The sequence below is a fragment of the Acomys minous genome (assembly GCF_964271855.1).
Source record: "Acomys minous genome assembly, chromosome: 9".
In the NCBI taxonomy this organism is placed as follows: Eukaryota; Metazoa; Chordata; class Mammalia; order Rodentia; family Muridae; genus Acomys; species Acomys minous.
This window is the reverse complement of record NC_140490.1, coordinates 94,134,548-94,205,476: the sequence shown is the minus strand read 5'-3', so window position 1 is coordinate 94,205,476 and position 70,929 is coordinate 94,134,548. Positions and strand designations below refer to the sequence as shown.

Genomic DNA, 70,929 nt, shown 5'->3' with positions numbered 1-70,929 from the left:
TCTTGAACCTATGACCCATAGTCCTCCCTGAGTGTTTGGCTTGCTGGTATTGTGTAGCATTACACCCAGTGATGCTTCTCTTTTCTTTCTTCTATGTTTTTTTGGGGGGAGGGGGGCAGTGGCTCTTGTAAGTTTTTTTTTGTTTTGTTTTGAGATAGGGTTTCACTATATAGCTCAGGCTGTCCTGGAACTAATTATGTAGACCCGGCTGTTCTTGAACTCAGAGATCCTCCTGCCTCTGCCTCCCGAGTGCTGAGATTTTAAAGGTATGTGCCACCAGACATGGCACTTGTGAAAAAAATGTAAAAGTTCTTCATGGTCTCGAAATGCTTTCTGCGACATCACATTCGCACACTACACCATATAGAAGAGGAAGAAAGAAGCACTTATGCTCAACTTTATGTATAGCTTTCTTTATGAGAGTTTCACTACCCTTTTATCTGATTGGTCAACAAAGCTGTCTTGGTATATCCTTCAAATAATAAGAGACGGTCTAATTTTGTTAAATCTGGACTGAGGCCTTTGAGAGGGCATTGGACGAATGCTACTGTAATATGAACTGGAAACATAGCACATACTCGGATTAATAGATACAGACTAGGAGTTGGAGAGATGGCTCAGTGGTTAAGAGCACTGCCAGCTCTTCCAAAGGTCCTGAGTTCAATTCCCAGCAACCACCTGGTGGCTCACAACTATCTATAATGTGATCTGATGCCCTCTTCTGGCCTACACGTGTAAATGCAAGCAGAACATTGTATACATAATTTTTAAAAAATTTTTTAAATGGATACAGACTAGAAAATATGAGCTCACTTTCAACACGGTCTCTGTTGCCTTTCCACTCTGAAGCGACTCCACCAGGGAACCCAGAAGGGAACCGGTACCTGGACCAGCTCTGCAGAAAATATACAATGCACAGGTAAACGTGAAGCTATGTTCCACCCCTTTAAAAATGAGGGAAGCTGCAGTCTGGCCAGGGAGGCAGGTCCTTTGACTACTTCTTATGGCTTCTAGTTTAGCGTTTTATGGGACTCCTGAGTGGGTCTCTGTGTCCATAGCCATTTCTTGCATCTTTTCTTGGGCTCTTTCCCTTCTTTTGGCTTCTTTCATCCTACTCTGATAGGTTAGTTTTTGTTTCATCTTCATATATCATTTATTTTATCATTATGCCTTAAAAGCCTGTTTGTTTTCTAATGAGAGACAGAAAGGGGATGGGTACGCATGGGGGGTCAGGTGGAGAGGAACTGGAAGGGGAAACCATAACCAGGGTATATTATATGAAAAAAAAATCTAAAGGAAAAAATAAAGCCAACTATTACAAGCTGAGGGAAGTTGGGATAAGGTAACTAATAAGATCCAAATCCTTGAAGAGGTTTGAAAAAGAGGAAGGATGTGGGTGGAATAAAGCTTGGGCAACTTTGAGATAGTAATACAGTGCTTAATTTTCTGGGCACATTGCCTCCCTGACATGAAATGATTATATTATTATTATTATTAGCTGGGGAAAAAAAACCCCAAAATATACTGTAGACTTTGGTTCGTAAAAACAACAGAGTTCTAGACCAGTGGTTCTCAACCTTCCGAATGCTGCAGCCCTTTGATACAGTTCATGTGTGGTGGCCGCAACCATAAAATCATTTTGTTGCTATTTCATAAATACAATTTTGCCACTGTTATGAATCATAGTGTAAATATCCAATATGCAGGATATCTGATATGTAACACCGCGCCCAAAGGGGTGTCTACTCACAGGTTGAGAACCAGTGTTCTGGCATATGAAAAATTACTAGAGTCACTTGGTGTCTTGCTGACTTTCGCTTAATTATCACCTACTGAACCCCTTTGGAACCCAGTAACAGGCTGACCAAACAAGGAGACACCTGCAAAAAACAAAAAGAAAATAAAGAAGAAAGCAAGCCGAGCAAGCCATAGTAAGCAAGTCAGTGAGCAACACCCCTCCATGGCCCCTGCATCACCTCCTACCTCCAGGTCATAAATTCTAAGCCAAATAAACCCTTTCCTTCCCACGTTGCTTTCGGTCAGGGTGTTTTAACACAGCCACAAAGGAGCAAACTAGCAAGAACCATAATCTTTTAAAGACCTTGGTGAACAGCCAAGCCAACTCTGACATCAGCTGAGAGCACTTTTTGAATGTCAGTATATCTGCATCACGTTGCTTACTCAAATACAGCTATGGTACCAAACAACGACTATAATCTTACTAACCAAACATTTAAACCAGAAATTTGTCCGCCAGTAGTGGTGGCGCACACCTTTAATCCCAGCACTCCTCAGGTAAAAAGCAGGTGGATCTCTGTGAGTTCGAGGCCAACCTGGTCTACAGAGTGAGTTCCAGGACAGCCAGGGCTACACAGAGAAACCCTTGCCCCGGCCTGCCAGGGTTCGACTAACGCTCGGGAGGAAAATTTTCCTGTATGGAGACAGAACACTAGACACGAAGAAGGGGGCAAGTCTGCATTCTGATCAAACCCCGTTTACTGAAAATTTTCACAGAGTTTATATAGGCACAGAGGCATGGGTATTTGTGTAAGCAAGGGTAGCTATGGATACCTAACTCTGGGATGCTCCAGCAGGTAGGTATCTACCTTTACAGCTGCTATAATTGCAGGAAAGAAATTCCAGGAAAGTCATGAAGGATCTGGTTAGTCAGGAAAAAGCTCCCGGAACTGTTCCTCGCAGGCAGCTGGCCTGTAATCTGATCTTATCAGAAGTCCCACCGGAAAAGGAGTAGCTCAGGGGTCTAGAATGACCAGCCCCCACAATAAACCACAACAGGTGTCTAACTGCCGACCTACGACAAAGTAAGCTAGTTTCTGGTGAATGGCAGACTTCTGGAGAAATAGGAACCTAGGTTCTGACAAGATGGCTGAACATTGGCCATGTAGCCCGTTCCCAACAAACCCTGCCTCAAGAAAAAAAATAATTAATTAATTTTTAAAAAGAAAAGAAAAAAAATTGTCTGTATTTTAAGGAGAACTATATCTTTTTTTTTTTTTTTGACTTCATGACTTAATTTTTTAGTTGGTTGGTTGGTTGATTGGTTGGTTGGTTGGTTGGTTGGTTTTTAGAGACAGGGTTTTTCTGTGTATCTCTGGCTATCCTGGACTCGATTTGTTGACTAGGCTGGCCTCGAACTCACAGAGATCCACCTGCTTCTGCCTGTGGAGTGCTGGGATTAAAGGCGTGCGCCACCACGGCTGACATAACTTGATTTTTTTTTTCAATTCAATAATGCAGGAAAATCTGCTGTCGTCCGTGGAGACTCCGTTGTACCACATCTCAGCATCACCTTCCCTGCAGCCTGTCTTCCCTTTTGCTAAGCTGTTTCCTCTCCTTGGAGGAACCTACTTGGAGGGTCACTGGTCCCCCTCAAGGCCAGACTGTTCTTGACTTTTTCCCCCCTGTCTTGCTGACAACCTGCTGACCTGTCAGTGTTAGTAGCTGCACCCACCTGCCCGTTCTGGTCCTAAGGCAGAGACAACCTAACACAGCCCTTACCCCCAACAGGGGGCCTGAGGACCCACGCTCTCTCCTGACAGTTTTGGGGGGTCAGTTTTCAAGCTTACCCAGAAAGACAAAATCATTCTGGGTATTTGGAGGCGGGGATAGAACAATTTCCACTTTTTTTTTCTTTGCTCTTTACCAGTTGTCTCTTTAAAAGCAAAGAAAGAGGGCCTGGAAAGATGGCCCAGTGGTTGGAGTACTGGCTGCTCTTCCAGAGGACCTGGGTTTGATTCCCAGAATCCACAGGGCAGCTAAAAAAACATAACTTCTTTCAGCCTCTTCAAAAAGGAAACACTCATACTTTTTTTTTTTTTTAAGAAAAAGAAAGAAAGATAACTTTAAAGCTGGGCGTGGTAGCCCACACCTTTGATCCCAGCTCTCAGGAGGCAGAGGCAGGTGAATGTCTGTGAGTTTAAAATCCTGGTCTATGTCACAGTCATAGGGGAAGGGAGTAAGGGGAAAATGGGAGGGAGGGAGGAATGGGAGGATACAAGGGATGGGATAACAATTTAGATGTAATATGAATAAATTAATATTCATATTTATAATATGATATATATTATATATATAATAAATATAAATATAATATATATTCTAAAATATATTTTAGAAAAATTTAAATCCTGGTCTACAAAGCAAGTTCCTGGACAACCAAACTTTACTTTAAAAGTTCTTTAGGTTTGTTTATTTTTACCTGACGTGTGTGTGTGTGTGTGTGTGTGTGTGTGTGTGTGTGTGTGTGTACCATGTGCATGAGTCAAATCTCATTAGAGCTAGAATACAGACCTTCCATGTGAGAGTCCGCTACCATGCGGTTGCTGGGAATTGAACCCGGGTCCTCTGGAAGAATAGTCAGTGCTCTTAACCACTAAGCCATTTCTCCAGGCAGCATGCCCCAAATAAGTTTAAACTAACAAACAAACAACAATAACAAGGCAAAGGGGGAAACCCTACTTCTTATTCCTATTCCAAACGCAGAGCTCAGAGATGGTATTTAAGTTGTTGCTGGCTTAAGAAAAAGCTTGCAGCGGGCATAGCGATTCACGACCTTAATCTCAGCACTCGGGAAGCAGAGGCAGGAGGATCTCTCTAAATTCAAGCCAACCTGGTGTACAGAGCAAGTTCCCGGACAACCAGGGCTACACAGAGAAACCCTGTTTTGAAGAAAGGGCGGGAAGGTGGTGTGGTAGGTTGATAAAACAGTACTTTAATGATTTATATTGGATTTACTTGACTTTCTTAGTTCTGGAACCCATAAATGTTACCAAACGCTTTGAGAACTATTTGTTTAGTCTTAGGCTTCTTGTTTTGTGTTTTACGTCAGTGGGAATCAAACCCAGAGCTTGACACAGACTAAAGGCACCAGAGCTACAATGCCAGTTCCTACAATTCTCCTAAACGCCTGCATCACAAGCGCTGGTGGCTCTTGTTTGTTTTAATCCGTATCCACACTTATAAATTCTGTTGGTGTGTGATTCGAGTCCTCCAAGATCGCAGATCTTTCCTCTCTCTGGGCATCACCGTTACGTGAAATGGCCGCGATTTCAGTGGATTGGATCTAGTTATACTTCGCTGGGACACCAGGGGGCGCAAGGAGACTCGGCTCTTGTTTTTCTTTAAATCTCAGATCCTGGTGGGTGTGGAGAACAAAAGACCGGGAACACTGGGCTTTGAGACAAAGGGACACCGGGGGAAAATGCCGCCCGCCCAGTGTTGGATTCGGTTCCTCACTCGTCTTAGCCATAACTTCTTCGCCAAGCCGAGGGCCAGAAAAACAGCTTAAGCTGCGCAATAACGAGGAAATAAAGCGAACCACGGTAGAATTAAAAAAAAAAATCAACATAAGGTTAAGGGCATTTGAGCTTTTTGTTTCGCCTAATATTAGTAACTTTAAACTACTCTTATATAATATAGTAGAAATTTCAGAAATACAGATCGGCACTATTTTTTTTTTTCTTTAAAGATCTCAAAGAAACCGGAGACAAACTGCTGAGGTGCTTATTAACATATCAAAGCGGATGCTGGCCGCCTGGTTCTCCCAGCACCTCAAACGTAGCTTCTACCAGTTGCAGAGTCCTGGCTCTTCTCAGCCCTTCCCACCCTAAACCCCTCCACGGAGCTTCGCTTCCCTTCCCCCAGCTCCTCTTCCCTACGTAACTCAGCCATTTTGGCTACGTTCCCTTTTGGTGCACTTGGCTCTCTTGCTTCCTGGTGCCCTCTCTTCTGCGCTCTCTGTCTCTCTGTCTGTCTCTCTGTCTGTGTCTCTATCTGTCTGTCTGTCTGTCTGTCTGTCTGTCTGTCTCTCTCTCTCTCTCTCTCTCTCTCTCTCTCTCGCTCTCTCTCCTCCCTCTCTCTCTCCCTCCCTCCCTCTTATCTTCCCCTCTCGCTCTCCTCCCTTCTCTCTCCTCTCACTTCAGTCTTGACCCTTCTAGATGCCTCCAGCTGTGCTCTCCCTCATATCTCCATACCTTGGAGCAGTCTTGCCCTTGTTTTGTTTGTTGGTTGGTTTGTTGGTTTGTTTTTCCCAAGCTAGGTTTGTTTGTGTAGCCTTGACTGTCCTGGACTCACTTCGTAGACCAGGCTGGCCTCGAACTCACGTTCTTGCTTTTTTTTTTTTCATTCAACATTAGTCTTTTTCTTTTCTTTCTCTCCACGCCTCCCTACCCTCTCTGCCCGCCCCCCCCCCGCCCCCACCCCTTTGAGACAGGGCTTCTCTGCACCACTCGGCTTCCAGATTGGTGCCTTCTAGCAGATTTTTTTCTTCTATTTCTTTCCAACTTCTCTCAGTATTTATAAATGCATAAAAGAGGAGGGCTCCAGGCCAGGCGGTGGTGGCGCACGCCTTTAATCCCAGCACTCAGGAGGCAGAGGCAGGTGGATCACTGTGAGTTCGAGGCCAGCCTGGTCTACAAAGTGACTCCAGGACAGACAAGGCTACACAGAGAAACCTGTCTTGGGGAGAAAAAAAAAAAAAGAGTAGGGCTCCATGGTATTTTCAGAGTGGGTAGTGAGCATCATTTTACAGTTTGTTTTGTTGTTGTTTTTTGTTTTGTTTTTGCTTGCTTGTTTGTCTTTATCTCTTTCTGTAGCCAGTGTATCGTGAAATCCAGGTGATCCTCCTACCTCTGCCTAAGAGATGCTGAGATTGATGCCTAGCTGATGGTGGGTAGGTTTTTCGAGACAGGGTTTCTCTGTGTAGCTTTGGCTGTCCTGCACTCACTTGGTAGACCAGGGCTGGCCTCGAACTCACAGAGATCTGCCTGCCTCTGCCTCCGGCTCCCTGAGTGCAGGGATCAAAAGCGTGTGCCACCATGTCCAGCTCTGGTAAATTGTTAGGACAACACTTTGCCAATAATAGAAGACAAATATCTCAAAAGTTCTACAGACAGCTCCCCCCCCCCCCAGACCCACAAGCAACTCAAAAAACGTATTTGAGGTTTGCACCTGAAGCAGGAATAAAGCAGGGTTGTTTTGTTTAGCTACCCAACCTGCAGGTGGCACCATCCCTACGCAGGTTTAAAAGACTAGCTAAGCGGGGAGGCAGAAAGCCACGCAGTAAGAAGTATTCATCCATCGTCGGCTTGTGCTTTAGATCCTGCCGCCGCTTTCCTGTCTTGAGTTCCTGCCCTGATTTCCCTCAATGAAGAATAATCCTTTGGACATGTAAAATAAGAATAAATACCCCTTGCCTAAATGGTCTTTGGTCAGAGTGCTTTATCACAGGACCATAAAAGCAAATCCGTTTGTTGGCAATAGGATTAATGATCTTCTTGCTTTTTTTCTTACCTCCCTACAGTTTTGCCTCTTTTCTCCCCCACCTCCTTTGTGTTGTTGTTGTTGTTGTTTTTGTTGTTGTCGTCACAATCTCACTGTGAGCCAGGCTAGCTCAGACTCTGTAGGCCAGGTTAACACAGACTGGTCTTGGATTTGTAATCCTGCTTGAGCCTCCCCACGTGCTAAAATTACAGGCTTGCACCACCCAACCTACCTAAATGACTCTAAACAGCTGGGCGTGGTGGCGCACGCCTTCAATCCCAGAACTCGAGGCAGAGGCAGGCAGATCTCTATGAGTTTGAGGCCAGCCCTGGTCTACAAACAGAGCTCCACGACAACCACGGGCTACACAGAGAAACCCTGTCTAGAAACACACACACAAAGACTCTAAAACATGAATCAGGTCATGTCATTCGCTACTCAGAACTCTGTGGTGGCACTTGCCTTTAATTTTATAACAGGAGGTGAGGGAAAGGGCAGACAGATCCCTCTGTAGGTTAAAGGCTGGCCTGTTCTATAAAGTGAGTTCCAAGACAGACAGACAGGGCTACATAGAGAGAGCCTGTCTTAAAAAAAAATTTTTTTTTTTGGTTTTTTCAAGACAAGGTTTCTCTGTGTAGTCTTGGCTGTCCTAGACTCGCTTTGTAGTCCAGGCTGGCCTTGAACTCACAGCGATCCGCCTGCCTCTGCCTCCCAAGTGCTGGGATTAAAGGCATGCGCCACCACGCCCGGCAAAAAAATTTTTTAATTAAAAATTTAAAAAGGATTAAAATTAAAAGCCTCTTCAGGATCTTCCCATTTCACTCAGGATGAGAGCCCAAGTCCTAGGCTGACTTCCAAGGTCCACATGCCTTTGAAACAGTTACAAGACTACAGCGCACACTTAACTTTCTTCACTTCTCTTCAAATAGTCATACTTTGAAAGTTCCTTCTTATGGGATGGTCATAGTGGCGCACACCTTTAATCCCAGCACTTGGGGGGCAGAGGCTGATAGATGTGTGAGTTTGAGGCCAGCCTGGTCTACAAAGCGAGTCCAGGACAGCCAAGGCTACACAAACAAACCCTGTCTCAAAAAAAAAAAAGTTTCATCTTATTCAATTACACACACACACACATTGCACTTTGATATTGTCTCACCCTCTTATCCCCTTCCCACCGAAGCCCATCCTTCTTATTTTTAAATTTAATTTTATTCTATGTGCATTGGTGTGAAGGTGTTAGAATCCTGGTACTCGAGTTACAGACAGTTGTGAGCAGGCGTGTGGGTGCTGGGAATCGAACCCAGGTCCTTTGGAAGAATAGACAGTGCTCTTAGCCACTGAGATATCTCATCCATCTTTCTTCCTTTTCTTTCTTTCTCCCTCTCCCCACCCCCCTTATTTTATTTTGGTTTTTCAAGACAGGGTCTCTCTGTGTAGCCTTGGCTGTCCTAGACTCACTTTGTAGACCAGGCTGTCCTTGAACTCACAGCAATCCACCTGCCTCTACCTCCCGAGTGCTCCTGAGTGCTGGGATTAAAGGCGTGCGCCAGCCACCGCCCTGCTCTTTCTCCCTTTTACATCATCCCCTCCTGCATACACATTTTAGTGATGGTTGCTTGCACAAGCACAGGTGAACGGTTGTTTACTTGGACAGGGACAACGTACCCGTGCCTATGCCATCTCCTCCCAAGACAGGTGCAGCCTTACAAGTCCCTCCCTGACCCATGGTGGGGTACTGGCGGTTTCATTCTTGTGTAGGCATCAAGCAGGTAAGTCACAACTGCTGTGAGTTCATTTCCTGTCTAACCACAGCTTTTCACAGCACTCCAGTCCTCTTTTCTTACCTCCGTGTTCTGGGATGCTCCCTGAGCCTTGGGAAATAGTCACATCTGTTGTTGTTGTTGTTGTTGTTAAGATACGTTTTCATGTTTAAGTTGTGTGTGGGTTATGGGTACGTTCATGTGAATGCAGTACCCACAGAGGCCAGAAGAGGGCGATGGATCCATTGAAGCTGGAGTTAAGATGGTTGTGAGCTACCTGATGTGGGTGCTGGGAACCAAACTCTGGTCCCCTGCTACAGTAGTGCATGCTCTAACCACTGAGTCATTTCGCCAGCCCCACCCAGTATTCACTTCTTATTCTTCTCCTTCTCCTCCTCCTCCTCCTCCTCCTCTTCTTCTCCCTCTTCTTCTTCTCCGAGTGCTGGGATTACAGGCTTGGGAAACCGCACCCGCCTGGCATTTACTTTTTTAACCTACAAGCATATGCACCTAAGCGGCAAAGTGCAAACGGCAGAGGATTTGCTGCCAAAGCTTGCATGGCTCCCAGCCTTTCCTCACTTTCTACCTGTGTCACTGTGCTGGCTGGTCTCATGTCAGCTTGACACACAAACTAGAGTTACCTGAAAGGAGAGAATCTTAGTTGAAAAAAAAAAAAGACTCCATAATATTCAGCTGTAAGGCATTTTCTTAATTAGTGATTAATGGGGGAGGGCCCAGCCCAGCCCATCGTGGGTAGTGCCATCCCCTGGGCTGGTGGGCCTGGGTTTTATAAGAAAGGAAGCTAATGCGGGCATGGTGGCGCAGGCCTTTAATCCCAGCGCTCGGAATGCAGATGCAAGCGTTATCGCTGTGAGTTCGAGGCCAGCCTGGTCTACAAAGCGAGTCCAGGACAGCGAGGACTACAAGAGAGACCTTCTCAACAAACAAACAAACAAAAAGAAAGCGGGCTAAGCAAGCCATGGGAAAGCAAGCCAGTAAGCAGCGTTCCTTCGTGGCCTCTGCCTTTAGGATCCTGCCCTGTTTGAGTTCCTGTCCTGCGGGGCTGCTATGTGGAAGAGTAAGGCAAAAACAAACAAACAAACAAACAAACAAACAAAAAAACCCTGTAACTCAGCGTAAGATTCTCTCAGCCCTATTCACCTGACAGGGAGCTAAGAGGAGCGTCAACCATTCTGTGAGATATGATTACTATCCAAACAATTACTTAAATCAACCAAGATTTGAAGTTTTCAATACTACAAACTGCCCGTTATGCTGTCTCCGTCCTCGGAGCACTGCGTGTCCTCCTTACTGCCTTCACATTTGTAAGCTGTGGTTTCGCTCCCCGTGCTGACACTGAGGAATGTCCCACACCACCCGGCTCAGGTTAATTACCAGCTTTTCCTTTCCATTTTAGGAAGATGGGCAGCAGGTGCTGAGCTGCACGCTCCCTGGTATGAAGCTGACTCAGGCTCCCGCTTAGCATGTGTCACCACACAGGCAGAGCTTTGCCAGGGACCCGGTGAAGCGGGCCGTGCGTGCCTCTTCGCCTCTATAAGGAGCAGAGCAAACAGGTGATTCTTCTGGCCTGGGTTCTGCTTCCTTGTAGCTCCGCCAGCTGAAAGACCTAGGGCAGGTCTTTTTAAGTCTCACCCAGAAAAGGAGCATCGCCATAGTTACCACAGGGGCCTTTGGACCTATTAAGAGTTATTGGAGAGTGAAACGTGCACAGGCTACAGGGTACGCAGGGGAATTGCTTTTTGAAAGTTAGGACAGTTAGAGGTGGAGGGAAAAAAAACACACAAAAGGGCTAAAACACATCCCAGAAATTGCCATTTCTGCCTACATTAAACAAATAAGCGCTGGACACAGAATTTTTTTTAAAAATTACCATGTAATTTATGACCTATAAAAATGCACTAATTCTAACCACGCTGCAAGAACAGGGCCCCTTAAGATACATTAGTGAAACTTTCTAATATTATACTGTTATTGTCTGTCTGGCTTCTATTATAACATAAATACCATAAAATCGAGATTTACCGTGAAGATCTCTCAATACATCTAATATAATGTCTGGTACATTGTAAGTCCTGAATCCTTTTCAGTCATGCCTGTTTACCTACGGCTGTTGACGAAGTGAAAGTTTGTACATTAGACCCTCCTTGGTCTCCTGGGGGAAATGGCTCGATGCTGTTTATGAAACAGCTCAGCATATCACCAATGCTCCTATTGGTCCTGTTGCTGTGGTTTCACAGCCCTGTGTTAGTCGATGGTTTATCTTTGTTTTTAATTCTTTAAATGTAGTATTGCTTAGTCATTTACACACTTGCTCCTGTCATTTTTAAGTCAGGGATATAGGAGAAGTCAGGCTGTCAGTAAAGTTTCTTTTGAAGGTAGCTCATCAAGAGCGCGGATCCTTTTGTGCCTCGAACGCTGACTAATCAGTTGAATACACACATTGATCGGAGCAGCTCCGACTGTACGAGAGATCTGGCACCATACAATATACTTAACCTCAACTTCCGAACGAAAATACGAATTTGTGAGGATCTCAATTCATATGCGCTTCCATCACGCTTAACTCAAACACAAAAGCAATTTGGAACACTTAGAGCTCTGGTAAGGTATTTTCCCGTAGTTCCTTGGCGTTAATTCGGAAGGGTATTTTGTTCTACAGAGACAACGAGAGCGGGCGACGTGTCCAGGTAAACAAGTGCAACAGCCATTCCAAGTGGTCCAGTTTTCAAGCCTTTATTTACAAAAACCGGAACCAGGAGAAACGTTACCTTTCCTTTAAGAGACTCCGGGAGGAAGCTGTGTTCACAGCTCCTCGTTAGTATAGTGGTTAGTATCCCCGCCTGTCACGCGGGAGACCGGGGTTCAATTCCCCGACGGGGAGATGGCATTGTGTTTTTCCTTTTAAGCCCAGCATCAACCTTTTGACGTTCTGTTCACATATGCTGAAGGATCATTTGTAAATCAAATACTTTGTCCTTCTCGGAGCAATCGCCTTTAAGTTCAACACTCCCTGTGAGGAGAGAATTCGCTATCTCTCAGAAAACACGGCTTAGCGCTTTTGGTCCCCGGGCGGCGCGGGGCAGGAAATGAAAGTCGGTGTGAGCAGGCGCCATTTGGCACAGGCCCGCGCGCGTGCGCAGCGGCGTCCCGCCAGATTACAAAGGGAGGTCGGTCCCTCGATGCGCAGACCTCGTGGGGGAGGGGAGAGGGCGTGTCCGCCGCTAACGGGTGGGGGCGGGGCGGCCAGAGCGGAAGTGGCTGGGGGAAGAGGAGGAAGAGCGGGTTCCTTCGGCCCAGCCGATTTAATTAGACGCCCACTCGTCTCCTGCCTCCGCCGGTTACCTTCCGACATAGACGGAAAGCAAGCAGACAGGGACAGTCCATCGCCGAGCGAGCCCGCTCGGTCAGCTTCTGAGTGACAGGCAGGGAGACGGTGCAGGGGGGGGGGGGGGGAGGCGGGCTTTAGCCGCCATGTCATCGGACTTGTAAGAAACCACGCAAAGCACAGCCCAGCAGGACCTCGTGGCGCAACGGTAGCGCGTCTGACTCCAGATCAGAAGGCTGCGTGTTCGAATCACGTCGGGGTCATGGGTGTTTTTGGTTTTTTTAGTTACCGTAATACTGCTTAATTGTTGAAAAATAAGGCTTATCAAATATGGTAGCATCTGAATGCTTAATTTAGGCTTTGGAAACTGAGGAGTTTTTGTTTTGTTTGTGTAGTTAATGTGACAGTGCTTTGAGAAATGGTCTTACTGCTCTGCATTAGGTTTCAGAACCCGCTGCCATTTTTCACAGCAGTTACACATTACGGTGCAGACTGTTTCTCAAAAAATCAATTAATTAAATTAAATAAGGTTTTAATCTATTTGCCTTTTGAGAGCAAGATCGTGTACAAAATGATACAGGTTTTAAGCATCGGGAAACATATTTTGAGCCAGTGGTTGCCGCACGTGGCTTTAATGGAATAAGTGCCATTGAAAGTATCGTAAACCGGAACGGACTGATAGAGTGGAGAAACTAACTCTGCCCCAGGTCATTCATTATAGCACATTACAAGGTGATGCAACCTGTTCTATCTGCATCGAAAAGGTGAGATTTTGCACAAATAAAATTAGTATGTTCGGTTTAAGTGAAAGTAAAGAAGCACTGTGACACTAGATGCCTGGTGGGAGAAAGGTTAGTTAAACACTGACCTGTCTATTCAGAAACTTCTTGTTGGAGCCCTAACTCACTCCTACCCCCATCCCCAGAAGCTTGGAATGCTGCTGTTTGGAGACAGGGCTTTTAAGGAGGCGATTAAGTGAAAATGGGGCTATTAGATGGAGTCCTGATGCGGTCTGACTGGCGTCAGCCACCCTCAAACAAACCAAAGTTTCCACCCTCAGAAAGGGAAAGAGCAGGAGAGGTGAATGTGAGGAGCGAGCAGGACCTGGGTCCCTCTAACTCAGTCTGGGGGCGGGAGGGACTTTGTTGTGACTTTGTTATTCATGACTTTGACAAGATCACAAAGACCATGAGACATGCCCTAGACTTTTTCTGGACTGCACCCTGAGAATAACAGAGGAAGGTAAAAACTAGAGTGCCTGTGTACCAAAAAAATTAGGGGGATCGAATTAGGCCGAATATAGAGCAAAATGCTATCTGGGCTGTAAAGCAGCAGGGTTCTGTTTTCGGTTCAGGTTTATGTTGCTGTAATAAAACACTCTGAAGCAGAACCACAGAGAAACGCTGCTTGCTGAACCCCTCAGGCTCTTAACTTGGTTAGCTTTCTTAGCCAGCCCAGGACCACCAGCCTACGGAATGGAGCCGCCCACAGTGGGCCCGCGATAGCCTACATCCATTAACAAGGCAGTTGCTCCCAGGCAGTTCCATGGGCGATCCCTCGTGGGTGAGGCTCTCTTCTCAGTAGACTGCAGGCTTCCTGAAATCGACAAAGCTAACAAGGGCAAATATATCTTTCCTGGCTGTTTCTATTTGTTTGTTTGACACAAGATACTGCTGTCTTGGAACTCTGTAGTCCAGGCTAGCCTCAAACTCAGAGATCCACCTGCCTCTGCCTCCTGAGTGCTGGGATTAAAGGGATGTGCCACACCTGGCCAGTTACTCCCCGCCCGCCCAAAACAAAAACAAACACAAAAAACTTCCACGGCCCTAGCTTTTTCCCCAATGCTGGACCTGTGTAGTTTCTTAGAATGGCCAATTGTGTGGATTAGTATAATTTAGAAGCAATCTTACACAGCATTTTAACTTGGCCACATTCATCATATAGGGATGACACGGAAAGAAATTCAGGAATACCACACACACCCATATTTGAATCTTCTGTCACATTTATTTATTTGAAAGATTTATTTGTGTTCGAGCTTGCATGGTGTGTGTGTGTGTGTGTGTGTGTGTGTGTGTGTGTGTGTGTGTGTTGTGGGAGAGGGATGCCTTTGGAGGCCATAGAGGGCTTGAAGACTCCTGGAGGTAGGTTACAGGTTGTGCAATGCCCAGCTTGGCTCCTGGAGACAGTTCGGGACCTCTGGAAGAACACCAAGCACTCTTAACTGCTGAACTATCTTTCCAGCCCCTGAATTCTTAAAAGCTTGATAAAATGTAATAGCTCTCTGGCTTTGTGCTTATTCACTTAAAAAAAAAAAAAGCCTAGTAGTTTATATCCTAAAAAGGGATTTATCTACTAGTGCAGTATAATCTGGTTATGTAGTCACCTGATTAATAACCTTTCTTCTGAGATTATTTTTTTTATCAGTTATACAAAACATATATTCTCTGGATGATCCGATTAAATGGGATTTTTTTTAATGTGTAATGTTGCCCACAGACTTTGAATTCTGATTAGCTAAATGTTCCCTTAATTTCTCACGGTTCATTTATTTATTTATTTATTTTCGAGACAGGGTTTCTCTGTGTAACAGCTCTGGCTGTCCTGGACTCCCTCTGTAACCAGGCTAGCCTCAAACTCACAGAGATTCACCTGCCTCTGCCTCCCAAGTGCTAGGATTAAAGGCGTGCAACCACCATGCCCAGCTCTAATTTAGTTGTTCATAATTAACATATGTTTGTTTTTTGTGGGGGGATGGAGGATGAGGTATGCCACCCTCATGCATGTGGAAGTGGAAAAAAAACTGCGGCAGGGCCGGGCGTGGTGGCACACGCCTTTAATCCCAGCACTCGGGAGGCAGAGGCAGGCAGTTCGCTGTGAGTTCGAGGCCAGCCTGGTCTACAAAGTGAGTCCAGGACAGTCAAGGCTACACAGAGAAACTTTGTCTCAAAAACAAACAAACAAAAAAAACAAAAAACAAAAAAAACTGCGGCAATCAGTTCTCTCCACGTTAAGTCCAGAGATGGAACTTGGGTCATCAGGCTTGGCAGGAGGGTGTCTTTACCCATTAAGCCATCCTACCAGCCCTCTCACAATAATTTTTTTCACAATAATTTTAAAAGAAAAATATTTATGATACAGATTCATCAATGTTCACAGTAGAAATCTTGGGAAATAGAGAAAAAGAAGAAAATAATTCACCTGTGCCTTGCTGCCCAACAGAACTGCTTTATTTTGTTAGGGGGAAGGTTCATGTGCTAAGGCATGCTCCATAGAGGTCAGAGGACAAGGTACCAAGTCAGCTCTCCCTTCCATCTTGAGGGTTCTGGCATCAAACACTTTTCTTATTTTTCCCAGACAGGGTCTCTCTGTGTAGAGCCTCGGCTGTCCCGGAACTCACTCTGTAGACCAGGCTGGCCTCGAACTCCCAGAGATGCACCTGCTTCTGCCTCCCCATTGTTGAGAATAAAGGCATGCACACCCTCTGCCCGACCTGCTGAGCTATCATGATGCTCCTTTTCCTCAATGGAAATACTACAAACATATGGCCAGTGCTAATCTAGTATTTGTTATGGTCTTGATATGAAATGTCCCCCAAATGTTGGAAGCTGCGCCGGGTGGTGGTGGCGCATGCCTTTAATCCCAGCACTCGGGAGGCAGGTGGCAGGCAGATCTCTGTGAGTTCGAGGTCAGCCTGGTCTTCTATAAAGTGAGTCCAGGGCAGCCAAGTCTACACAGAGAAACCCTGCCTCGAGAAACAATTGTTGGAAGCTCGGTCCACAGCCGCTGGACCCATTGAAAGCACTAACTTTCGTAGATCAGTTTCCTAGATCACGTTGAGCCGTAGATTAGTTTGTATTGAATGCGTACGTGGTGGGGCCTGGGACATGGATACGTGTTAGATTTGTTTATTTTTAAACTTTATGTGTATGAACGCTTTGCTTGCACGTAGGTCTGTGAATTACATGTGTGCCTACTGTTCTCAGCAGTCAGGAGAGGATGTTGGATTCCGCTGAAACTACAGTTAAGGGTGATTGTGAGCTGCCATGTGGGTGCTGGGAACTGAGCCCAGGTCTTCGGCAGGAACAACCGATGCTCTTAGCCACTGAGCCCTCTCCAGCCTCCTGAAGGACGTATCGTGTTCCTCCTCCTGCCTTCCTGTTTCTCTGCTTCTTGGCTGCCGTGAAGTAAGAGCTCGCATCCACTGTGCCCTTCTGTGAAAATGTTTCTGCCCTGTCACAGGCAGAGGAGAGATGGAGCTAGCCAATCACAGAGTGAAATCTCTGAAGCCCTGAGCCAATAGGAACCTTTCAACATGTATGCTGATTTGTTCGCTATAATGTCAACATGACAACGAATGAGTGACCATATTCTCTTCTTTGCCTATTTTTACTTTCCTTTTTTAAATGTTTCAAAGGCGTGTCTGTGTGGATTTGTGTATGTGAGCAGGGTACCTGCAGAGAGAGGTCAGAAGAGGACACCAGGTCCCTGTGAACTGGGGTTTCCAGGCAGCTGTGGGCTGCCGGATGCTGATGCTGGGAACTGAACTCCACTCATCTGGAAGAGCAACAAGTGATCTTAATTGCTGCCATCCCTCCAGTCCCTGCATACTTTTATTTTATTATTATTTGTTTATCGTCATGTGTGTGCATGCCTGATGTAGGGGACACAGAGAGGTCAGAGAACAACTCTGTGGGGCCAGGTCTTTCCTTCCACCCTTCTGTTGGTTCTGCACATGGAACAAACATAGTGAGGCCATCCATTGACACAGAACTGCCTGATTCTCTGGGTACAGGGTGCATAGACCAGGCTTGCCTTGAACTCACTATCAGCTTTCCATGTGTAAAAACTGCAAATGTGTAAACATGTGCCACCTGAGACAGGGTCTCACTGTGTAGCCCTGGCTGACCTGGAACTCTCTTTGTAGACCAGGCTGTCCTCGAATTCACACTATGCTCAGCCTCCAGCAAGTACTCTTAAATAAATGTCAATAACATGGGTGTTGCGGGCGGTAGTGGCGCATGCCTTTAATCCCAGCACTCAGGAGGCAGAGGCAGGCGGATCGCTGTTAGTTCGAGGCCAGCCTGGTCTACAGAGGGAGTCCAGGACAGCCAAGGCTACACAGAGAAACCCTGTCTTGAAAAACCAAAAAAAAAATAATAATAATAATAATAATAATAATAATAACATGGGTGTTTTTTGTTTGTGTTTTTCATTTTGTTTTGTTTTGTTTTAATGGCCATGCGGCCACGTCATAAGGTAAATGTTATATTTTATATCTGGAGTGTTCCATGTTGGCATAATGTTCTTGTGGTCAGTGTGCAGTTTAGCCTTGCTTATTCAAATGCTGATTTCTCTACCCCACTCTCTGGATCAATCCGGAGGTTGCATTGTGATGTTTATTCTAAGTATCTCCAGTTTCAAGTTTGTGTAAACATGTCATCATTTGTTCTCTGTCTTGCCAATAAAGCCAACTAGCCAATGCTGAGCAATAACAAAGAACAGGGTGGGACATCCTGGTCCATTGAGAGGAGGAGAAAGAGCAGGAAGGAGAAGTTGGAGCCAGCCACAAGGAAACATGAAGAGAAATGAACCGGGCCTAGGAGATGAATTAAAAGCAAGTATAATGTGGGAAATCTGAATGGGAAGAAAATATCCTAGCATGGAGGTTGAGGATGGAGTAATTATTGTGCAGCATTGTGCTCTGGGCTAATTAAATAGATCCTGGTGTCTCCGTGTGGTTGTTTGGGTATAAAGCTGGTCAAGAAGTAACTCTTGACTTAGTAAAATAATAAGTCAATGCCAGCCTGTGGTGACTCTGACGTCTGGGAGATGGAACATGGTGGCAGAAAGGAGTCGTTAGGGATGAGTAATGTAATATCGTTGAATTCACACCAATCTCATGTAAAACAGTTTTTACAAAAGTCAGGTGCACGTTAATAGCATGAGTGAGGGGCCAGTTATCCAAATGGTTAAAAGGAAAAAAAAGTAAAGCTTTGGGACTGTGATGAAGTGGTGTGTACAGAACCTCAATTCACCCAACAGCAACAAAACATAAAAAGCAGGAAAAGGTTTTATGACAAAACAGTTGCACCAAATCTTGCTTTTTAAAACTTTCCATTAGCCCAGGGTGGAGCACGCCTTTAATCCCAGCACTGGGAGGCAGAGGCAGAGGCAGAGGCAGAGGCAGAGGCAGGTACTCTCAGTTCATTCATGCTGGCCTCACACGGACTAACAAGAAGCTCAGAGAAACTTAAAGCCAGGAGCTCTTGGGCTCTCAAAGAGGTCCCTGGTCTACAGAGCAAGTTCCAGGACGGTCAGAGCTACAAAAGAGAAGCCTTATCTCTAAAAACTGGGAAAAGAAAAGGAAGGAAAGGCAAGCAGATCTCTGTGAGCTTGAGGCCAGCCTGGTCTACAGAGCAAGTTCCAGGACAATACAGAGAAACCCTGTCTCCAAAGACTAATAATAATAATAATAATAATAATAATAATAATAATAATATGATGATGATGATGATGAAGAAGAAGAAGCAGGGTGTGGTGGTGTACCCCTTTAATCCTAGCCCCTGGGAGTTAGACACAGTCAAGTCTCTGTGAGTTCATGGCCAGCCTGGTCTACAGAGTGCACTTCAGTACAGCTAAGGCTAGACAGAGAAATCCTGTCTCAAAAAAATAAAAATCTAAAATTAAAAGAAAAAAAATCAGATTTAACAGACGGCTTCCTATATATGGGCTTTGTTCTTTGTGTGTAGAAGGAAGGTGATGGTGGCAAGCCTCCAACTAGGCCAGGATAGATAATTACTCTATGGGTTTGTTTTGTTTTTTTCTGAGACAGGGTTTCTCTTACACAGAGCCCTGGGTGTTCTGGACCCTCTTAGTAGACCAGGCTGGCCTCGAACTCAGAGATCCACCTGCCTCTGCCCCCCAAGTGCCAGTATTAAAGGTGTGTGCCACCACATCCAGCCCACTCTGTGTACTCTAAAACACCCAAGTGATAGATTTTTTTTTTTAAACTAAAAGTTGTTTGCTCGTGGGAAAAATAGAGTGTGTTATTGTCTCTAAGGATTAACGTTTCTGGAAATTTTCTGCTGCAAAAACCCAAAGGAGAATAAACTAAGACAAAACAAATATCAGAGTTCCGAAGCATTGTCTTCAGGCAGTTCTCTGAGGTGCCACCGAGACTCCACTATTGCATTTTCTCAAACCTAGGTAGAAGGCTGTCACCCTCAAATGTCACTGCTAGCCTTTGGCTCCCAGAGAGCTGCTTCGTCCACCTAGCTCCCTGCATAGTCTCGCCCAACAGGGCAGCAGTTAGCCTGAACGCTACCGCGCACTCCATCTCTGGTCCAATATAGGCCTGGTAACTGACCCATTTCAGTTAAAACAGCAATGTTTCTTTCCTAAGCACCAGCAAACTGCACTCAAATGCTTCAATTACAGGATAGCAGGATAATTTGCTAAATTGGAGGACCATAAAATAAGCCTGTTGATTCTGTGGTCTGGCAGCAAGAAGAAAGTTGTTTCTCTAGTTGTAATTTTAGACTTTACTGGGAAAAAAATTAACGGAGATAACACTGCACATTGGGACAATCCCACATAGACTTGCTGGTGTTACCAGTCTACAGTATCAGGCTTTTGATGATTAACTTAATTCCACAGGAAAATAAAGCACTTATCTATGTACCTAGGGAAGCTATGGGTGGAGTATAACTTTTACAAGGCATAAAAATTATTAAGCATTTTGTTAAAACCACTACTTTTAGTTTGCATTACTGAGCTTAATAATGTTGTTTAAACACATGTGAATACTGAGGGTTTTTTTTTTGTTTGTTTGTTTGTTTGTTTTCTTTTTTAAGACAGGGTTTCTCTCCTGTCTTAACCAAACAAAAAACAAAATAAATAAATAAAGGCAGGGTTTCTCTGTGCAGCCTTGGCTGCCCTGGAACACCCTTTGTAGACCTCTTGAACTCAGCTGTCTGTCTGCCTCTGCCTTCTGGGCTCAAAGAGTGCCTAGGTAGGCCAGGACCTTCAATTCTGAGTTATCTAAAAAGAAGAACTAATACAATAAAGTTCCCCTAGGAAAATAATCTATCGTTAAAATACCAAAAATGGTCTGCCAGGCAGTGGTGGCATACACCTTTGATCTCTTTGCCCAGGAGTTGGAGGCAGACAGATCTAAGTTCCAGGCCAACCTGGTCTATACAGTGACCTCTAGGTCAGCCAGGACTAGAGAGACACTGTCTCAAAAAAGCAAAGCAAAACGTTTCTTCAAATGTATAGGTCCTTTTTTTAGTGATGGTTATGCTTTTCCATATCTTCCAATTTAACCATGTAGAGATAGGTAAACATGGTTTAAATTTTTTTTCTGTTCATATTTTTAATGTTGTCCACGTTTAAAATTTAAGGCTTCTTACAAAACATAATTAATCTTGAGCTCGGACACTGAGGAAATGGTTAAGATACTCTGAATCTGAGGTCAGCTACTTCCTCTCCTGAGAAGTATCCTAAACATTTCCTGTGTGTATATACATGTATACATTTATATTGTTTAAAAAAACATATGGACGTTGAAACACTTGTTTTCATTAGCATTTATTAACTACAAATCTTATTGCGACTTTTTACATATATAAGAAAGTCCGATTGTGTTCGCCCATATATGTAATTTATGTTAATGAGAAACATTTGTTGTCATTGTGTTCTACAGGACTTGAATGGTAGATCTGAGACTCCGGCAAGTTCTAACTTGAATCAACAGCGTGAGTTTTATAGGGTTCCTGGCTTCCTCTAAAATTAAAAATCTAGTACGCAGCACTACATGCACATTAAGTTGATTAAGGAGCTTCTAAACGTTTCGTCTCATTTTGTTCCACTACCAAACATTAGGTTTGATGAAGTTATGGTGAAATTCTTGGTGTTTGGTGTGTGTGTGGGGGGGGTCTTTACCACAGATAGAATACAAAGCAGGGGTCTGTTTCAAGTCCCAAGGAACTATTGAAACCAAAGCATTTAGTGATAGGGTAAGAAGCGAATGGGAGGCTTAAAAATGCAATTTTGTAACAAATTCAAGTGTCATGAAAATAACCAGTTGTGGAAGTCCGGCTTTTCCTAGATTCCAGAACAAAAGAGCGTTTGCGAACCGAGGGGATTTGACTTGCTGCGCTGCCCCCTTTTATTCCCCCATATAATCACTTATGGAACAGATGCGCCCACAGCCTGCCTGGTTCCTATGCTTCTCCCTTCAGGGCCAGCATTTGGGTCGGACCAGACTGCCGCCATTCTTTGGGGGGGGGGGCTCGGTGTCCCGGGAGGGAGCCAGGCCCCAGCAAAAGGGTCCTCAATATCTGGTGCAGAACTCCGCGCGTCCGAAGGCGATCGAGCCCAGTGCAAGGATCCTCCGGTGCCGGGGTGGGGGTGGGGGTGGGGCTGGAGAGGAAAACAAACGGTGCGCAAAAAAAAAAGAAAAAAAAAACCAACACAGTCCCTTATCAGCGTGCGAGGGGGGAAGAGGGTGGAGAACCGAGGAAGCAAGCGGGCCCAGCGCCCGAGCTCCCGCCCGAGCGCCTTTTAAACTGCGTTTCTGCACCTCTCGCTCTGCGCCGCGGCGGCTGGAACCCGCGCGAGCCGCCTGGCCAATCCCCGCCGCGCTTCTTCCCGCCGTTCTCCAATGGGAGCGCGCGTTCTTGGGGCGTGCGCGAGACAGCCCCCCCCCCCCGGTCTCTACCCCCCCACCCCCCGACTCCAGCTTGTGTGTGGGCTAGACTCGCTGCGGGCTCCAGGCTTGGCCGCGGTACTTGCTTACTAGTCGTGCGCCCGGGGCTTTTGTGGCGGAGCACGGCCTGGGCTTTTTTGTGTCCGAGTTCTGCGCTGTCCAGAGGCGCCGCTGCCGGCCAGGGATCTCTCCTCCGACCTCTCCAGGAGGAGGAGGAGGAGGGCGCAACCCCGGGGACCTAGCAAGCCAGCGCGTCCGCCGGCGGCGACCGTGAAGGGGCCGAGCCCGAGATGCCGGAGTTCCTGGAGGACCCCTCGGTCCTCACCAAAGACAAGTTGAAGAGCGAGTTGGTCGCCAACAATGTGACGCTCCCGGCCGGCGAGCAGCGCAAGGACGTGTACGTGCAGCTCTACCTGCAGCACCTCACGGCGCGCAACCGGCCGCCGCCACCGCTCGCCGCGGGCGCCAACAGCAAAGGGCCGCCCGACTTCTCCAGCGACGAGGAGCGCGAGCCCACCCCGGTGCTCGGCTCCGGGACCCCCTCGGGTCGCGGACGCGCCGCCGTCGGCAGGGTAAGGCTGCCCGCACCCCCACACCCCCTTCCCCCGGGTCCGGGGATCACAGAGGCCGGCGTTTGGCGGCTGTGGCGCGTTGCTCGGCTTCGGGGGCTAGGTTCCCCCGCGTGGGGGGGGGGGTCCCCGAGCTTGTGGCGTCCTAGTCGCGAGGCCGCCGGTCCCGGAGGAGAGGGGAGTCAGCATGGGTTTGCTATTTTGCTGCTCGGCCCGGTGCGCCAGGCTCGGGCGCCCTGCGCGGTCCGGAGTCGGTGTAGACGCGGCCTTGCAAGCCCTTTTCTAAAGCCCCACGCACGGGTTTGGCCCCAGCACGCGAGGTGAAGTTCGAGCATTTTTCCCGCTTTAGTACCGAAGTGGCTCGCAACAGTGACTCAGAGCGCTCCCTGGAGGGCAGTTTGCGGCATAGTATTTTCTAGCCAGTTTTTTTTTTTTTTTTTTTTTTTTTTTAAATAAAGCCATTCCCGCCTTTTTATATTTTTTGCATATGGAGGGCTTTTTGGACCGTTTGTTTCCTCGTTTGTCTTACTCTTTTGCAGTCAACAGGCCCCGTTTTTAGTGGGTTGGCTTTACTTAAGTGAATTGAATGCTTTACACTGCTTTAAAAATGTTGGAGGATCCTGGCTTGTGTAAGAGTTTTGGGTTTGCTTATCGTTTTAAGGGTTTGCTTGAGAAGTAAAGATTCGGAAGCAAAAAAGTTCCTGGCGTACTGATGTATCACTATTACAGTTTGAATCCTCAGAACAGTGAAATTGGAGTTCTCACAGATGCTTACCATTTGTTTGTTTTGTTTTGTTTTTTGTTATTCTTTGGTTACGTTTTAAATAGTATTTTGTAGGTGTATACTTAGTTAATAGAATTCCAGTCATTAGAAATTAGTTAGGACTGTTGATGGGTTTAAATGAAAATCTTTGAGACATAATGACTGTTTTTTGTCGGAGTTGTCGCTACTGTTTACTGGTATAACCGAAAATGATTGCGGCTTACTTCTCGTTTTGGTGCTGGAAATTGAACCCAGAGCCTCTTTTGCTACGCGTGTACTAGCACGGAGCTACGCTATAAGCCAGTTGCTTCTTTGAAAGTTTTAACAGTGTTTGGTTGTTCTGCCTTTATTTCTTAAAATGTGTTTGTTTTTTTTTTTTTTTTTCGCCGATAAGTAAGCCGCCTGTGAATCGCAGCAGTCTAGAGATGCAAGCAGGAGTCCAGGGCCAGCCTCAGTTACATGAACTCTTGTCCAAACCCAAGTAGATACTGGCCAGCTTATTATTGTCTTTGGTGTCTCCTATTTGTGGAGGAGGCGGGCAAGCATACCATTTGATTGCATTTTTAAATTTAATTTTTTATGTTTGTTGGTGTTTCTCCTGCATGTGTGAGGGTTCTGGGATTAAAGGTGTGTACCACCACTGCCCAGTTTAAGCCTGCTTTTTTTTTTCTTAATTTTATGTGCATTGTTGTTTCGTCTGCATGCATCTCTCTGCAAGGTTGTTAGATTCCCCCTGGAACTGGAGTTGTAGACAGTTGTGAACTTCCATGTGGGTGCTTGGAATTGAACCCAGGTCCCCTGGAAGAACAGCCAGTGCTCTTAATCACTGAGCCATCTCTCTAGCTAGCCTCCATTTTATTGCACTTTTTAACTATACAAAATAATAGGTTTTCATCCAAAATTTTCAGTTACATGTGTATCAAGTTCTTCTTAAGCTTTCTCTCATTGGTCGACCTGCTCCATCCTCTCCTCACATTACTCCCTTTTTACTCCCTTCAACTTTACATGCCATACATATGTTTTTAAAATCGGGATTCTGCATTTGTATGCAGACATATGTGATATTGTTTTTAGAAGTGGAGTTGCGGCCCTGGCTGGTCATGAATTCAGTTTAGTCAAGGATGGCTTCGCGCCACCACACCTGGCTCTGAATGGCTAAATTTCACGGAACATAATCTCCATTCTACATATAACTCTTTTTTGGGAGGTGGGGCTTGAGACAGGGTTTCTCTTTAGCCCTGGCTGTCCTGGACTCACTATGTAGATCAGGCTGTCCCCAGCGATCCGCTTGCCTCTGCCTCCCAAATGCTGCAGTTAAAGAAAGGCATGCGCCACCACTGCCCGGCAATTTTGTTCTTTATGGCTGAATAAAACTCCTTTATGTATATATGTCTTTTCTTCAGTGATTCAGTAGTTTGATATCTGGATGGATCTGTGCTTTTTGTGGGCTTAAAGCCACTTTAGGGGGCATGGCGGTGCACGCCTTTAATCTCAGCACTCAGGAGGCAGAGGCAGGTGAATCTCTGAGTTCAAGGCCAGCCTGGTCTACAAAGCAAGTCCAGGGCAGCCAAGGCTACACAGAGAAACCCTGTCTCGAGAAAACAAAAACCAACAGACAAACTAAAGAAAGCCACTTTAGGGGCCTAGGGAATAACCTGTCATTCACGCACAAGGACGTGATCTCTAGCACCCACATAAAAAGCTGGGCACGGCAGTGGTATGTCTTTTTTTTTTTTTTTTTAAGATTTATTTATTTATTTTATATACAGTATTCTGCCTGCATGTAGATCTGAAGGCCAGAAGAGGGCATCATATCATATATAGATGGATGTGAGCCACCATATGGTTGCTGGCAATTGAACTCAGGACCTCTAGAAGAGCAGTCAGTGCTCTTAACCTCTGAGCCATCTGTCCATCCCTTAGTGGCACATCTTTTAAAAAAAAGACATGGAAGATACACACCCAAACCAGAGTGTGTATGTACACACAAAACCATTTTAAGTAACATACGCTAGCAGAGCATGGTGGCTCAACTCTGTATGTAATACTGGCATTCAAGATGCTGGGGTAGGACTGTAAGAGTGTGAGTCTCCTGGGCTGCAAGGTGAGACTCTAAACCCGAGAATTGCTATTTTGTTTTATTTTTGTAAGAAAAGATTTTGAAGTGGGGCATGGTAGCACATGCCTTTAATCCCAGCACTTGGGAGGCAGAGGCAGGCGGATCGCTGTGAGTTCGAGGCCAGCCTGGTCTACAAAGTGAGTCCAGGACAGCCAAGGCTACACAGAGAAACCCTGTTCTCGAAAGACCAAAAAGAAAAAGGAGAGATTTTGAAACAGGGTTTCTCTGTAACTGCCCTGGCTGCCTTGGAACTTTTTTGTAGACAGGTTTGCTAGCCTTGAATTCAGAGATCCACTATACCTGGCTGAAGTGTATCCCTCTCTTATGTTTTTTTTCCCAACTTAACCCTTTTTATATATTAAGTATACAGTGTCCTGTCTGCATGTATATACACCTGCATGCCAGAAGAGGGCATCGGATCACATAGATGGTTGTGAGCCACCATGTGGTTACTAGGAATTGAACTCAGGATCTCTGGAAGAGCAGGCAGCGCTCTTAACCACTGAGCCATCTCTCCAGCCCCCCCCCCCCCACATGTCCTTTTTTAATTGTATGTGTATGAATGTTTTGCCCTCATTACCTGAGGGCGGATCCTCTGGACCTGGCCTTAGAGGTGTTTGTGAGCCTCTATTGATAATCAAACCTGGGCCCTCCCTCCAGACTCTTGTCATCAACTCTTCAAAGGGGGCATTAAAACTATCTTGGTATTTATTTAGTTAATTTCCCCCTCATTTTAAATGGCACCTGATGGGATAGGTTTTCTGTTACATCATCTTATGTGTTTGTCCGAATATAGTAAGCCATAAAGCTTTTGGTTGTGTGTAAAAATTAAATTCCAGTTCATCTGGTGGAGGTAGGAGGACCAGGAGTTCAAGTCATTTGCTACAGAGTGGGGAAAGCCTTTGTGGTTACACACACAAGACTTTAGCTTAAACCAAAACCAGTTCTGTCCTCATGTTTGAGTTGCTAATGTGTGCTGATTTTGTTTTTGACATTTGAGTCTCACTCAGTAATGTGGCCCTACCTTAATTATTATTTTTTTTATTGGGTTATTTCCTCATCCCAGCTCAACTTACTTTACATGAAAGACCCTCCCCATTTCCGAGCACCTACTATGGGGCTGTACCTCAGCAGTAGATGGAGAGTTAGAATGCTCTCAGTGTTGTGTTGATGCGCAGTGCTCCGTGGGAAAGCAGAGCACTTCCTATATCCAGTGCCATGCTAGCTCTCTAGCAGGGAGTCTTTCTCTCTTGTGGGTCTCATAATCATAGGTTTGTATCTCTGCCTACAGTATTTAATATACATTTATTTATTTTTTAATGTATATGAGTGATCTGTCTTCACACACACCCAGAAGAGAGCATCAGCATTATAGATGGTTGTGAGCCACTATGTGGTTGCTGGGAATTGAACTCAGGACCTCTGGAAGAGCAGGCATTGCTCTTAACCACTTAGCCACCTCCAGCCCTATCTACAGTATTTAAACATTTTAAAAATGTAGAGCCTTGATTGGACTCAATGATATCAACAACTTGGAAAATTAATGTTGACAATCAGTACATGAATAATATGAGTTCTGATTTAGGAATCTAAATTATCACAAGTCCCACATAGAGATGTCTTGAATTTCAGAAGAAATGTAGAACATTTATAATGATTGTTTATATAAGGTTATTCTTTTGTTTTGTTCCTGCCCTCGTCTTCTAAGTGCTAGATTGCAGGCATGTGCCACCATGCCCAGTCTTTGTGCATATTTTAAAGGCTAAGTTGTTTCATATGTATCATCATCATGGCATTTTACCTTGGATGCATATGATGGGGGTGTGTTTGTATGTTCTTATTTTTAGCCTTTTAATTATCTGTCTTGATATCTGTATTTTTAGGTGTTAAAGCTATCTAGATAGTGGGCACAAGAGCAAACAGTTGTGGAGTTGGCAATATGCCTTTTTGTTCTGGCATGCAAAGCATGCAGGTTTAGCTGTCAGGGATCCAGCGGAGCGTAGTAACATTCCTGGGCGAGCCTGTCAGGAGAGGTTGGTGTTGATTCGTAGTGGGGGTTGAATCCAGACCCTCTTCTCAGGCTCCTTGTGCTGGGAGTTCAGGTGTGCCCCGCTATGCCTGGGCTGGTGAACCCTGCTGCTGACTGGCTGGTCTTCCGGTTTTGTTTTGGGTTTTGAGAGGATTCCCAAACCTCAGACAAGACCTGAACTCTTGTATAGTAGAGGACAGTGACCTTGAACTCCCAATGCTCTCTACCCAGTTTTACCCTCCAAGAGCTGGGATTAGAGGCCTGTACTGCCACCACCTGGCCTTCTCATATAAAATGTAGAAATCTATGGCTGGGCATGGTGGCATAGAGGCAGAGAGGCAGGCCGATCACTGTGAGTTCGAGGACAGCCAGAGATACACTGAGAAACCCTGTCTACAAAACAAAACAAAATGTAGAAATCTAATAATCATTTAATTAGGTTGGAAATTGAATAATTATGTTTCATAAGTGATATGTCTTGTGTTTAGTAGCTGAATTTCTGAATTTCCCCCCTTTTCTTTAATCTTAGTGTGATGCAGTATATGTTTACTGTACTAATAGTTTCCAGGAAAGGGTGTATGTGAGAGAATTATATAATTAAGGTCTGTGTAAATGTTACTAGAGAACACACTGAAGTTTTAATAGGTTAGCTTTGGGCCTCGGTTTCCTCACTTTGTAATATGGAGATATTAATGTGTCTATCACATAGGATTTTTAGGATTCTTTTGGGATGGTTCAAGACAGGGTTGTGTTGCCCTGGAATTAACTTTCTAGACCAAGCTAACCTTGAATTCATAGATCCTAGGTTTTGTTTTTCAAGACAGGTTTCTCTGTGTAGCCCTGGCTGCCCTGAAACGCCTGTAGATCAGTCTGGCCTCCAACTCAAGAGATTCCCCTACGTCTGCTGGATTTGAAGGCTTGTGCCACTATGCCTGACTTAATTTTTATCTTTTTTTAAAAAGATTTATTTATTTTTATAATTATACATGGTCTTCAGCCTGCATGTACGCCTACATGGCAGAAGAGGGCACCAGATCTCATAGAGGGTTGTAAGTAACTGTGTGGTTGCTGGGACTTGAACTTACCCCCTGGAAGAGCAGCCAATGTTCTTAACCTCTGAGCTGTCTCTCCAGTCCCAATTTTTTAGAGTTCTTTAAGTTAGTGGAGATAATGTGCTTAAAATGCAACTGAATACATAATGTATATTCAGTGCCATGTTTTGTAATAGGAGCTGAATATAGTGTCTCATGTCTTTAGTCCCAGGGGAGAGTTGCTGAGAGTTCAGTTCAATGCTGGGTTACAGCACTGATAGCTCTGGCTGCTCTTCCAGAGAACCCAGATTTGCTTCTTAGCACTGATGTGGTTGCTCATAATCTGTAACTCCTGTTCCAAGGATCTGATACCCTCTGTGGCCTCCACAGGCACTGCATGCACGGTACAAGGGGGCAAGCACTCATAATATAAAAATGTTTTTAAAGAGAAAGAGGTTAGCTTATATACTTAAAGCTACCATAAAGATAATTCCATACAGTTAATTTCCGCTTGATTGAAACTGTCTTTCTTTCTTTCTTCCTTCCTTCCTTCCTTCCTTCCTTCCTTCCTTCCTTCCTCTCTTAGACAGTACCCTGCCTGCATGGATGCCTGCACACCAGATCTCGTTCTAGGTGGTTATAAGCCACTGTGTGGTTGCTGGGAATTGAACTCAGGATCTCTGGAAGAGCAGCCAGTGCGCTTAACTGCTGAGCCATCTCTCCAGTCCCCCAATTACTTGCCTGAAATTTTTCTCACTACAGATTAAATTTTAAATCAAATAGCCTGTTGATGGACCCTACTCTGGTTCACTTATGCACATATTTTGCCTACTTCAAATTTTTTTTTTTTTGGCCAGGCACCGTAGCCTATGCCTGTAATCTCAGCACTCAGGGAGGCAGAGGCAGGCGGATCTCTGTGAGTTAGAGACCAGCTTAGTCTACAAAGCAAATCTAGGATAGCCAAAGCTACACAGAGAGAACCGTGTCTTGAGAAAACAAAAATGAATAAATATTTTTTCTTGTTCACTTGAAGTTTTTTCCTTATGGAAATGTGAATTGGTTTCCTGCTTCTAGAAGCTTATGCTATTTCTTTCTTTCTTTCTTTCTTTCTTTCTTTCTTTCTTTCTTTCTTTTTTTTTTTTTTTGGAGACAGGGTTTCTTTTGTGTAGCCTTGGCCGCCTAGATTTGCTTTGTAGACCAGGCTGGCCTCGAACTCACAGTGATCCGCCTGCCTCTGCCTCCCGAGTGCTGGGACAAAAGGCGTGTGCCACCACACCTGGCTAGTTTTTTTGTTTTTCAAGACAGGGTTTCTTCTCAGCTATCTCTTCAGCTAGGCAGGGCCTTACACATGTAGTCTAAGCTCCCTACCACTGAGCCATACCCTCAGCCTCCAACAGCAGTGTCTCTAATAGTTAAGTTACTGTGTGTTAGGCTTGTACAGTCTAATGACAATTGAGTTCTTAAAAGCCTTCAAATACTGGTTTAGTTTAATCATATTGCTTGGCTAATGTAACAGTAAATCACCTTGTTGATTGCATAGAAAATGTCATGTAAATGAATATTTTTCATATAGAGGCGATAACCCGTACTTTGTTTACAGAAAGCCACAAAGAAAACTGATAAACCCAGACTAGAAGATAAAGATGATCTAGATGTGACAGAGCTCTCTAATGAAGACCTTCTGGATCAGCTTGTGAAATATGGGGTGAATCCTGGTCCCATTGTGGGTAAGTTAATCAAGACTCAAATATTCTTTGTTTGTTTGTTTGTTTGTTTGTTTGTTTTTTGAGACAGGGTTTCTCTGTGTAGCCTTGGCTGTCCTGGACTCCCTTTGTAGACCAGGCTGGCCTCGAACTCAGGTCGATCCACCTGCCTCTGCCTCCCGAGTGCTGGGATTAAAGGCATGTGTGACTCAAATATTCTTAACAAGAAGCAAGTCCCCAGACCATTTTTTACTTTTATTAATGGTTAGAATTGGGGTCTTCAGGGACTATTTGTCATTATTTATAGAACCAATCAATACTTTAGTTTCTTTAACTCTAAGTCAGGAAGCTAAAATGAGAGTTTCGAGAGGGATCTGTGAAGTTGCCTGTTGATGCTGTCCTCCTAGTCAGTGCTGAGAGTAATAAGTAGACTCAGTCCCTAACAGGTCCATTTCCTGATGGCCTGAAAAGCCCGTTTCTAAGTCTGTCTCTACCCTAGAGAAGAGACAAACAGAAGGTATGCATAGCTTAACACTAGATTCATCGTTTGCTTTTGTAGGTAGCCATGGTTTTTGCCAGGTTGGTTATGCTTTTCTTAGCAGGGTTTGGGCAAGAACCTTAAGATAGGAAAGTCCACACAACTTCAGGGTTGTGTAAAAATGTGTCTTTTGTTTGAGTCTGGATCTCACTGTGTAGCCTGCTTGGCTTTGCCACCCAAGTGCAGAATTAAAAGTACGTTTCATAGCTGGGCGTGGTGGCGCACGCCTTTAATCCCAGCACTCAGGAGGCAGAGGCAGGCGGATCTCTGGGAGTTTGAGGCCAGCCTGGTCTACAAAGTGAGTCCAGGACAGACAAGGCTACACAGAGAGACCCTGTCTCGGAAAAACCAACCAACCAAACAAACAAACAAAAACTGCGTTTCATAGGCTGCTCTTAGACAAGCCTGTGCTTATAATTATCGATAGACAGTTGATATCTTTTGTAAAATTCTAAGAGACACTGAAGATGTATATTACATGGAAATGTGCTGTTACATGTTACATGTTTGACTTATGACCATTAACGTCATTCCTGGATAGCAATTGTTAATGAAAGACACACCAGTTGTCATATCCTCTTCCAGAAGTTAAGGAAAGATGCATATCTAATGTTAAGTACAGAATTAAAGATAATCAAATGATTTATAGAACTTGACACCTGTGGTTCAGTGAGTGTTTATAGGCATATTGGTCTTTTTTTTTTTTTTTTTTTTATTCTTGTTACATCTCAGTGGTGGCATATTGATCTTTTGTTGTTTTGAAGTATAATTTTTTTTCTTCTTTTCAATGGTTTCTGTTTCTTATTTCATGTACGTTGGTATTCTCTGTGTGTGTGTGTGTGTGTGTGTGTGTGTGTGTGTGTAAGAGTGTCAGATCCTCTAGAACTGGAGTTACAGGCAGTCCTGAGCTGCCATTCGGGTGCTGGGAATTGAACTTGGGCCTTCAGAAGAGCAGCCAGTGCTCTTAACCACTGAGCTATCTTTCCAGCCTGTATAATCTTGCTGCTGCTGTTGAGAAAGCTCTTTGGGGAGCTGGAGATGGCTTAGCTTTTAAGAGCACTGCTCTTCCAGCAGACCTATTTGAGTCCCAGCACCCACATGGCTAACAACTATCTCTAACAGGGCATACATATAACACCCTCTTACGGGCTACCAGACACATGGTGCACAGATATACATGCCAGCAAAACACCCACTCACATAAATAATACATTCTTTTTTAAGAAATGATCTTGTATTGACATCCCAGAGAAAGAGCTATTTTGGAAAAGAGTAGACTATTATTTTTAATCACTTACTTTAGAAACGGAAAGCATGTTGCTTAAAAACTGGTTTTCTGTAGGATCTGAAAGATGGTCCCAGCTTAAAGAACCTCTACTGCTCTTGCCAAGTCCTGAGTTTGTTCCCAGAACTCACACTGGGTGGCTGACAATGGCTTGTCACTGTGGCTCCGGGGGATCCAGGTCCTCTGGTCTCCAGGCATCTGCACTCAAGTACACACACATCACACACGTGCACATTGTGTGTGTGTGTTCTTTTAAAAAGATGGTTTCATGCCAATACTAATGGAACCTTTGCCTTAACACAGGAACAACCAGGAAGCTGTATGAGAAAAAGCTGTTGAAACTGAGGGAACAGGGAACAGAATCGAGATCTTCTACTCCTCTTCCAACAGTTTCTTCTTCAGCAGAAAATACAAGACAGAATGGAAGTAACGACTCTGACAGATACAGTGACAACGACGAAGGTAAAATTTAAAACAACATTAATAACATCTAAATTTTAATTTTCTATCTAAATAGCCATTTAATTTTTGCTTCAAACAAAATTTTTGTAAAGACAGAGTTCTTTTCTCCCTGCCCCCCCTCCATTATCACATCTACAGAAGGAATCATTTTGATATTTATCTTTCCTTTTTTTTTTTTTTAAGATTTATTTTTGAGACAGCATAGCCCTGGCTGTCCTGGACTCGCTTTGTAGACCAGGCTGGCCTCATACTCACAGCGATCCACCTGCCTCTGTCTCTCGAGTGCTGGGGTTAAAGGCATGTGCCACGATCTCTCGGCCAGTCATTTTTATATTTAATGATTAGTTTTATATATGCTGCTTTGTTTTCTATAACTATAAGTGGTAGGCTGAGTCCTTTATGTGCTCTTGTGTTTCATGTTATATTTTTTGGACCTTATAACATGTTTATGTGTTTATTCTGTATAATTACTATACAACGTTAACATTTAAATATGACATTTTCTCTTCTCTATTGATAGATATATAAGTTATTTAAAAGATTTTGCTTACCTAGATTGATTTCATGGCAATTTTGACCCGTGATTTTAAATAATTTTTGAGAGAACAGGAAGTATATTCCTTTCTAAAAATAGAATAAATGGAGGATTTGATCCTTAAAAGGTTTTAACTTATACTTAGTTAATTTTGTAAATATATAATTTGGCTTTGCTTTCTGAGGCACTGTGTACCAAATTGCTTGCTGAGAATGGGAAGTATAGGGCCCTTTTCTTCAACAGCACTATTTTAGCAAGGAGGCAAAGAGTAAGACCAGCCCAAACCAGTCATGCTTAAACTTCCTGCCTCTTTTGCCTCTACAGGAAAGAAGAAAGAACACAAGAAAGCGAAGTCCACTAGGGATTTTGTTCCTTTTTCTGAACTTGCATCTACTCCCTCTGGTGGATTTTTTCAGGGTATTTCCTTTCCTGAAATTTCCACCCGTCCTCCTTTGGGAAGGACTGAACTGCAGGCAGCTAAGAAAGCATACACCTCTAAGGGAGCCCCAGCTAGGGAGCCTCTTACTGACACACCCTTGCCTGGGAAGGGACAGAAACAGATGTTAGCCCCTGGGCAGAATGTGTGTGTTCCCTCCGAGTCTAGCTATGATAGATATGTAGAGAAAAGTTCCTCGTCATCTTCTCAACGTGAGCTCGCTGCCAGGTTGTCCTCTGCTGCGGCTTCTCCTTCACTGATAAGAGAAACCACTACTACTTACTGTAAGGATATAGTAGAAAATATTTACCGTGGAGGGAAAAGCAGAGCTCAGCCCTCTTGTACTGAGGGAGCAGATGTCTCAGACCACTCGATTCTCTCTAGTGAAAGAGAGGTACTGCAAGAGTCAGAGAGATCACAAGTCATTTCTCCACCACTCGCTCAGGCAATCAGAGATTATGTCAACTCTCTGTTAGTTCAGGGTGGGGTCGGCAGTCTGCCTGGGACTTCTAGTTCTGTGCCCACACTGGATATAGAGAACATATGTAAGAGACTTAGCCAGTCAGGCCATCAAGAATCTGAATCCCTGTCCCCTCCCCAGAAAGTTGCTAGACTCAGTGAGAAGCCAGTAAAGGAAAGGGACGCAGGCTCGTGTGTGGCATTTCAGACTATACCTGGATCTGAACCTATGTCTTCTTTTGCCAAAAGCATTGTCTCTCGGTCTCTGACTACTTTAGGAATAGAAGTGTCTAAGCAACCACAGCATGATAAACTAGATGCCTCAGAACCATCTTTTCCTCTCCACGAATCTATTTTAAAAGTAATCGAAGAGGAGTGGCAGCAAATTGATAGGCAGCTGCCGTCGTTGGCATGCAGATATCCAGTTTCTTCCAGCGAGGCTACACGGATATTATCAGTTCCAAAAGTAGATGATGAAATCCTGGGGCTTGTTTCTGAAGCCACCCCACGAGCAGCCGTTCAGGCGTCGTCCACTGAGCCTTGTGATAAGCATTTGGACTTAGCCCTCTGTAGATCTTACGAAGCTGCAGCATCAGCATTGCAGATTGCAGCCCACACGGCCTTCGTAGCTAAGTCTCTGCAAGCCGATATAAGCCAAGCTGCACAGATTATTAATTCAGACCCGAGTCGTGCGCACCAAGCACTCGAGATTCTGAACAGAACCTATGATGCAGCCTCGTATCTCTGTGGTGCTGCCTTTGATGGAGTGAGGATGTCTGCCCATACCATGGGGGCTTCTACTATGGGTCGGCGTTACCTGTGGTTGAAGGACTGTAAGATTAACCCAGCTTCTAAGAATAAACTGACCGTTGCCCCCTTTAAAGGTGGAACATTATTTGGAGGGGACGTACACAAAGTTATTAAAAAGCGTGGAAGTAAGCAGCAATAAGATTAAGAACAAAGACAGAACCTTATCTTTGATTTGGAGAATGTATAAACCTTTCCAGGAATTCTAGCAACTTTTTATGCCAGGATTTCTTTTGAGGCCTTATTAGTCACCTAATAGAGCCAATTTCGAGGTGATAAGCTTCTACTCAGCAAGTTACAGTATAATTGCACATATATAGAAGCCTAGTACAATTTAGTAGATCACATTTGTCTCATAAGTTTACAGCATCCTGTTTTATATAACACTTTTATAACTCTTAGATTTAAAAAGAATTCCAACAACTAAAATGTCAGTAGAACCCTCACTTCCTTTAGTACTTCGTATGCCTACTTCTTAGGCCTAGGTCAGAGGCACTTGAAACACTGATTTTTTTTTTCTTTCCCTTGCTCAAAGCAATTTATTTTGCAAAGTCTAATGTGTAGGAATGCTGTCTCCCAGCAGTGACATAGGTGCACTGCCTTGTGAGATCCCTCTCTTCTGCTGCGTACTTCCATTTACATGAATCTATTGCCAGAAGGCATTTTGTTGTAAGAAATCTATAGGTGACCTTTGTAACTTAGTTCCTTTTGTCACTCTTGGCTAAGTGTCCACACATACTAAAGTTTGTCCATGTTTTTGTTCATATTTTGTTTGCAACAAACTTCATAATAATTCTAGATTGGTGTAAGTCTTGAAGTGCCAATACACAAACTGATTCACAGACAAGTGTGTGCAAGAACCAAAGGGAAAGGGGCCGCCCTTAGTGTTAAGTGTGTGCTCTGCATGCATGTGGCCCTGAGTTCAGTTCACCAGCTCCTATAAGATACTTAATGAAAGAATTTAAGTCGAAAGATTTTTTAAAGCGAATGATAAGAGATATATTATATGCTGTATACACACACACATGCACATTTTATAGCAAACAAATAGAAAAGGCAATGTACAGTTGTACGTTCTGATAGAGGAAGTAGCCAACAGTTCCTGGGTCTTAGAGTCTGTGGACCACAGTTGAGGAGCACGGCTGGTGATCTGTGTAGATGTTCTGGTAGAGTCCATGTCACTCAACATGACTATTTGGTTAGCTGAATAAGACACTAGAAAGATGGGGCTTTTTTACTTTTTATGTGTATTTAAAGGTATGGTGCATGTCCTACATAGTTAAATGTCAGACCCAGATGCTAAGGGCAAACAAATTATTACTATACTCCAATGTCTGTATGAAGCAATGTATTACCTATTTTCATTTGTATGGTTGTAAGGTAAGGTAGCTTGATTATAGAGGCATAACTAAATACGATCCCTTGCGTGTACATGTCCGCTGCTATCATGTTTTTAGACTACATGTTCCATCGCTGCAGCTTTGTTATTTGTCTTCTGAAATGTACATGTATACATGTACCTGTTAAGTGCTGTGACTTCATTAAAGCAATGTATTCCTGTAGAATGCTTCTACAAATTCAATAAAGTTGTTAAATTTGAACAGTTTTGTGTGGTCTCCAGAAACGTGTTTTATGTGTGCTTTATTCTTGGAATTTCAACAACTGGAGTATTTGTGGATGAACATGCCTTTTCCATTTCATCATTGAAACATTCTAGCAGTATGATTGAAAATACTCTAGTGGTCATGTGTCCTTTTCACTATTTGAGGACCATGTATGTAATTGGCTGTTAAAACCTAAACAAGGAATTAATTTGTAACCACATAGCCTATTTGTCTGATCAGTTTTTGTTTGGTGCTGTTGAAAGTTGCTTTAATTATGAGTTAAGAAAGAAATAAAGTAGATTTTATAATGCCAAGTAATATTAATAGATCTAGTGACAGTGTTGGGGATTGAGCTGGTTGCTTGGTCTTACTTGACCTGTTTGAACTACTTTGGTTGAAAATCACTATCTTGGGGGGGGGGGGTGGAGGGAGTGGCAGGTATATTTTGACTAATAGGTTAAATCTGGAAGGTCAGCAAGGCACAGAATTTAATGGCTACATTAAACTTGTATAAAGTTAAGCTTTAAGAATTGACTCTATTCTTGTTTCTTTGGTAAGAAAGCAAGTTTTTGGAATTTAAGTTTTAGCATTAGTAGACCTGCCCTCGCTATGACAAATGGCCACAAAAGTAGGAAAGTTAAGTTTTTGTTTTGTTCTGGGACAATCACTACATAGCACAGGCAAGCCTTGGGCTCAAGATCCTCCTACCTCTGCAGCCCCAGGTGCTGAAATTACAGATATGCACCGCCATAGCTGCTGGGAAGTTAAATTTTTAAATGTATTTTAAAGATTCTGTATAGGTCTTTGAATTATGGTAAATCAAGACTAAAGGAATAAGAATACTCTGCTCTTTATGTATATGTTATTGGGTTAGTGAGATAAGACACTTTATAATTTTGTATATTGCTTTGGTACTAGGGACTGAACCCAGCACCCTGGGCATATGTTCTACTACTGAGCTACATCCCCTAATCAAGGAGAGACTTTGTTAATATTAAAATGTTACATTAACAACATTGGCAGTTACCGTTTAGTAGTAAATGATTGGAGCCACACAATCTTTTTTTGTTTTTAAATTTCTCCCCTTTCACATGTGAAATTTTAATTTACTAGTTAACCTGTGCTGTATATCAGTAACATACAGACAAAACCACAGTAGCTTCTACATTTGCACTTGGTCTTATTAAAAGTCTCCAGAGGAGCAGTTCGAATCCCCTTTTATTTTTAAGGCTATTCTAGGGGTGGAAAAAAAATAGAAAAGAGAGTAAGTAGGAAGAAGTAATCAAATTAAACGGTGGGAAGGGATCAAAATGGGCTAAGATTATAAAAGTGTTTTCTGTGAAAGAGGGTTTGCTTAAGATAAGTTTTACTAAACAGTCTGCCGCCAAGGCATATTACAATAAACAGATTGTCATGCTTACTAATGTGCCTAAAACCGGGCTGCCAAACTAACGCTGGTAAAACATAACTTAAGTGTTTCAACAAGTAATGGTTTCCTCACTGTTGTTTCCAGACTCTAAAGTAGAGCTCAAGCTTGAGAAGAGAGAGCCGCTGAAGGGCAGAGCAAAGACTCCAGTAACGCTCAAGCAGAGAAGAAGCGAGCACAACCAGGTATTTCCAGTCTTATGATCATCCCACATACAGGTGTGAGTCGTCTGACCAGTACTGGGCTGTCTTGCCGTTTTGACCTTTGATAAACAGGTGGCACACAGAGCCAGCTCACGCTCACTCCATAAACCTCAACTCACTGTTAAGAGTGGTATGCGATAGTGCACACTCAGTGAGATCTGTCATTAGCATAGCCTACGCTGTATATCCAGTGCTGAGCGGTCTAGTGATGGTCACGCTGCCTGTTTCTAACTTTGGTGCAGCGGTTTTGATGCTGGGCATCCCAGTTTTTCTAGGCCAGTGTAGAACAGGGACTTTCTTTGTGCCGCCAGCAGATAGACTAATGACACAGAGACATATATATTTATTATAGCTCTGGCTTTAGGATAGGTTATTTCCCAACCAGCTTGTATGACTTAACTAACCTTTTTATTCTAGTCCACGTTTGCCACGTGGCATGTTACCTCTCACTCCTACCTGGTACATCCAACTTTCTCCACGTCTGGCTGGTGAATCTTTTACCTCTCAATTCTTCCCCCAGTTCCTATCTTTGGTCAGAAGTCCCACCTGTCCTCTCCTGCCTCAGCTATTGGCCGGCAGCTCTTTTAAACCAATCAGAAGGGGAGGGAGTTGTTTGTTTAGAAAATCCTAAGGCAGGTGGTGCTTCTCTGCTGGTACAGAAATCAGCATTTGAATAATACGGAGGCAACCTTCCCACAGTGTGCCCCAAGGCTAGTGTTCGACCCTTTTGAGAGAATTGTTTAAGAAGATAAAATCACTTTATTTAAGATGAACATTTACTTTTGGTGGAGGGGGGGACTGGCATGATACAGTTTCCAAAAGGAAAATTATAGAAAACTGGGAAGAAAGTAAGCACAAAGTATTAATGAATATATTGCTTTACAGAGGAAAATTACTGGCTCTAATTTAGGCTTGGTACCTACTGTTCATTTCCTCATCTTTACTCGTTAGCTAGAAAATGTATTGCTCTGTCACTCATCTGTCTTTCAGGTGGTCTGTGCCTCTGGTTTCTGTGGTGGTTTTTGAAACTTTTAACACTGAAGCCCCAGGCAGCCTGGAGCTTGCTGTGTAGGCCAGGCAGCCGTTCACCTTGTAAAGCTTTCTGCTTCATTTCTTTCGTGTGGTTGGAGTGGAGAGGTGGGGTCTATGTGCTCCTTCCTGCCTGTGTCTCTCAGATGCTAGGGTTTTAGGAGTGTGCTGCCATTCCTGGGTAACTAGGTTAAGAAATCTGAACAATTAGTCTACATTAATTCCCGTTATAGCTGTTCTTTCCTTCCTCCATTGGGTGGCCATACTTGACAATGTCAATATTACCTACATTCTGGAGGTAGTATAATCTGGCATGCTGGGGGCTAGACCTGTGTTTGATGTCAGCGCTATTATAGTTGGGCTGCGGCTACTCTATTTAAGCAGTAGCTGGTGACTGCTGTATGGGGCACCATGGACCTAAAGGGTTGGTCTGAATCTACATTCGGTTTCTTTGACAAGAATAGCTTTCCTATTGATCATTTCAGGAAACACATGAATTTTCTTTTAAAAATATTTAAATTAACAATAGTTTGGGTGTTGAAAGGTTGACCCATCTGATAAAAAGTGTTGGGCTCTTTTTTTTTTTTTTTTTTTTTTGGTATGACTGTTCCATCTGCGTGTACACCTGCAGGCCAGAAGAGGGCATCTGTTCACATTATAGGTGAGCCACCATGTGGTTGCTGGGAATTGGACTCAGGAGCTCTGGAAGAACAGTCAGTTCTCTTAACCTCTAAGCCATCTCTCCAGCCCTTGTCTGGCTTTTTATTTAAAGGTTTTAACAACTGTGGATACTTGCCTAACGCCATGATTTTATTTGAAGTGATAAAATGATGACTTTTCTCATTGTCCTGTTATATGATATCTGTAACTAATTCTTTTATTTTAAAAAACAAAACAAACTTTCCTTGCTAAGTTCCTAGTTACCTTGAAGTACGTTCATACAAGAGAACCAAGTGTTTTTTGTTTGTTTGTTTGTTTGTTTTTTGGTTTTTGGTTTTTCAAGACAGGGTCTCTCTGTGTAGCCTTGACTGTCCTGGACTCGCTTTGTAGACCAGGCTGGCCTCGAACTCACTGGGATCCGCCCGCCTCTGCCTCCCAAGTGCTGGGATTAAAGGCGTGCGCCACCACGCCCGGCTAAGAGAACCAAGTGTTTTTGAGGGGATTTCTCTGTGTAGCCCTGGCTGTCCTGGAACTTGCTCTGTAGACCAAGCTGGCCTCAAACTCACAGATCTAAATTCCAGGATTAAAGGTGTATAGAACCACATTGGATATAATACATTTTCTTATGGGTTTTTGTTTGTTGTCAGTGTGTTTTTTTTTTCAAGGTAGGATTTCTCTATATAGCATTGGCTATTTTGAATTTATTCCATAGACAAAACTCCCAGAACCGTGCCTACCTCTGCCTCCTGAGTGCTGGGATTAAAGGTGTGTACTGCCACTGTCCACGCCATGCTATGACTTTTGTACTCATGATAGCACAGCCACTTCACCGCTGGGCCCCATTCCCGTCCTCACAGGTGGTGTCTAGTCTCCCTCCCTTGCCTCTCCTTTGCTGACTTTAGGGGGGCGGTGATCTGTGAACACACAGTGATGACATTCAAGTTTGCAAACATAAGTTAGAAACTTTTGCTTCATGCTAAACATCTTGGTTCTTCTAATTATACTTTTCTTAAGTTTTACATATTTCAAAATAACACTAAGGCTGCTGAATACAGTCTAGTGTAGTGTAGTTTTTCATTTGTAACACCAGGATATAAAGTAAGATGCCGTGCTGAAAATACTTGCCCTTTGTAAGCCATAGTTTTATTACTGCTGTTTTGTTTTCCTATATGATTGGTTCTTTCTCCTCTCCCCCCCCCCAACCCCCACCAACTCTTACTTTTCTTTTTGGAGGTTCTCTACATAGATTGTTTTATTTGCCTTCTCCTTTACATCAGACATTCCTTCCTTTCATCTGTCCTAGCGTTCACTCACAAATGAAAATATATTCCTCGTCCCCGTTCCTTGTACAGCTGCATCTTACATATTGAGATCTGTAGATTTGCTCTGATTAATTCAGCTACTTTCCTTTTGATGAACGTGTGAGTTGTTTTCACTTACGAACGGTTTTGGCCAAGACAGCCAGCCTTCTGCAGGTAGCATTCCGTCTTTGTCAGTTTGCTGATGACAAAGTGAAATTGCTCTGTGGTTTTTGCCATGCATTGCTAAGTGGTTTTGCATCACAGCGACACTGAGAGTTCTGTGCTCTGCTGGAGAACACAAGTTAAGGCGACTAATACAGCTTCTTATCCTTACTCTCACCCCGTGCTTATGCACTCCCTCTCCCTGCCTCCCTCAGCCCTGAGGTTCAGGTCCAGGAGCTCTTATGTGCCTGCTTTGAGAAAGCACCTGCACCTTGCTGTGTAAGCCAGGCTGGGCTGGCCTCCCGTTCCTCGTCCTACTGCCACAGCACCCTGTGCTTTATGACTGTGCCACCATGCCAGACCTGTTTGTATCTTACTGTAATGTAGTTTAGTGCAGATTTTTTTGGAGGGGGGGGTTTGTTCAGAACTTAGATTTTTGTTGGAATTAGTAGCCTTTAACAGCCCAGCTCTTGTGTTCTCACATGTCTGAGCTACTTAACGTCTTTTGACTTATTCTTCACCAAGTAACTTATCAGAATTCGGTGAGGCCACACTAGGACTTTCTAGGGAACACCTTGCTAATGATGGGTGGGGCTGTGACTCTTGACCTCAGAGCACAGAGCACTCACATTACACATATGACAATGAGATAGTCCTTTGGAATTTCTGCCATTGAGTGATAATTTTATTATTCTTTATTTATAGTCTCACAGTCAGTTGCTGTGAGTGGCGGTATGCATTTCAAGCCGCACCACTGGTAGGCAGGCACAGGATTGTGAACTGGAAGCCAGGGCAGGGGTCACAGGTATGTGTCACCAGGATTGAGAGCACAGATGGGCCAGGCATGGTGGTGCACGCCTTTAATCCTAGCACTCGGGAGCTAGAGACAGGCTGATCAGTGTGAGTTCAAGACCAGCCTGGTCTACAAACGAGTCCAGGACAGCCACGGCTGCACAGAGAAGCCCTGTCTCAAAAAAACCTAAATAAATAAATAAGAGAGCGCGCACAGATGGATTCTGTGTCCTCTGTTGACATACTCAAGAGCTTGGCTGTTGGTAGGAGTTTATTCTGTGCATACAGTGTTTTATTTACACAATATGCCTCTGGCATTAGTTTTACATTTGGCAGAGATTTCCTAACTAATAGGAGGATAAAGAACCCTGAGTTTCAGATTGCGAGTCAAAAAACCCTTAAGATGCTGGTGCTGGGGAAATGGCTCAGTAGTATTTTTTTAAAAATAAACTTGCCGGGTGGAGGTTGCACATGCCTTTAATCCCAGCATGTGCTTCAGGGAGGCAAAGTCAGGCCAATACCTGTGAGATTGAGGCCAGGCTGGTCCACAGAGCGAGTTGCAGATAGCCGAGGCTACACCGAGAAGCTGGGTCTTGAAAAATAAAACGGCAACAAAAACAACCCCCCCCCCAAAAAAGAAGACTCTTATAAAATATCACATGAAATAAAGGTAAACATGAAAGTGTTTGTGCCATTGCAGGGTTTGGGCTGTGGTGCTGGCAAATCAGCATGTTTATCAGAGGATCAGAGTTTTTTAAAAAATAGCTCTTCAGACTTATTAGGCACTTGGAATGACAAAGCTGTCATTGGCGCTGTCATTGACAACAAAAGTGGCGGCTTCCATGCGCCATGCTGCTGAGAAGCACTGGTGGGTGGAGATGAGCTAGTGTGGAGGCTTGCCAAGGGTTTCGTAAGTGGTGCTAGTGACGGAACATGGCATTGCGCATGCCAAGCAAGCCAGGCCCTCAACCCTAAACTATGTGTTTTTGTTTTTTTTTGTTCCCCCAAGTCAGTCTCATTATGTACTGCAGGCTGTCCTAGAACTTGTGGCAGTTCTCTTGTCTCCCTAAAGCTAAGATAACAAGTATTGTGCCACTGTGCTTAGCCACTAAAGTTCTTTTTAAAGGCGGAGGTCTAGTTGTGGGCTTTTTTTTCTCCCTCCCAGAGAGAAATTGAACTGCAGCTGGGTAGCAACAGCTGTCTACTCTCTGTGGGGAGGGATGGTTACAATTACAGTTCAGTTTGTCAGGGGTCTTCCAGCCTCATTGTTTCCTGGCACTTAGAAATAATCCTGATGTCACAGAAAGAAGACTGGTTTGTGACTAGCCATAGATGTGTGGTGTTCGTTTGTTTTGTTTTTCTTGTGGTAGGGACGGAATCCAGGACCTCACACCTGTTAAACAAAGCCTCTACCACTAATCTGCTCCCATCATCAGCGTGTTTCCTCTCTCTCTCTCTCTCTCTCTCTCTCTCTCTCTATTTCTCGCTCTCTCTCTATTTCCTCTCTGTCTCTTTCATTATCACCAGTCCGCTTTTTGTTTGAGCAAAGAGATACCACTACAGTGCTAGGTTACTTACAAACAGCAAGTCACAGGAGGAGCCAGTATGAGCTATAAATATTCTCAGTAGACTCTAGCTGCTTTTTTTTTTTATCCTTTGCTTCCAGATGACTACAAGGCAGCAAAATGAGTTATCTTTAGAAATATTTTGAGGGCACAGCATTTTATTGCTGGCATTTAGAGAGTTGTTGGTTTCTCGGTGTGCTAACATGGTCATTACTGAGGGGTTTGTGTTAGAATATGACTTTTTAATGTGTCGATGCTTGACTAGAGCTATTCTCAAGCTGGAGTTACTGAGACTGAATGGACAAGTGGATCTTCAAAAGGCGGACCTCTGCAGGCATTAACTAGGGAGTCTTCGAGAGGGTCGAGAAGAACTCCAAGAAAAAGGGTGATGCAAGGCTTATTGCTTAGACTTGGGCTTTCAGATTGGTAGGGTTTTAGTGATTATTTTACATTTATTGTTTTTGTTCTGTTTTCAAACTAACAGGTGGAAACTTCACAGCATTTTCGTATAGATGGTGCAGTAATTTCAGAGAGTACTCCCATAGCTGAAACTATAAAGGCTTCAAGCAACGAATCCTTAGTAAATATGCTTCATAAACTATCTTAAATGCTATTCTTTGTAATTACCCCTTAGTTGGAATTGGGGAGGTGGTGAATTTTGACAAATTAAAATTTTATATTATATTTTAAACTAATTTTCTCCAAGTTTCTGGATTTTAGAATATTTGAATATAGCCATTTTACAAATAAATTTAAATCATTGCACAAGAATCCTAAATACTATGAAGATAGATTTTACTAAATATTTGAAGAATTCTAAGGTTTCACATGTGAAGCACTGAATGTGTTTCTAGATCCCGTTACCTAAATTTTTATTAGGGGAAAATCAAGTATTTATAGAAGTGGATTCTCTCTCTCTCTCTTTTTTTTTTTTTTTTTTTTTTTCATTTTAAGTGTCTTTGCTATATTTGGATAATTCTGAGTCTGAATAATTTGAATCTTGGCAGGTTGTCAATAGGTTGACTGGAAATTTCAAGCATGCATCTTCTATTCTGCCAATCACTGAATTCTCAGACATAACCAGAAGAACACCAAAGAAAACATTGACGAGAGCTGAAGTAAATGGATACAATTTAGCCCAGTGCTGTCTATCTTTCTTCTTTCAGAGCTATTTTTTTATTTTTCAGTGGGAGGGGACAGAACTTTACTGGGAGGTTTATGTATTTTTGTGTGTTATGTATATGGTTTAAAGACAAGTTGTGTGAGTGGAGCTTATGAGAAGCTCTTGCTGCTATGCGGCTCTTCAGTCCCTCATTTCTGAGGAGTCTGTGTGCTGCTTGTAATACACTGAACAGAATCTTTTATACGTACCATGGAATTCCCAGCAGGAAGAAACAGTGCACCTTTACTCTAGAACAAGGCAGTTCAGAGAGGAGATTGACAGGCCTTGTTGGGTTGAAGTGTCCCCCCTTGAGTGTGTGCAATTAGTGCTCTAATAACGACAGTAAGATACTGCTCAGTTATGAGATTTGAAGAGTCTTGGAGTCTTGTGAATACCAAAACTAGGCCAGATGAGAGGGTATTTTATTCCCCTAGAAATTAAGCGTTTTAATTATTGCATAGTTGTACTAAATTGTAACTTGTGATTGTTTCTTTGTTTCCTACTAGGTAGGAGAAAAAATGGAGGAAAGAAGAGTGGAACGTGATATTCTGAAAGAAATGTTCCCCTACGAGGCAGCTACCCCAACAGGAATTAGGTACTTGGATGCATTGAGTCGAGTGTAACTATTTTTGGGAGCTTTGAGTTCTTGGTCTCAACATTGTTGTAGCTTTGTTCTCAGGATCTAGCGGTTCTTACTCAACACTTCCTCTCCACTGCAGCACTTCACAGCTGTGGAAATTGAATCATTCAAAATATATTCAATTATGTGTAATTCTTTTTGGAGACAAGCTTTGGTGTTAAGTACTTGGGATCAGATCCAGGTCCCTCCTACTTGTTTGGCAAGCTCTCTACCACTAAGTCAGACGTGAACACTCACACCCCTTTGCTTATTTTTAATTTTATTTATTTTATGTATTCATATTTACTTATGGAAGCCAGAGGTAGACATTAGATGTACGGTAAATGAATTCCTCTGTTACTCCCCAGTTACTATTTTGAGGCAATGCTTTTTTTTTTTTTTAAGGATTTATTTATTAATTTTATGTATGAGTGCTCTGTCTGCATGTACATTTGCATGCCAGAAGAGGGCATCAGATCACTTTATTGATGGCTGTGAGCCAGAATGCAGTTGTGGGAATTTTAACTCAGGACCTCTAGAAGAGCAGACAGTGCTGTGCTCTTAAGTGCTGATCCTTCCCTCCAGCCTGAGGCAGTACCTTTCATTGAACCCTGTTGATGTGGCCAGAACAGTTAACCCACTGAGCTGATTCCTCAGCCCCTTCTCCCTATATTTTGAGACAGGTCACTCGCTAACCGTGAAATTTACCAATTCAGCTAGATTGACTGGCCAGCAACCGTCCTGTCTCCTCCTCCCAAGAAGCACACACTGCTGTCTTGTCCATCTTATTAGTAGATAACGTGTGGGCCAGAGGGCAACTCTTGGAGCTGGTTCTCCTACTTCCCTGGGCTCTGAGGCCTGGTGGGCAGGCAGCCATTTGACTAGTCAAGAATGTACACACGTGCTCATATGCACTGGGGATTGAGCTTGGGGTCCTTACGTTAAACAGCAAGGACTTGGTTAAGCAAGCTGTTGTCCTAGTTTTGTATGGTCCTTGAACTCTGCTGTCACTGGGATAACCTTAAACCCCTGATCCCTTTCATCTAAGTGCTGAGGTTACAGGCATACACTGCAAGCCAGGTGTTATTTTTGTGCACACAAACACCCATTCGAAATCTAGATAGATCTAATGAAAAGGCTGTTTTTATGTGAGCATGTACAAGTTATGTTCCCTGAAGGTCTGGATTGGTTTTCTGTGGGTTCTTGGGTCATTAGGCTTGGTGGCAAGTGTCTTGACCTACCAAGCCATCTCATCTCCACTCGTTCTGGGTTTTTTGGTTTTTGGTTTTTGGGGTTTGTTTGTTTTTTTGTTTGTTTGTTTTTGTTTTTGTTAGTTGTTGGGTGTTTTTGGTTTGTTTTGTTTCAGTCTCATCTTGGGTTTACTTTGTAAACAAGGCAAATCTTAAGCTCCTGACACACTTCTCAAGTGCTGGAGTCACAGGTACACAGTACCATATTCAGGTTCAGTTTTTCATAGCTGAAAGATTTACAGCCAAACTACCTTGTTTTTGTTTTTCCCCCCTCCTAAATAACCTTTGAAAAGCCTTTAAGACAGACTTAGAGGCCGGGCATGGTGGCGCATGCCTTTAATCCCAGCGCTCGAGGCAGAGGCAGGTGGATCTCTGTGAGTTCGAGGCCAGCCTGGTCTACAAAGCGAGTCCAGGACAGCCAAGACTACACAGAGAGACCCTGTCTTTAAAAAAAAAAAAAAAAAAAAGATAGGCTTAGAGGGTGTTTACCTATGGCTTAAATACTCTTTTGGGAGGGTTTTTCGAAACAAGAGTTCTCGGTAACAGCCCTAACTGTTCTGGAACTTGCTCAGTAGACCAGGCTATCCTCATACTGAGAAATCTGTCCACCTCTACCTCCCAGGTGTTGGGGTCAAAGGTGTGCACCACCTAGGTAGCTAGAGAGATAGCTGTGGATTCTCTGAACTCTTAGCTTTTTGCTTGTGAGCCTAGTCTTTAAACAGCTGACCATTTTTCCAGCCTGAAACTAATTTTTAAGATAAAAACATAGCAGGGTTGCAGAGATTGACAAGATGGGTCAGTGGTTAAGGGCACTGGTTGCTATTCAGGAGGAATGGGGTTCAAATCCCAGCACCCACATAGCAGCTCACAACTGTCTATAACTCCAAGATCTGACACTCTCACATAGGCATATATGCAGACAAAACACCAATGTACATAAAGTAAAAGTAAATAAACGTTTTAAAAATGTAGCTGGGCTGGGCATGGTGGCACACACCTTTAAACCCAGCACTCGGGAGGCAGAGGCAGGTGGATCTCTGAGTGCGAGGACAGCCTGGTGTACAAAGCAAGTCTTGGACAGCCAGGGCTACCCAGAGAAACCCTGTCTCGAAAAACAAAACAAATAAACAAAAATGTAGCTGGGGCTGTAGCTCTGGAATAAGAATGCCCCACCTATGAGCTGGAGCGATGGCTCAGAGGTTAAGAGTGCTGGCAGCTTTTCCAAAGGTCCTGAGTTAATTCCCATACCTGTCTATAATGAAATCTGGTGCTCTCTTCTGATGTGAAGACAGAACAATGTATACGTAAATAAGTAAATAACCAAAAAAAAAGTGCCCACTTAGGACTCAAGGCCCTGGCCTTCTCACCCCCGGTACCACCAGGGAAAAGAAGACAATACAGGAAAACCACAATGAGTAGCCCTGCTCTTATGTGCCAGTTGCCTGCAGCTGCTTTACACAGAGTGCTTAGACGGTGCACTAACGTTGTTGACCCAGAATTCTCTTGTCTCACTTTGAACAGTGCTAGTTGCCGCAGACCAATCAAAGGGGCTGCAGGCCGGCCGCTGGAGCTCAGCGACTTCAGGGTGGAAGAGTCCTTCTCGTCTAAATACACCCCGAAGTACATGCCCTTGGCAGACGTCAAGTCGGAAAAGACAAAGAAGGGACGCCTCATTCCCATGTGGTTAAAAATGTTGCTGTTTGTTCTTGTAGCAGTTTTTCTGTTTTTGGTCTATCAAGCCATGGAAACCAACCAAGGAAATCCCTTCTCTCGTTTTCTTCAAGATGCTAAGACATCCGACTGAAGAAATCACTTCGGCACATTCAACTTGATCTCCCATTTTTTAATAACTGTAGAAAAACATTTGTGTCCACTTGTTGACTGAAGAACTAATTGTGATTTCACCTCAGTAAAGTCAGTGCTGCATTGAGAAGCAAACGGGATATGCACACATGGACCTCATTTCAATATTCTGGACTTTGGAGATCACATTGTGCCATATGAAAATTTTTTTTAGCTCTGGAACTTTTTTGTAGGCTTTATTTTTTTAATGTGGACATCTTATTTCACTTTTGGGGGAAAATGCGTTGTTTTGTGTATTTGAAAAACAAGGCAAAACATGGTGATGTAATGTGAAGCTACACATTAAATACTTGGAATTCTTACAGAAAAGATTGATGAGTTATTCTCTGCTGAGTAAAGATGTTGCCACTGTGAATGAAGTTCAGTAGGAGAGAGCCATGCAGCTGTGCATCCTGCCATGCAGTGGGCAGTTGTTCATGGAAGGTACAGCAGTGAGTAAGCTCTTCTGTGACCTCTGCTAATGGTGGCACTCACTGCTGTCGCAGCCCTAGCTACTTGCTAGAATATTTTCCATATCATGAAAGTCCTACTTCATTGAATCCATTTCAGTACACTTGATTTTCCACAGGGATCTTTAGAGCAACGTGGATGCCCGCATTAGGGAACTGTTAGCTAGCTGCACTTGTTTGAAAGAGCTGTTAGCTAGCTGTAAGACTGTCATTGGAATTTTGTACTTTTTTATTTACAGCAAAGCATTTATCCTGTCAATCCAGCTTATTATCAGAGTATTCTTTAGGTAAATAAGTGTGTTGGGGGTGTTTGTTTAGAAATTAGAAGCCAAACACTGGTCTTCTGTTTTATTTGGATTCATTGTTTATTGTCTTCTATTATCCCCCCAAAATACTTTCATGGATTTTTTTTGACCAGAGATTTTTTTTTGTTTTGTTTTTTGTTAAGGAAGGGTGTTGAGTTTTTGTTTGTCTTAACCATATACTTCCTGATGTAATTTGGTTTAAAAGTAAGACAGACTTGCTTTTAAATCATATTTGCAGTAGCCAATGCTTAATTTGTGATTTCAAATAAGGTGGGCATTATGATTTTGTATACTCTTGAAATGATTTAACAATATACTTATGGTTGTCTTACTTTTTAGCTGAAATTTACCTCATGTATGGCTTAGATAAACTGCAGTAAATTTAAATTTTAATACAAATCAAGTAAAGCATAAAAAATTTAAATCATTTAAGTTGCAATTTTACAGTCACTGACCGTAAAGCACACTAAAAATGTAAATTATTTTTAATAACATCCAAAATGTAAAGATAATTTTAATTTTTACGAAGGAGGAAGCTGAAGATGAATATTTAGACCAGCACACTTTGAATTAACTATTGTATTTAGCTTTTAGATATTCCGTAGACATTTTAAGCAAACTTGCCATTGAAACCAGAACGGACAGGTCTGGTCCTTTCAGGGCATGAGCGGAACTGACTTAGATCTGAAGTGCTTGCCTCTCTGAGTAAATGTGTCTCTTTTGAGATGAGCCACAGCTGGGGGCATGTTTTACTCAACTTTTCCACTATAAGGTAATAATATCCATCTTTCTTCCTTTGTTTTCAGAAACTGCTTCTCATGTCAATGTCAGTCTTTTGTTTATAATTAAGAATTTCGAGAAGCCCCATTTAGTGTTCAAAAATGTGGGGAGGTAAATCAGACTTCACATACATATAATGTCAGTCTGCAGTAGGAAAAGTGTGGTCCAGTAATAGCAAAAGTAGGGCCAGGTAAAACATGCCATTCTTAAAAAAACGTGAACTTGGTCTTTTTGTCTGTGTCTGTTTATTCCATTAGAGTAAATGTGTCCTTGATGCAAATGCAAAGCATTTATTAATTCATAGATGTAGATTTTAACCATATAATTCAATAATAAAGTAATTAACCCCTAGTTTTGTTGTTGTAATAAATGATTTTCAGATAACGTAAACTTTTAAATTTCTATATAGCATTCCTCATGTGGTATCCATTTATAGATGAAGCTTTACTTCTCATTTTATTCTGTTCCAGCTTTCTAATTACTGTAGTGCTTGGGTCCTCATCTGTCCTGTGTCGTCATTGGAGAATGGCATTCGCAACCTCCCTCCTTGTCCCTCTGTGTAAACAGTGACTTTTCTCCAGTATGAGTTTCCTTCCCAACCATACCTCCTTGGTTATGGTCCCTGCCTCTCTCTTTTTGTTTTGTTTTGTTTTTAATATTTTATTTAATTTTAATTAATTTACATTGGTGTGAGGGTGTCAGATCTTGGAGTTACAGACAGTTGTAAGCTGCCATGTGGGTGCTGGGAATCGAACCTGGGTTCTTTAGGAAGAGCAGGCAGTGCTCTTAACCTCTGAGCCATCTCTCCAGCCCCCTGTTTTGTTTTTTGTTTTTCATTTGAGGTAGGAACTCACAATGTAGCCCCTGCCGGGCAGAGACCTGCGTCCTAAGTGCCCATGAAAGCAGTGCACAGTCACACCTGGCTCATGTTTACTGTCTTAACTGTAGTCTTCAGGATTGTTGTTGCTGCTGGAGACTAAGCCACAGTGTAACTGGAATCCGTCATAGCCTGTGTGTGGGAGCTGAGGTGCTGTTGTTGTCTTTGTCCTCTGTGTGTCCCGCACTGGTGGTGATATTTAAATTCATGAATCTTGGTGTACTGTTTGTATTCTTTCTTTTGGGTGAGGTGGTATTCAAGACAAGGTTTCTCTGTGTAACCCTGGCTGTCCTGGACTCAGACATCTGCCTGCCACTGCCACCGCACCCGGCCTGTGTTCTTATCTATGTGCTGAGCGCTGTCCTATGCCCTTCATATGTGATAGTTCTGTGGAGAAGGCATTTTTCATTTTGGGATTTTTTTGTTTTGTTCTTTCGAGACAAGGTTTCACTGTGTACCCTTGGCTGTCTTGGACTCACTTTTAGACCAGGCTGGCCTTGAACTCACAGCAATCCACCTGCCTCTGCCTCCTGAGTGCTGGGATTAAAGATGTGTGCCACCATGCCTGGCTTTTTTTTTTTTTTTAACTTTTTTTTTAAAGATTTATTTCATTTATATCAGTGTTCTGTCTGCATGTACAGAGGGCACCGGATCTCACTATAGATGGTTTTGAGCCACCATGGAGTTGCTAGATCCTCCTGCCTCTGCCTTCTGTGTGCTGGACTCAGGTTTTTTAAAAGATTCCATTTAGGCCGGGCGTGGTGGCGCACGCCTTTGATCCCAGCCTCAGGAGGCAGAAGCAGGTGGAGCGCTGTGAGTTCAAGGCCGGCCTGGTCTACAGAGCGAGTCTAGGACAGCCAAGGCTACACAGAGAAACCCTGTCTCAAAAAACAAAAACAAAAAAATCCATTCGGTGGGGCGATGGCAGAAGCTGAGAGCACAATCAAGGGCATTTTAAGAGGAAAATAACCATTCTATGCAGAGGAAATTTGGCAGAAATGATAGTTCAGAGTTTGGTTTTTTGGTTTTTGTTTTTCTTTTTTCATTTTTTTTTTTAAGATTTATTTATTTATGTGTCTTTATGCATACCAGAAGAGAGCACCAGATCACATTACAGATGGTTGTGAGCCAACATGTGGTTGCTGGGAATTGAACTCAGGACCTCTGGAAGAGCAGATAGTGATCTAACCCTCTGAGCCATCTCTCCAGCCCCTTGGTTTGTTTTTTGTTTTTGTTTTTTGTTTTTTTTTTAAGATTTATTTATTGTTGTGTATACAGTGCTCTGCTTGCATGTATAACTGCAGGCCAGAAGAGGGCATCAGATCTCATTATAGATGCTTGGGAGCCACCATGTGGTTGTTGGGAATTGAGCTCAGGACCTCTGGAAGAACAGTCAGTGCTCTTAACCACTGAGCTACCTCTCCAGCCAGTGGCTCTTCCTTTAATCCCAGGGAGGCAGGACAGCCTGGTCTACACACCAAGTTCCAGGACAGCCAGGGCTATGCACAGAAAGCCTGTCTTGAAAAGAAATCAAACCAAGGAACAAAAATGTTCCCAGTTTGGTAAATTGCCAGCGCCCACAAAATGGATGTCCTTGTTTCTTTCCTATATACTTTCTTATAAAGTCTTTTGTGAGTGACCTTTTTATGGTGTATTTGAGGACAAAAAGGGATCAGGGGTATGAAAAGGCTGGAATTAATAGGACCCAAGTTGAGATTTCCAAAGAGTTAGTGGGAGTGGAGCAAAGATCTGAAGGAACGGTATGAATAATAGAAAACAGCACGGAGTGATGCCACGTATGGTCATGCGGGCCTTTAATCACAGCACTCGGGAGGAAGAGCCTGGTCTACCTCCATAGCAAGGACATACATAGTGAAGCCCTATTTCAAAAAGTCGAAAGGAAAATAGCGTGGTAATAAATGGGTGGCACTGGAAATTAGACAAGCCCAGGAGTAACGTCATGGGAGGGCCTGCTGAGCTGACCTACCTTCCTGTCCTCACCTAGCACAGGGCATGGAAATCAGTATGGTTTGCGGGTGTCCATTTGCCCAAGACAGTGGTGCGCTTAGATTATGGAGAACTCTGGCAGGCCTAACTGTTCCATGGCTGGGCTCACACTAGGGCTGACGTCTTGTTGTGGAGGATAGAGCCAACAGTTGTTGGCAGGGCAGAAGTTAGGGCCAGTACGACACACAGGACATCTACATAGGTGCAGTATCTGGCTCTGGTTAATGCACCGGTATGATCCAACGGCCCTGGTTGGATTGTTGAGCAGGAGTTAAGGCTGCTTGAAGAGGAGATATGTACTCCCTGATGCATATTCACCAGTTACTTTTTACGTGGGTGATGAATCGTGGATGTACCCAAATAATGAAATTAGCAATAAAAATGAGAACTATATAAGAAGTCATGAGTGTACCCACCACTTAAAAAAATTTTTTTTAATGCCAGTGGCTTTAATAATCTGTCGTCTCAAATTGTCCTGTTTTTGTTTTGGTTGTCAAATTCATTAATCAAATTGTTAAGTGGAACACAGGTGGATGAGTGAGGAGGCGCCTAAAGGATACACACACCAGGCCTATATTCAGTCTCTCCATTGCCACAAGTTTCCCACTTACTGCATTAAAGCCAGAACTTTGGGTGAGAATGTCCCTAGCAGCCAACAACCCTGTTTTGAAGTTAGAATTCGGTTAGTTGTATCACTAACCTAGAATCTAGTTATGTCACTGAGCTAGGACATACGTTGTCCTTTTAAAAAGAAGAAAGGCAGATACTCAAGTCATTAACTAGGAGGCTGGCTACCTGGGCTACACAGAGATCAGGATGGTGAGAGCGTAGGCATATTATCTCATAGGCTTCTCAAGAAAAATGTCAATCTTATGTCATTAGAAAAACCATGCCAGGCGTGGTGGCGCACGCCTCTAATCCCAGCACTCGGGAGGCAGAGGCAGGCGGATCGCTGTGAGTTCAAGGCCAGCCAGGGCTACTCAAAAGAAACTCTGTCTTGAAAAACAGAGACAGGGCCGGGCGTGGTGGTGCACGCCATTAATCCCAGCACTCGGGAGGCAAAGGCAGGCGGATCACTGTGAGTTCGAGGCCAGCCTGGTCTACAAAGCGAGTCCAGGACAGCCAAGGCTACACAGAGAAACCCTGTCTTGAAAAACCAAAAAAAGAAAAAGAAAAGAAAAACAGACAGACTCTGGAGAACCTGGACAAAGTCAGAGGCTACACTTGCTGACAGTAACTGCAGACCACACCACCACCCCTGCTGCTGCCGCCGGAGGCTCAAAGGGAAGATGCTGGCTTCATAGAACTTGACAGTGGGCAGGAGAGGAGCCTCAGACTATAAAGAGGTTGGTGCTGTCATGGTAAACAGCAGTCGCAGCTATGAAATTCAGTTTCTAACCACTTAGAACATCTAGAAAACACAGAGCCTTGAAAAAGGAGCACAGGGACTGGAGAGATGGCTCAGTGGGTAAAGGTGCCCCCCACCCCCAGCTTGATGCCTGAGTTTGATGCCCAGAACCCACAAGGTGGAAGGAGTGAACCAGCTACTGCAGATTTTTCTTTGACAGCTACGGTGTGTGTGTGTGTGTGTGTGTGTGTGTGTGTGTGTGTGTGTGTGTGTGTGTGTGTGTGTGTGTGTGTGTGTGTGTGTGTGTGTGTGTTTTCTCGGTTACAGACACATTTTAGATAAAAAGGGGACACTAACAAATTACCATTTTGTTGTTGTTTTTTGGTGTTTCAAGGCAGGGTTTCTCTGTGTTAGCCTTGGCTGTCCTGGACTTGCTTTGTAGACCAGGCTCACCTCGAACTCAGCAATCCACCTGCCTCTGCTTCCCTAGTGCTGCGATTAAAGGCGTTCGCCACCAAACCCAGCAACAAATCACTTTTTAGTCTGGTTCTAATCCAATATCAGTAAACCGGAAGGGCAATGAAATCTATTTTAAGCTGAGTCAGTAATGTGATAAGTGTCTACAACAAAAGAATGCGGAGCCTGTCCCTGCTTTGTGGTGACCTTTCAATTTAGACTCAGAATGATAGCTCAAATACCTCTGAAGTGTGCCTGTTAATCATCAGACAGTATTTATGGAACACATTCTGTACATGTGCTGGGAGTCTTCTGATGGGCAAAAACCAAACCTTGTAGGATATATTTTTATTTTTTTAAAGATTTATTTATTTATTCATTATTATGTATACAGTGCTCTGCCTGCATGTACACCTATAGGCCAGAAGAGGGCATCAGATCACATAGATGGCTGTGAACCACCATGTGGTTGCTGGGAATTGAACTCAGGACCTCTGGAAGAGCAGGCGGTGCTCTTAACCACTGAGCCATCTCTCTAGCTCATATTTTTATTTTTTAAGATCAAATGCATATGTGTTTCCGTGTGGGGATTTATAGGCAGTGGAGGTAGGTGCCCGCAGAGGCTGGAGGAGGGCATTGGAGGCCCTGGAGCTGGTTTTAAAGACACTGGTGAACCAAGTGGGTGCTGGGAATCAAATTCAAGGTTTTTTGTAAAAGCAGCATATACTCTTCACCTCAGAGCCATCTCTCCAGCCCCCTGTTCCTCCTTCCACTGTAGGGTTCATCTTATAGATGTGCAGTATGTAAACCACTTCCCAAGCAAACAGTTTCTCTCAATCTGGAATGGTGGGCCTGAGTGGATCCAATAGTGTGAATCTGTAATCTCAGCACTCAGGAGGCAAAAAGGATTGCCATGAATGAGTTTGAGGCTAACGTGGGATTCATGCAAGAAAGCGCCTCAAACAAAACAAAACAAAACACCTTAAAACTAATTGCATTTTGTCTTTTTTAAAAAAGGTTATGAGCCGGGTGTGGTGGCGCATGCCTGTAATCCCAGCACTCGGGAGGCAGAGGCAGGCGGATCGCTGTGAGTTCGAGGCCAGTCTGGTCTACAAAGTGAGTCTAGGACAGCCAAGGCTACACAGAGAGACCGTGTCTCGAAAAACCAAAATAATAATAATAATAATAATAATAATAATAATAATAATAATAATAAATAAAAATAAAAAAGGTTATGGTTGGGCTGGAGAGATGGCTCAGTGGTTAAGAGTGCCACCTGCTCTTCCAGGGGTCCTGAGTTCAATTCCCAGCAACCACATGGTGGCTCACAACCACCTATAATGTAATCTGATACCCTCTTCTGCAGATAAAGCACTCATATGCAATAAATAAAAAATAAATAAATCTTTTTTTTAAAAAGGTTATGGCAAGCTCGGGTTTTGGTTCTAGGTTCCCAGGATTTCTTAGAGAAGCAGCTGACCCAAGAAATGAAGTAAGCCAGGAATGGGCTGGAAAGCCGAGCATGGTGGTGTACGCCTTTAAACCCCCGGCACACAGAAGGCACTAGGGAGTGGGTTCTGAGGTCTCAGATGCTCAAACTGGGGCTCAGTGGTACACAGTTTCCTCCTGCTGCTTGCAGATGCAGATGTAGAGCTCTCAGCTCCTTTCCCAGCACCATTTCTACCTGCATGCTGCCATGCTTGCTGCCATGCTTCCTGCCATGACGATAATGGACTAAATCTCTGAAATTAAACCAGACCCAATGAAGTGTTTTCCTTTATAAGAGTGGTCATGGCCGGGAGTGGTGGCGCACGCCTTTGATCCCAGCACTCGGGAGGCAGAGGCAGGCAGGTCGTTGTGAGTTCGAGGCCAGCCTGGTCTACAAAGTGAGTCCAGGACAGACAAGGCTACACAGAGAAACCCGTCCTTTTTTTTTTTTTTTTTTTGGTTTTTCGAGACAGGGTTTCTCTGTATAGCCTTGGCTGTCCTGGACTCACTTTGTAGACCAGGCTGACCTCGAACTCACAGCGATCCGCCTACCTTTGCCTCCCGAGTGCTGAGATTAAAGGCGTGCGCCACCACACCCGGCTTGAGAAACCTGTCTTGAAAAACCAAACTAAATAAATAAAAGTTGCCATGGTCTTGGTGTTTCTTCACAGCAATAGAAACACTAAGACAACAGTTAATTATTGATTCAGGTAAGCATCATGAGCAGGCAGTCAGGCATAATGCCTCATGTGCTTAATCCTAGCACTAGAAGCTAAGGCAAGAGTCAGCACAACTGGAGCCTGGCATGGTGGTGCACACCTTTAATCCCAGTACTTGAGGGGCAGAGGCAGGCAGATAGCCATGAGTTGGAGGCCAGCGAGTCCAGAATAGCCAAGGACACTGAGAAACCCTATTCGAAAAGCCAAAAAGAAAAAAAGCAATTACCACAACTGTGAAGAAGCCATTATGGGTTACAGAGCAAACTTATCTCAAAACAACAAAATCAATCCTTTATTGATGCAAAAACCAGTGATTGAAGATGAACAGAATCTTTTTCGTGGTCTCAGAATTCTCTCCCCACATTTGACCTCCAATTACAGAAGAAAACGGAAGTCTTATGATGAAAGGACCTGGTGGAGAACTCTGGTCATTCAAGATCACCTCGCAGTGACTAGCTCAACCCAAGACCCACCCACCCCGTGAGAGAGAGCCAAGCCCCGACACTACTCATGATGCTCTGCTATGCTCGCAGACAGGAGCCTAGCAGAGTGGTCCTCAGATCCACACAGCAGCAGTTCAAAAACAGATGCTGAGACTGCGCAGCCAAACCTTGGGTGGTGCATAGAGAGTCCTGTGGAGAAGTGAGAGGAAGGGTAGAAGGAGCTCCACAAGAAGACCAACAGGGGCCGACTCACCAGGGCCCAGCGTGGCTTGCTGGGGCTTGATGCACCAACGGAGGACAGTACATGGACTGGACCTAGTCCTCCTACAGAGACGTAGCTGATGGGCAGCTCAGGCTTCGTGTGGGTCCTCTCTCTAGCAAGGGGAGCAGGAGCTGTTTCTGACATGGACTCTGCGGCCAGCTTTTCAACCACTTCCCCTTTCTGGGATTGCATTGCCAGACCACAGGGGAAGAGGGCATGCTGAGTCCTGATAGGACTTTATAAGCTGGGGTGGATGGGAAGGGGGCCTCGCCTTCTCTGAGGAATAGGGGAGGAGGGATAGGAGAGAGGGAGGGAGGGTGGGGCTGAGGAGAGGAGGGGTGGGGCTACCACTAGGATGTAAAGTGAATAAATTAAAACAACAACAACAAGTGAAGGTTGGGGTGATGGCTCAGTGGTTAAGAGCACTGTTCTTACAGAGACCCTGAGCTCAATTCCCAGCAACCACATGGTGGCTCACAACCATCTAGAATGAGATCTAGTGCCCTCTTCTGGTGTGCAGGCAAAACACTGTCTATGTAATAAATAAATAAATCTTAAACGCACTGGCTACTCTTCCAGAGGTTCTGAGTTCGAGTCTCAGTAGCAATATAGTGGCTCACAACCATTTGTAGCATAATCTGATGCCCTCTTCTGGCATATACTTGTACATGCAGACAAAGCACTCATATACATTAAATAAAATCTTTTTAAAAATGAGCTGGAAGCCGGGCGGTGGTGGCGCACGCCTTTGATCTCAGCACTTGAGAGGCAGAAGCAGGTGGATCACTGTGAGTTCGAGGCCAGCCTGGTCTACAGAATGAGTCCAGGACAGCCAAGGCTACACAGAGAGACCCTGTCTCGAAAAAACAAACCAAAACAAAACAAAAAAACCCGAACAAAAATGAGCTGGAATTTAATTTGACCATTATTTACTTACTCTAACCACAGTACTATTTCAACTCTTTGTTTGTTTATTTGTTTCAAGACAGGGTTTCTCTGTGTAGCCTAGACTGTCCTGGACTCACTTTGTAGACCAAGCTGGCCTCGAACTCACAGAGATTCCCCTGCCTCCGCCTCCCAAGGTGTGTAGTGTTAAAGGTGTGCACCACTGCGCCTGGCTCTATTTCAAATCTTATGCACTGTTCCCTTGGATGTTGTTTGTTGTCGTTTTGTTTTGTTAAAGGTTTTTCGAGAGAGGCTTTCTCTGTGTAACATCCCTGGCTGTCCTAGACTCGCTTTGTAGACCAGGCTGGCCTTGAACTCACTGAGGTCCTCCCACCTTTGCCTGCCTAGTGCTGAGATTATATGGGAGTGCCACTACGCCCAGCTCAGATTTTATTTGTAATAAAATAATTACATTTGTTTTGAAAAAAAAAAATCACCTCACAAGTAATGGGACAATTCAATAAGCATGGGTCCTTGCGGCTGTTCTGTGTCATCCCATACATCATAACATAATCTAAATCACTTCATTCGAAAATGTCAAAGAGCTTCCTCGGAAAAACAGCAAATAGCGGATGACACCTGTGCAGCCAGAGGACCCGGAGGACCTGGGGCCCAGCATTAGGAGGCCACAGCAGCTTCTGCTGGTGACTCTGCAGTGGTTTTAGGGGCCATGGTTGAGGCCCCTGGGCTCCTGGAGGTAAAGCCGACGACAAGGAGTGGATCCCTGTCACCAAGCTGGGCCGCCTGGTTAAGGACATGAAGATCAAGTCCTTAGAAGAGATTTATCTGTTCTCCCAGCCCATTAAGAAATCTGAGATTATTGACTTTTTCCTGGGCGCATCCCTAAAGGATGAGGTTTTCAAGGTCATGCCAGTGCAGAAGCAGACACCAGGCTGGCCAGCGAACCAGGTTCAAGGCTTTTGTTACTATTGGGGACTACAATGTTCATGTTGGTCTTGGTGTTAAGTGCTGCAAGGTTATAGCCACTGCTATCCGAGAGGTCATCATCTTGGCCAAGCTTTCCATCCTCCCTGTGCGGAGAGGCTACTGGGGGAACAAGATTGGCAAGCCACACACTGTTCCATGCAAGGTGACAGGCCGCTGTGGTTCTGTTTTGGTGGTCTCATCTCTGCCCCCAGAGGCACTGGTATTGTCTCTGCTCCTGTGCCCAAGAAGCTACTGATGGTGGCCAGTATTGATGACTGCTGCACATCAACCAGGACGCTGTACTGCCACTCTGGACAACTTTGCCAAGGCCACCTTTAATGTTATCTCCAAGACCTACAGCTAGTTACCTGACACTCGACCTCTGGAAAGAGACTGTGTTCACCGAGTCTCCTTATCAGAAATTCACTGATCATCCTGTGAAACCCCACACCAGAGTCTCTGTTCAGAGAACCCAGGCTCCAGCTGTGGCTACCACAAAGGGGATTTTATACAAGAAAAATAAAGTGAGACCGGGTGTGTAGGTGCATACCTTTAATCCCAGCACTTGGGAGGCAGAGGCAGGCAGATGGCTGTGAGTTCAAGGCCAGCCTGGTCTACAAAATGAGTCCAGGACAGCAAGGCTACACAGAGAAACCCTGTCTTGAAAAAACAAACAAAGAGGCAGGTGGATCGCTGTGAGTTCGAGGCCAGCCTGGTCTACAAAGTGAGTCCAGGATGGCCAAGGTTACACAGAGAAACCCTGTCTCGAAAAACAAAACAAAACAAAACAAAACAAAACAAAAGAAAAAGAAAAAGAAAAAACAAACAAAACAAGAAGAGAAAATGTCAGAGAATCTTAAATGGACTAGCATTCTCGACAGCGTATACTGAACTCCTGTGTTTTCCAAAATGCCAAGGCCGTGGAGAATAAACTGCTCCAGGCCAAATGAGAACTAAAACAGCATGAAAATTAATGCTAAATGCTCCATGGCTTTCCTGAGCAGATACTAGACTGGGGGGGGAAAAAGACATTTTCTTTTTTTTTTTTTTGATTTTTTTTTGTTTTTGTTTTTTGTTTTTTCCAGACAGGGTCTCTCAATTTCACTTCTCTCTCTCTCTCTCTCTCTCTCTCTCTCTCTCTCTCTCTCTCTCTCTCTCTCTCAGACAAGTTCCCAGACCAGGCATAGTGGCACAGTCCTTTAATCCCTGCGTTTGCGAGGCACAGGCAGGTGGATCTCTGAGTTTGTTTATTTTTTTCCGAGACAGGGATTACTGGCATGCCACACTACACCCGGCTTTATAAAGATATTTTTGGCCGGGCGGTGGTGGCATACATCTTTAATCCCAGCATTTGGGGAGGCAGAGGCAGGAAGATCTCTGTGAGTTCGAGGCCAGCCTGGTCTACAAAATAAGTCCAGGACAGCCAGCCAAGGCTGCACAGAGAAACCCTGTCTCAAAAAATGAAAGAAAAAAATCTGTATAATACTTGGGAAGCTGGAGTGAAACGGCAGCCTTTACCATATGAAGGTCACCTTGTTGGTGGGACAGATCAGCACACAGGTCTTTCAGCTAGCCCTGAATCTCGTCCACCAACCCCAGGGCCAGATGCATTATGGAGCGCTGATGTGAAGGGCACCGGCTTTATCCAACTGTAACAGTATTATCCGGGGTTGGGAGAAGGGGGGAGGGGCAGGAATAGAATAAAGAGTAGTCCTTATACTCTAAGAATCATTTTCTAAATCATCAAGACTTCCTTGTTTACACAAGACCAAATTATGTACATGAGCCACGTAAGGGGGCAGCCCAAGGCAAACAGGTGTTTGGGTATTTCTTTTTTTGGGGGGGCGGTATTTCTTATTTCTCTGTCATTACTCCCCTTCCTACACCCTCTATTCCTGAATGACTCCTGGGACTTCGGCCAGTCAGGAAGGAGGGAGTGTAACGGGGCTGGAGAGGGCTGGGCAAGGTTGTTAGGAGACAGCAGTGACACTTTGTCCTTTCTTTGGCCAGTAGAAGTTGCTTGAAGGTTAATTAACTCCACCTCCCCGGAAAGCCAGCTCTCAGCATACACTTTCTGAATGTCTAAGTCCAAGCTGTGTGTCAGAACTTTGGTCAGGTTGCTGTCACATCTGAGGAGGGCCTGATACCACACATCTGTTTAGTTGAAGAACTTGGTTGCCAAGCAGTCCACCGCTCTTGAGGAAATATATTCATTCAGTGTTCTTTCTTTCTTTTTCTTTTTTTTTCCAAGACAGGGTTTTCTCTGTGCTAGCCTTGGCTGTCCTGGACTCACTTTTGTAGACCAGGCTGGTCTCGAACTTACAGTGGTCGCCTGCCTCTGCCTCCCGAGTGCTGGGATTACAGGTGTGTGCCACCATGCCTGGCCTTTGAGCCTTACTTATTAGGACCAACTTTCCTTTAATGTACACCCACTTATGATATTTGGGGGTAACATGTTAAAGGGGAGAGTTTAGGAGGTTGTTGAGATGGCTCAGCAAGTAAAACTATTTGTCACCAAGCCTTACAACCCTAAGTTATTTCTCCCCAGGATCCATACATTAGAAGGAGAAAATCGAATGGAAGTTGTTCTTTAACCTCTACGTGTACACGTGAGCACACACACACACACAATAACAATAATAAATAAAATTTAAATAAATAGGAGTTTTAGTATCTTGCCTAGATAATATATATATACATACATATATATATATTACATGGTATATATATATACATATATATATGGTAGTGGTAGGTTTGTTTACTCTGTGTGTGTGTCTGTGTGTGTGTGTGTGTCTGTGTGTCTGTGTGTACATGAGTGCAGGTGCCTGTGGAAGCCAGATGATCTCATCAGATCCCCAGGAGCAGGAATCACAGGCTGTTGTGTGCTGCCCAAGGTGGGTGCTGGGAACCAAAGGCCAGTCCTGTGAAAGAGCAGCCAGCCCTCTGAACTGCAGAGCTATGTCTCCAGCCCTGATTTGCTAACTTTTAGATGTCTTGTGGATGTCTCATAAACTCTGGAAGTATTTCTTCCGTCCAAGGATCCGCTACGATTTTGAAGGACCTAATGGAAAATAGAAAAAAAAAAAAAAAAGGAGGGGGGTCCTTTGTAAATGTTAAGAATTTTAAAACGACACAGCAGAGCATTAAACACAGGGAGGCGTAGACCTAGTAGTATAACTGCAGTAGTCAGCCTGCTCAGTTGGTGTCTTAGGTTCAATAAAAAGTAAAGATGAGCTCAGCAGTGGCGCACGCCTTTATTCCTAGCTCTAGGGAGGCAGAGGCAGGAGGATCTCTGTGAGTTCGAGGCCAGCCTGTTCTACAAAGTGAATCCAAGACAGCCAAGGCTACACAGAGAAATTGTCTCCAAAAACTAAAAAAAAAAAAAAAAAGTATTCTAACAGATTTGATCCCTAGTAAACTCCGCCCCTGGCCCCCCCCGCCCCCCCCCCCCCCCCGCCGTGGACCTAGGCCCCTGCTTGTTGTTGTTGTTGTGAGAGTAACGGCGACACACACACTCTGTCAGTTACCTTCATTCCAGAGCATGCCCGTGCCTCCAGGAATGAGGCATTTATCGACTGTTTTCATGCGCCATGGACATTACTGTGAGGCATAAGCACTTTTGTATGAGCTTTTCCTGCACGTTCTTTCCAGCAGAACTTGGTGGAAAATTTAGACATGCCTATGTCTAAAGTCAGTGAGTGGAATTTTTTTTTAAATAAAAAGTGCGATGATAACAGCAATTGCGACATAAGATCTTGTAGTGATAGCCTAGCTTTATATTCCTGCTTAAAAATTTTTATGCAGGCAGTCACTTCAAGACTTGTAAAAATTCCTGGCGCCAAGGAGAAACACCTGAAGGTGAAGGGACAGAAGGAGCAGGTCGCTCGCTTGGTCAAGGCCAAGATTACACATTAAATTAAAAAAAAAAAAAAAAAAAAGGAGGGGGGGGTGGGCTAGGGATACGCGCATGCGCAGTACGAATCCTTCTGCGCACTAGCCGGGCCGGAAGGGCTGGGGGTGGGCGGGGGCGGGAATAGGGTTGCTAGGAGGGCGCGATGACGCTCGGGCACCGCGCTCCGCTCGGCTAATGAGCGGCGCGTGGCGCGGTGACGCTCTGCGTGCGTCACGGTGACGTCGCGCGCGAAGGGCACGGATCTCCGGGCGGGGAGGACATTCGGCCTCTGTGAGCCGCAGCCTTGCCCAGCGAGTGGTTGGGTGTTCGCCATCTTAGGCAAGTGAGTGCGGCCGGGCCTTGCCGCGGAGGGTGCAGGGCTGGGGAGCCCTAAAAATCCCTTGTGGCCGCCGCCTTGGCCATGAGCCCGGCCGGGCTCGGCGTCCCTTGGGGAGGAAGCTGTGACCTCTTCAAGGGCGCAGAGCCGGGCATGTCTCGCAGGGCTCCTGTGACATTGCCCGGTGCGGGGTCTCTCTCACCTCCGTCCTCTTATCTTCCCACGCAGGAGGATGTACTCGTCCGTGGCGCACCTGGCGCGGGCGAACCCCTTCAACGCGCCACACCTGCAGCTGGTACAGGATGGCCCGTCGGGTCCCCGCAGCCCCCCGGGCCCGCCCCGGCGTTCCCGCCACCTGGCCGCCGCGGCGGTGGAAGGTGAGGTCACAGCTTGCCCTGGGCGAGCGCTAGTTTCACGATGCCCCCTTGCTTTGCCTCCGATGTCCCGGCAGGGCCTGGAGGTCGGGGAAGGACGCACCAGCTCTGGTCCTGAGGACGGGTCTCTAGCTGTCCCTGGGTTGTCAACTCTGACACCCATGGCCGCTGTCGGATCCTTGGCCCTCCCTCAAGGGCGTGGAAGGGCCCAGGCCCAGCGCCACTCAGTGACCTCGATGTCCCTAAGGGGAGTAGAGGCGAAGAGGCGGTGAACTTCTTTATCTCCCCCATGAGCCCGCTTGGTCAGCCAAGTCTACTGGGTAAAGTCTCCTTTTTAACCACTAGGCAGCCACAGTGGCAACTCCATAACCCTTTAATTGATATGCCTCAATTTATTTTTCCTGGAAGTCTCCTTTGATTTTCCCAAGTTTTTTTGGTCATCTTTTTATTTGCTTATGTATGAGTTAAAGGGGTTGGGGGGGGGTCTTGTTTTTGGTGCTATTGGTGGAAGAAGGTGACTTGCAGATTATAAGAGCATCCCTTTGAGTTTACGTTTTGGGATTCGAGGTGGTTTACTTTTAACATAGTTTTGTATTTTAAATCCCAGTGGAATATACGTGCAGGGACACCTGAAAACTGAATTTGTAGGACTTCCTACATTGTGCCTGTATAACAGAAATGTCCCCTCCCCCCACTGATTCTTGTGTCTATTTAAGTGTGAAAGAAAAAGCCCTTGCACCTTCTGACTTATTTATCATTTTCCTCTCATTTAAAAAGCATAAAGCAAATACTTGTATGTTTAATGTTTCTGACAGCAGGAATTAGACATATGTGGTTTCATAGGCATATGTGAGTTCATAACTGGGTAGGTGGTTAATAGATGGAGCTAATTGTACATGTCAGGTACTCTTTCTGAATTTGATTTGTTCTTGGAAGGTTTTCTTAGCAACTGCTTTAGTTGAAGTTACCAATGCAGGAAGCTTTAGAAAGAGGAGGCAAAATAAAAGGCAGTTGATATCTCACAGATACACATCCAAATAATATAAGATTTGACAGACCTTGTAACTCACTCTACATGGGAACCCATCTTTTATTTTAGTTCGGTTTTTTTTCCCCCCTTGAGACAGGGTTTCTCTGTGTAGCCTTGGCTGTCCTGGACTTGCATTGTAGACCAGGCTGGCCTCGGACTCAGAAATCCTCCTGCCTCCGCCTCCCTAGTGCTGAGATTAAAGGTGTGCCTCACCATGTCTGGCTGGAACTCCAGTAACAGTTGTAGCCAACGGTTAACACCATATAGTAGTTTTAACCATAGTAGGAAATAGAATTCTCTTTTATTCCTCTGGACTTCCTCAGTCTCTGAAGAAATAATTGGATTTTTTTCTTCCCCAATCAAACAGAGCAGTATAGCTGTGAATATGGATCTGGCAGATTCTTTATCCTCTGTGGACTTGGAGGAATTATTAGCTGTGGCACGACACATACAGCATTGGTTCCCCTAGATCTGATTAAATGCAGAATGCAGGTTTGTGTTGCATGCTGGACCAAAACGTATTGTTGAAAGATGGTTCCTAAGTTGTAAGATAGACTGCTACTAACAAGCTGTGTGGAAACTTAACTTCCCAGGAGGTAAGTTGATGAGCACTAATATGAGTCTATATTAAAATGCATGGTGTGTCTTGTCTTATTACAGAGTACAGTTGTGAATTTGGCTCCATGAAGTATTATGCACTGTGTGGCTTTGGTGGGGTCTTAAGTTGTGGGCTGACTCACACTGCTGTTGTTCCCCTGGACTTAGTAAAATGCCGCATGCAGGTTTGTATTGGCATGAGTGGGTTTTCTTTCTGGTTATTGTTTGATATGTGGGTGGGTGGGTGGGTGTGGAGGACAGGTATGGAGTTAGCTCTCTACTTGAACCATATAGAACTTGGGTTGTCAGCGAGGATCAGGTTTGGCAGGCAGATGCTGCCTTTTCACAGGCCTGGGGTGTTTTGTATATGGTTTGTGTTACTAATAAAGAGCTGTTTTAAACCAGAAGGTAGCCGGGCATGGTGGTGCAGGCCTTTAATCCCAGCACTCGGGATGCAGAGGCAGGCGGATCGCTATGAGTTCGAGGCCAGCCTGGTCTACAGAGGGAGTCCAGGACAGCCAAGGCTACACAAAGAAACCTTGTCTCAAGGGGGAAAAAAAAAAAAGAAACTAAAATACAATCGTCTCACTTTCCCTCTTCCCTTTCCTCCTGACAACCCCTCCCATGCCTTCAACCTCCCTCCCTCTCAAATTGATGGCCTCTTTTTTTTTTTTTTAATTCTTACATATTTATTGTGCTGAAGATGGAATCAGGGTCTTTTTTGTTTGTTTTTTGAGACAGGGTTTCTCTGTGTAGCCTTGGCTGTCCTGGACTCCCTTTGTAGACCAGGCTGGCCTTGAACTCACAGAGATCCACCTGCCTCTGCCTCCCGAGTGCTGGGATTAAAGGCGTGCGCCACCATGCCTGGCTCCTGGAATCAGGGTCTTAAGTGCATGCTAGGAGCACTCTCTACCCTTGAGCCACATCTCCAGCTTTGTCTAGTTTTTAAGGTTAGTTTTACTTTATGTGTATGGATGCTTTACCTGCAGGTATGTTTGTGCACCACATGTTTGTTTGCCTGGTGCCCAGGAGGCTGTTACAGATGGTTGTTAGCCACCGTGTGGGTGCTGGGAATCAAACCCAGATCCTCTGGAGGAGCAGCCTGAGCCATCTCTCTAGCCCTCATTCCCAGCTTTTTATAAAAAGGTGCACAAACGAGAAGTGAAATCACCCTAACGGCTACAGACTTCAGCAGGAAACAGCCCCAGCTCCACTTACTGCCTTAGTCACTTATGACTTCCCTGTGGGTACCCAGGGAGGCCAAAAGAGGGCATCAGATCACCCAGAGCTGGAGTTACAAGTTGCTGTGAGCTGTACAACCTGGGTGCTGGGAACTGAACTCTTTTGGAAGAGCAATATATACTCTTACCACTGTGCTCTCCAGCTTTTAATGTGCCTCACATGTGTGGGTGGAGTGTTAATTGTTCTGCTCTTGCTGTGAGTGCATCTTAACTGCTGGTGTTCGGATCTGGCCAGAGGGGGTTTTTTTCCCCCTGGTTTTTCGAGACAGGGTCTCTCTGTGTAGCCTTGGCTGTCCTGGACTCACTTTGTAGACCAGGTTGGCCTCGAACTCACAGTGCTCCTCCTGCCTATGTCTCCTGAGTGCTGGGATTAAAGACATGCGTCACCACCCCTGACTCTGGCCAGAGGTTTTTTCCAAGGCCCCCAGTATTTATTACATAAGTATTTTACATATCAGACTAGGCAGTCAGTCTTTGTGTTATGTAACTTCCTGTTCCTAAATATTGAGGCTAAGAACATGCTTATTTCTCAGAGAAGCTCTTATTGCCTATAGGAGAATTTTGTGCGCATTGCCTCTTCTATGTTTATTTTTCTTAAAAATTGAATATCCTATAATTACTGAAACAAAAGCAGTCAAACATTACAATTTTATTTGTCCCAAACAGGATTAGAAATCTCCTTACCTAAAAGAGAAAGCACGGTGAAGTTTTAGGCGGGAGAGGAGGTGATGTGTACCAGCCCCTGTAGTACTGGGGAAATAGTGACATAAGCTCCCTTGCCCCCGTTGGACATTAAATGAATAGATATGAAGTACAGCTTCTGAAACATGCATGTCTTTTGAGTGAATTTAATTTCTAAAGCAAAAGAGATTCTTAGATGCTGTACCTCTTAAAAATGCATTTAGTTTGATTATCTAATGTTCACAATGATTCATACTTGCATCATAAGAACAGTTGTGTTTTTTACTTTTTGTTGTTGAAATTTAATAGTTTTGACTAGTTACGTATAAATTAAAGGAAGCTAGACCGTGGTGTAGAAGCTGCAATCCTGCTGGGCGTGGGAGTGCATGCTTTTAATCCAGCACTGTGGAGGCAGAGGCAGATGGATAACTGTGAGTTCGAGGCCAGCCTGGTTTACAAAGTGAGTCCAGGACAGACAAGGCTACACAGAGAAACCCTGTCTTGGAAAAAACAAACAAACAAAAAGCCTGGAAGTGGTGGCTCACACCTATAGTCTAACACTTGGGAGGCAGAGACTGGAGGATCACTATGAGTTTCAGGGCAGCCTGGGATGGAGACTCTGTTTTAACCACCCAGATCCTCTCAGTTGGGCTGGAAAGATGGCACAGTCAATAGAGTGCTTGTATAGAGTAATTGTTATGTAAACATGAGGAATTTAGGTGATAGCTACTAGCACACTTGCAAGTTGGGCATGGTCACATGACTGTAATTCCAGCACTAGCAAGGTGGATACAGGAGGATCCCTGGAGTTCACTGGCGCACAGCAGATCTCAAGGCAGAGAGTCCCCAGCATTCACCTCTGACATGCACACAGAAAGAAGCACATGCACATGAATACACCATACAGAAATTCAAAGTCATAGGTATTTAGCTTATATTAAGCTAAGACCTTGTATATATCTTTTTTTTAGCTATTTAAATAAAAAAAAAAAACACATAGTAGTGGAATAACGTGTTTGTGAAAAGTGTTAGTTATCTTAATTTTTTTTTCTCCTTTATTAATTTATTCTTGTTACATCTCAATGGTTATCCCATCCCTTGTATCCTCCCATTCTTCCCTCCCTCCCATTTTCCCCTTATTCCCCTCCCCTATGACTGTTCCTGAGGGGGATTACCTCCCCCTGTATATGCTCATAGGGTATCAAGTCTCTTCTTGGTAACCTGCTGTCCTTCCTCTGAGTGCCACCAGGTCTCCCCCTCCAGGGGGCATGGTCAAAGGTGAGGGACCAGAGTATGTGAGAAAGTCATATCCCACTCTCCACTCTACTGTGGAGAGTGTTCTGTCCATTGGCTAGATCTGGGTAGGGGTTTAAGGTTTACTGCCTGTATTGTCCTTGGCTGGTGCCTTAGTTTGAGCGGGACCCCTAAGCCCAAATCTGCCTATGATAATGTTCTACTTGTTTAAAAAATGTTTAAATTTTTATTTTTATTAAACTCATTGTAAAGAATTTGACAAATAAAAACTCACAGCTAAATTAATATAGCTTTTTGTATTCTATTAATATTCCTCTATTTTAAAGGTGGACCCTCAGAAGTACAAGGGAATATTTAATGGCTTCTCCATCACACTGAAAGAAGATGGTGTTCGTGGTTTGGCTAAAGGATGGGCCCCAACTTTGATTGGCTATTCCATGCAAGGGCTCTGCAAATTTGGCTTTTATGAAGTCTTCAAAGCCTTATATAGCAACATACTGGGTGAGGTATGTGATTTAGCTTTGACACTAAAAGTTCCAAGTGTTTGAGATTGAAAAGGAGCTGTGCTTTTTGTTTGGAATGGCCCCAGCGCCTGGCGGTGGTGGCTCATGCCTTTAATCTCTGCCTTGGGAGGCAGAGGCAGGGGGATCTCTGTGAGTTCCAGGACAGCCTGGTGTACAGAGCAAGTTCCAGTACACCCAGAGCTGTTACACAGAGAAACCCTGTTTCAAAAAAGGAAAAAAAGAAACTGCCCCAGAAACAAGGAGATAGGATGAGACTGTGTAGTCCATGTGATTACTGTGTTCCTCTTAACGTGCTCTGTTGAATTTCCAGTGAGTGTGGCTGGTGTGTGTTAGTGTAAGTGAAGTCGGGTTCCTTCTGTGTAGCATAGGATTGCCTGTGCGTGTGCCACAGCTATTCAGAACATGTGCACTTTGTTGTAGTTAGACATTTGGCTCATGAAGCTGAGAGACTGTACATTCGTTCTGATACTGTAGGTTATTCCTATAGTGAGAACAGTTCAGACACGTCAGGCAGGGTAGAGTGAGTACACCTGTTCTAGCATTCAAGAGGCAGACATAGGTATATAGTGACTTTGAAGCCAGCCTGTCCAATATAACAGGTAAGGCTACCCAGGGAAAGGCTGATAAAGTTGGGTCTTAAGCCCAAAAGAGGAAAAAAGAGTATTTTTAAAAGTATCTGAAGTTGGCTGGGCGTGGTGGCGCACCCCTTTAATCCTAGCACTGAGGCAGAGGCAGGAGGATCTCTGTGAGTTCAAGGCCAGCCTGGACAAAGTGTAGTCCAGGGCTACACAGAGAAACCCTGAAGTTGTGCTGTTTCATAGAAGGTTAGACTGAAATAGCCAGTGTAACAGTAGTTCATGTCTGTTCTGTATTTTGATTTTTAGGAAAACACCTATCTGTGGCGCACATCACTGTATTTAGCTGCTTCTGCCAGTGCTGAATTCTTTGCTGACATTGCCCTGGCTCCTATGGAAGCTGCCAAAGTACGAATTCAAACCCAGCCTGGCTATGCCAACACATTGAGGGAAGCTGTCCCCAAAATGCATAAAGAAGAAGGCTTAAATGCGTACGTGAGCATTTTCCTAAAAGTAGCCATTGGGGAGAACTTAGTAACGGCCATTTGTCAGTCTGAAATGATTGATACTTGTTAAAGTATTGACGTGGGTGGGTTGGGACATTTCTGATATATTTGCAGTTAATTTGCATGTTACCAACGCCAACATGCTTCCTTAGATCCACCTTTGTGGATGAGTCTTGAATTGAGTTCTACTTGTAAACTTCTTGTTTCTTGTAGTTCCAGTCCAAGAAACGTCCAGCAACTTTTTGGTTGTATAGTCAAAGGTGCTTGAGTCATTGGCATGTGAGAGTAATATACCTGCATGTTAGTCTTAAGGTTCTGATGGAAATGACATGCATTATGCTGTCGTGTGTTACTGTCAGGACTCGACTGGTGTGCGGACACTTCTGTGGTGGGTGAAAAATCTCTGCTAGGCTAATTAGGCACCTGTGTGAATTAGTG

General features: G+C 44.3%; 2 protein-coding genes across 8 annotated transcripts in view; both read left to right on the top strand.

Moving 5' to 3' along the window:
* The first annotated feature begins 22,105 nt into the window (after positions 1–22,105).
* TMPO (thymopoietin) lies at positions 22,106–50,356 on the top strand. Of its 5 annotated transcripts, XM_084796142.1 has the most exons (9): positions 22,106–22,671; positions 30,211–30,337; positions 32,440–32,598; positions 37,953–38,050; positions 43,843–43,962; positions 44,062–44,157; positions 44,585–44,695; positions 45,246–45,334; positions 48,130–50,356. In XM_084796142.1, exons 1-9 carry the CDS (start codon positions 22,390–22,392, stop codon positions 48,410–48,412), a joined length of 1,365 nt encoding a protein of 454 aa, XP_084652268.1. In that variant the 5' UTR covers positions 22,106–22,389; the 3' UTR covers positions 48,413–50,356. The 5 variants fall into 5 exon arrangements, with proteins under 5 accessions (XP_084652268.1, XP_084652269.1, XP_084652270.1 ...); XM_084796143.1 differs by lacking the exon at positions 43,843–43,962; XM_084796144.1 differs by lacking the exons at positions 43,843–43,962; positions 44,062–44,157.
* Positions 50,357–63,574: 13,218 nt separating this feature from the next.
* Positions 63,575–70,929, top strand: part of SLC25A3 (solute carrier family 25 member 3) — an 8,584-nt gene continuing 1,229 nt past the window's right edge. The window contains exons 1-5 of one of the 3 annotated variants that reach the window (XM_084796595.1): positions 63,575–63,711; positions 63,938–64,086; positions 65,481–65,605; positions 69,213–69,392; positions 70,295–70,476. In XM_084796595.1, the coding sequence (XP_084652721.1) occupies positions 63,942–64,086; positions 65,481–65,605; positions 69,213–69,392; positions 70,295–70,476 (632 nt within the window). In that variant the 5' untranslated portion in view covers positions 63,575–63,711; positions 63,938–63,941. Of the gene's footprint in view, positions 63,716–63,937; positions 64,087–65,480; positions 65,606–65,773; positions 65,896–69,212; positions 69,393–70,294; positions 70,477–70,929 lie in introns of all 3 variants that reach the window. The other 2 variants (XM_084796596.1, XM_084796594.1) reach the window with 2 other exon arrangements.

Coding starts and splice junctions, on each gene's coding strand:
- TMPO (XM_084796141.1), top strand. CDS start 22,390: ATGCCGGAGTTCCTGGAGGACCCCTCGGTCCTCACCAAAGACAAGTTG. Junction 22,672..30,210: donor GACGCGCCGCCGTCGGCAGG/GTAAGGCTGCCC, acceptor CTTTGTTTACAG/AAAGCCACAAAGAAAACTGA. Junction 32,599..33,457: donor ATACAGTGACAACGACGAAG/GTAAAATTTAAA, acceptor TTGCCTCTACAG/GAAAGAAGAAAGAACACAAG.